Source organism: Hemitrygon akajei, unplaced genomic scaffold (genome assembly GCF_048418815.1).
Source record: "Hemitrygon akajei unplaced genomic scaffold, sHemAka1.3 Scf000058, whole genome shotgun sequence".
In the NCBI taxonomy this organism is placed as follows: domain Eukaryota; kingdom Metazoa; phylum Chordata; class Chondrichthyes; order Myliobatiformes; family Dasyatidae; genus Hemitrygon; species Hemitrygon akajei.
In genome coordinates, this window is record NW_027331944.1 from 1,890,142 (window position 1) to 1,962,230 (window position 72,089).

At 48.7% G+C, this 72,089-nt stretch overlaps 1 protein-coding gene and 1 long non-coding RNA gene across 2 annotated transcripts; both read left to right on the top strand.

Moving 5' to 3' along the window:
• The first annotated feature begins 14,942 nt into the window (after positions 1-14,942).
• Positions 14,943-25,583, top strand: LOC140721614 (cell adhesion molecule CEACAM5-like). Its single transcript, XM_073036426.1, has 7 exons — positions 14,943-14,994; positions 15,195-15,512; positions 20,385-20,660; positions 22,006-22,266; positions 23,306-23,581; positions 25,086-25,346; positions 25,564-25,583. The coding sequence occupies exons 1-7, from the start codon at positions 14,943-14,945 to the stop codon at positions 25,581-25,583; spliced, it is 1,464 nt and encodes a 487-aa protein (XP_072892527.1).
• A 2,906-nt stretch (positions 25,584-28,489) lies between these two features.
• Positions 28,490-33,212, top strand: LOC140721632 (uncharacterized). Its single transcript, XR_012097415.1, has 3 exons — positions 28,490-28,554; positions 29,606-29,647; positions 33,167-33,212. It is a non-coding gene; the product is annotated as an uncharacterized lncRNA (long non-coding RNA).
• Positions 33,213-72,089: the final 38,877 nt, after the last annotated feature.

Below are 72,089 nucleotides of genomic sequence, written 5' to 3' on the forward strand. Positions count from 1 at the left end.
ACACTGAAGTTTGTTTCCTTGCTCGGAATGAAAGAATGTAGACAAGTTCAGACCATAGCGTGTGTGTCTGGAATTCCCCTCATGGTCCCTGTGTTTATGTAATTGACCCTTGTCTCAGTGGAACTGGTCAATATTTCCTCTTTCTCTACTCCACTTTTGTGACACTCTCTTCAGTTTGTTCATGAATTGTGGGCCTTGACTGAGTCAGGGATGTTGATCACGGAAACAGACTCTGCCGCCCACCTGCTCCCTGATAACACTACAGCTTTTTTATTGCTTGTCCCAGTTTCGTCTATTTGGGCAATAACCCTACAAGCCCCTCCCACCCATGTCGCCTCCCAAATGCCTCTTAGCTATTGTAATTCTTCCACTTCTTCGGCAGTTCACCCCAGAGGCATCCACCCATCGGTGCAAATAAATGGCCTCTTAGTTCTCCTTGGAATAGCTTGCTTCTCTCTGGTCCCTGCAGGTTTAGACTCCGAATCCCGTCGGAAAGCAGACAACTGTCTACGGTATCCCGAGATTTCATCTGTCACTCCGTATTAGCTTGCGTTCGAATGGAATATCCTCGAAAATCTCTTCTTCCCTGTCTCCCGGTTGACATGTGTCTACGCTGTTGTAACTGTACCACTTCTTCAGGCAGCTCATTCCAGAACCAGGTGTAACGAAATCCTCCATTATTTCTCCTTGCAATATCTTCCCTCTTCGTTTGTATCTGTGCCCTCTCGATTTAGAATCCAAACCCGTCCCAGAGATTACAGCTGCCTGCCATATCCTGCGCATTCATGGGTCATTCCGTATTCGCCTATATTCGAATATGATAAATACTTCGCTTGGCCAACCTTTCCCTGTAATTCATACTTTTATTCTCGGCAATATCCTGGATAATCTCTTCCTCCCTGTCTCCAGGTTGACAATGCCTTCTCAATAACATGGTAGCCACACCTGCTGACAATTCTCCAGTTGTGGTCTCACTGAGCCATAATGTCCCGCCTCCACGAAATCCAGCGTGCTAAACTTCCTCCTCACCACCCTGCCTGAATGTGCGCCTGCTTTCAGCGAATTCTGCAAAGAATCTCCTATCCCTCCGTGCCAATGTCCAAAATACATCACCTCATGTTAGTATATGTTGATACCAATTTGTAATTCCTCGGATCGCCTCCCAGTCAGATTAAATCTCTCTGTCAATCAATCAATCAAACCCGATGCACTCTAAACAAGACCACCTAATTTCGAGTCGTCACTAAACTTACTAATTGAGCCATTTGCATTCACATCCGTGTGATTCAGATAAAGAAGGAATGACAGAGATCCCATCTGATCCTGTGGCATCCCGCTGGTCTGAGGCTTCCTGTCGGAGAATACACCTCAGTCATCGCCCCCTATCACTGAGCCAATTCTGAGTCAAACTCTCTCCTTGCCATGAATCTCAGAATGACTAAACTTTCGGAACAGTCTGCCGTGCGGGAGTTTGTCAATGGCCTTATTCAACTTCACTGAGTTAACTTCATACCTCGCCTTCGTTACCAATACAAAAATAAAAATAAAGTACAAAAGATTCGAATCAGATTCACACCCACAAAAACAATCATGATAATTATTATAAATGATTATGACCTCATCCAGGTCATTAACAAAAATCAAAAAGAGCAGGATTCTCTGCTCCGTTTCTTGAACAAGGGAGCAACACCCTCAACCGGTCAATCCTTCCGGAACCTCTCCTCATTGATAATGCAAAGATCGTCGCCAGAGGCTCAGCAATCTCCTCCCCGTCGCCGCCCGGAGCAGACGAGGGTGCATCCCGTCTGGTCCCGGTGACTTATCCAGCTTGATGCTTTCCAAAAGCTCCAGCACATCCTCTTCCTGAATATCTACACGTTTCATGTGTTGTGGAGTAAACGTTGCAAGTGGATAATGCTGGCGGTGCATTGCCCAGCCTTATGAGAATCTGCTTTAATATCCTCACTTAAATTGTGCAAATGAGTTGTGCATTTGTTTTAGATGTTCCGGGATATCTACACCAGTGCCGGGGTTAGGACTCAATGTATTTAAGTAAACTACTTAAGAACCTTTTAAAAGCTATTATTAATGCTTTTTGAGAGAGTGATTTAGATGCATATCATATTTTTACTGAGTTAAGTATTTTATGTAATTACTTTTGCTACAACAAGTGTATGGGACATTGGAAAAAAATGTTGAATTTCCCCATGGGGATGAATAAAGTATCTATCTATCTATCTATCTATCTATCTATCTATCTATCTATCTATCTATCTATCTATCTATCTATCTATCTATCTATCTATCTAGATCAGTGTCAAATGAGATTTCATTTTTCTGTTTGCGCCTTGGAAACTGGTTCCTGAATTTCAGTGGTATGTTAATGCCTCACAGTTTTTAACAAAACGAACAACGCCTCACCCTTGTCGACGTGTCATCTACTGACACATGCAAATAAAGACATTTATCAGTATAACCAGAGGATCGAGTTCAGCCACACAAAACTCTCTCGTATCAGGTGTGCTTTGCATAAAAAGGCTGTGGAGGTGTCGGATTTCTCTGCGTTTCAACAGCGAAGTTGTGTTTGTGTATTCTTTATGAGCAGCTGGTGTGGTCCAGTCTCCCATCGAGTAAGGGATCCTCGCTGATTATTAAACTCTGTTAGTTAGGCTTGCAATGCACGATCACAGATATTGCCCGACAGGTCGTTACCTGCCGATGCGCGTGACGAATTTAATTGGCTCAGTGACAACACTGCGAATGCTGAACTTTGTGTCCTTGCTGGGAATGAAAGAATGTAACCGAGTTCAGACCATAGCGGGTGTGTCTGGAATTCCCCTCATACTCCCCGTGTTTATGTAATTGACCCTTGGCTCAGTGGAACTGGTCAATATTTCCTCTTTCTCTACTCCACTTTTGTGACACTTTCTTCAAGTTGTTCATGAATTGTGGGCCTTGACTGAGTCAGTGATATTGATCACGGAAACAGATTCTGCCGCCCACCTGCTCCCTGATAAAGCCACAGCTTCTTTATTGCTTCTCCCAGTTTCGTCTATTTGGGCAATAACCCTACAAGCCCCTCCCACCCATGTCGCCTCCCAAATGCCTCTTAGCGATTGTAATTCTTCCACTTCTTCGGCAGTTCATCCCAGAGCCATCGGTGCAAATAAATTGCCTCTTAGCTCTCCTTGGAATATCTTCCATCCTTCCTTGTATCTGTTTCCTGCAGCAGTAGACTCCCAATGCCGTCGGAATCATTGCAACTGTCCACTGTACCTCAAGCGTTCATCTGTCACCCCGTATCAGCTTACGCTCGAATGGAATATCCTAGAGAATCTGCTCTGCTCTATCTCCATGTTGACAATGCCCTCACTATCACCCGGTAGCCAAACGTGCAGACGATTCTCCAGTTGTGGTCTCACCATTGGCTTATATAACGGAACAGTCATGTCCCGCCCCCTGAACACCGATCCCTGACTGATGAAATCCAGCGTGCTGAACGCCTTTTTCACCACTCTGTCTGATTGTGCGACTGCTTTCGACAAACTCCGTAACGAATCGCTCATCCCTCCGTTCCACAGCGCTAATCGGTAGCCTGTCATTCACTGTATTGATTAAACCATGGCGTGAAAGTCCAAAATACATCAACTCACATTAAAATAGATTGATATCAATTTGTAATTTCACAGAACGTCTCCCTGTCAGATCAACTCTCTCTGTCATTCAATGTAACCTGATTCGCCCGAAACAAGACCCCCTAAATTCGTGTCGTCATCCAGTTTACTGACTGGGTCATTTACATTGACATCCATGTGATCTAGATAAAGAAGGTATTACTGAGATTCCAATGGATCCCGGGGTATCCCTCTCAACACCGGCTTCCTGTCGGAGTATCCACCTCAGTCATCACTCCCTATCACTGAGCCAATTCTGAGTCCAGCCCTCTCCAAGCCATGGATCTCAGAACAGCTAAACTTTCGGAATTGTCTGCCGTGCGGGACGCTGTTAATGGCCTTATTGAATTCCACTGATCAAACATCGTAAATCTCCTTCGTTACCGATGTCAATAATAAACAAAAAAAAACTCCAAATGATTTGAATTAATTTACCACCCACCCACGCATTCATGGTAATTACTCCTGAACAGGCCTCCACTATCCGAGCGATGGTAGCTCCAGCCCCTCAGGAATCTCAATCGCAATATCGCTGCAACTGAAATCATGCACACAGTCCTGTCCTTCCCGTGTGACCTGTGGAAGAATTTATGCTTCCTCCTGTCTCATAGAACTTCACAATCGTGGGGGAAAAAAAAACATCTGCGATTGCTTCCCTGGCGTCCATTACCGAGGCATGAAACAGGGACCAGCAGGTTCCGGGACAGCTTGTTCCACCAGGACATCAGACTGGTTAATTCATGCTGATACGGTAAAAGATATTTGTGGAACAGCTGACGAGAATCGATCAGTAATTTGAGGAAAATATCGATTCTGTGATTGAGGCCATATCCAATCAACTCTGACGTTTGATCAAAGCAGTTGAGGTTAGAGTGAGGATCAATAAAAACATAGGAACTCTGAAACATAGAAAACCTACAGCACAATACAGGCCATTCGGCCCACAAAGTTGTTCCGAACTTGTCCCTACCTTAGAAATTACTAAGCTTGCATATAGCCCTCTATTTTTCTAAGTTCGGTGTACCTATCCAAAAGTTTCTTAGAAGACCCTATCGTATCCGCCTCCACCACCGTTGCCGGCAGCCCATTCCACACACTCACCACTCTCTGTGTAAAATACTTACCCCTGACATCTCCTCTGTACCTAGTCCCCAGCACCTTAAACCTGTGTCCTCTTGTAGCAACCATTTCATCCCTGGGAAAAAGCCTCTGACTATCCACACGATCAATGCCGCTTATCGTCTTATACACCTCTATCAGGTCACCTCTCATCCCCCTTCGCTCCAAGGAGAAAATGCCGAGTTCACTCGGACTATTCTCATAAGGATACAGGATGCATCCATCACAGGATAATGGTAGATATAATTATCTGGATAGACAGGGTCCGATTAGGATTAGTCAACATGGATGTGTGCGTAGAAGGTCATGTTTGACAAATCTTATTGAATTTTTTGAAGAGGTTACTAGGGATGTTGACGAGGGTAAAGCAGTGGATGTTGTCTATATGGGCTTCACTAAGGCCCTTGACAAGGTTCCGCACGGAAGGTTAGTTAGGAAGGTTCAATCGTTATGTATTAATATTGAAGAAGTAAAATGGATGCAACAGTGGCTGGCTGGGAGAAGCCAGAGAGTAGTGGTGGATAACTGTTTGTCAGGTTGGAGGCCGGTGACTAGTGGTGTGCTTCAGGGATCTGTACTGGGTCCAATGTTGTTTGTCATTTACATTAATGATCTGGATGATGTGGTGGTAAATTGGATTAGTAAGTATGCTGATGATACTAACGTAGGTGGCGTTGTGGATAATGAAGTAGGGTTTCAAAGCTTGCAGAGAGATTTAAGCCAGTTAGAAGAATGGGCTGAACGATGGCAGATGGACTTTAATGCTGATAAGTGTGAGGTGCTGCATTTTGGTAGGAATTATCCAAATAGGACATACATGGTAAATGGTAGGGTATTGAAGAATGCAGTACAACAGAGTGATCTAGGAATAATGGTGCATAGTTGCCTGAAGGTGGAATCTCATGTGGATAGATTGGTGAAGAAAGCTTTTGGTATGCTGGCCTTTATAAATCAGAGCATTGAGTATAGGAGTTGGGATGTAATGTTAAAATTGTACAAGGCATTGGTAAGGCCGAAATTGGAGTATGTGTACAGTTCTGGTCACCGAATTATAGGAAAGATATCAACAAAATAGAGAGAGTACAGAGAAGATTTACTAGAATGTTACCTGGGTTTCAGCACCTAAGTTACAGGGAAAGGTTGAACAAGTTAGGTCTTTATTCTTTGGAGCGTAGAAGGTTGAGGGGGGACGATAGAGGTATTTAAAATAATGAGGGGGATAGATAGAGTTGATGTGGATAGGCTTTTTCCATTGAGAGTAGGGGAGATTCAAACAAGAGGACATGAGTTGAGAGTTAGGGGGCAAAAGTTTAAGGTTAACAGGAGGGTGGATTTCTTTACTCAGAGAGTGGTAGCTGTGTGGAACGAGCTTCCAGTAGAAGTGGTAGAGGCAGGTTCGATATTGTCATTTACAGTAAAATTGGATAGGTATATGGACAGGAAAGGAATGGAGGGTTATGGGCTGATTGCGGGCCGGTGGGACTAGGTGAGAGTAAGCGTTCGGCACGGATTAGAAGGGTCGAGATGGTCTGTTTCCGTGCTGTAATTGTTATATGGTTATATGAAAAGATTACTTTGTTGGAGTTTTAACTTCCATGATATCTTTCGCCTCGTTGCAGTTATTCACTCATTAAAATGTATAACGGGGCAGCAATCTACCATTCGGCCCTTCCAGCTAGTTCGAACTTTAGTAAGATGTTTTCTGATTTGTTAGCGGCATCTGCTCTGAGTTCCGGGCTGTTGTTTGTGACAAGAGCAACACTCCTTCTCCACCTCAGTCCAAAAATCCATCTGATACAGACGTTTGCACATTCAATGCCTCACTCTTTATAGATATCTGAATGAGCTGCAGAGTCTCTGGGCCTCCTCGGAAGAAATTCAAGCACATTCTGCATCTCCTGTCTCAGTACGTACAATGTGTTCCTCCCTCGATTGTTGGGGATAGACAGATGATTAGCTTGGAAGCCTCTTTCTTTCTCCTCTCTATAAATATTCTTTGTCATTCGTTTACTACGATTCGACGTTTCATATGTTATCCTCCCATTCTTCAATATCCTACGATGACATCGATACTAGTTCTAGTTCCATCTACACTCGATCTTTAGGATACACCTGCCCTTACACTTCCTCCCTCACCACTATTCCAGGTCAGGTGTCACTTCACCTGTGAGTCGGCTGGTGTGATATAATGCGTCCGGTGCTCCCGGTGTGGCCTTTGGTGAGACCCGATGCAGACTGGGAGACCCTTTCGCTGAACACCTACACTCTGTCTGCCAGAGAAAACAGGATCTTCCAGTGGCCACACATTTCAATTCCACATCCCATTCCCGTTTTGAAATTCGATGATACCCTCCGAGTCTCAGTGATAACTCAAACTAATATTTAGCTCTAAACAGAGGTCAGACTTCAATGACAGCAGATCGAAAAAAGAGACTCAAGAAGTAAAATAAAATTCTGATAGATCACAAACAGGAAAAACTCTGCAGATGCCATGCGAATACAAATACTTAAGCAGCCCTCATGTGTGGCACCTTATCAAATGCCTTCCAACAATCCAGGTAACTGAGATCCAGGTGCCTCTCCTTTGCCCACCCTGCCTGTATCTTCTGCGAGGAATTCTGACAGATTTGTCAGACAAGATTACCATTTACAGAAACCATGCTGACTTTGACTTATTTTATCCATATTCTCCAAGTACCCGCAAACTTCCTCCTTGATAGTAGAATCCAGCACTCCCAAAGACTGAGGTTAAGCTAACTGGCCTGAAATTTCCTTTCTTATATTTATTATTGAGGAGACGGCCGCAGGCGAGTTCCGCTCTGACTGCCTCTCCTGACATTCACCCATGGACTTTCCTCCTTCAACCTTAGAGTGACTACCTCACTGTACCTCCTATATAACCATATACCCAACTAACAAGTACAGCAAGGAAACATGCCATCTTGGCCCTTCTAGACCGTGCCGAACGCTTAGTCTCACCTAGTCCCACTGACCTGCACTCAGCACATAACCCTCCATTCCTTTCCTGTCCATATACCTATCCAATTTTACTTTAAATGACAATATCGAACTTGTTCCACATAGCTACCACTCTCTGAGTAAAGAAGTGAACCTCGCTAAACTTTGCCCCCAACTCTCAACTCATGTCCTCTTGATTGAATCTCCCCTACTCTCAATGGAAAACGTCTATCCACGTCAATCACCCACATAATTTTAAATACCTTTATTAAGTCCAGCCCCCCAACCCTCTACGCTGCAGAAAATAAAGACCTAACTTGTTCAACCTTTCTCTGTGACCTAGGTGCTGAAACCCAGGTAACATTCTAGTAAATCTTCTCTGTACTCTTATTTTGTTGACACCTTTCCAAAACTTCGGTGACCAGAATTGTACACAATACTCTAAATTTGGCCTTAACAATGCATTGCATAATTTTAACATTACATCCCATCTTCTATACTCAGTGCTCTGATTTATAAAGGCCAGCATACCAAAGGCTTTCTTCGCCACCCTATCCACATGACATTCCATCTTCAGGCAACTATGCACCATTATTCCTAGATCACTCTGTTCTACTGCATTCTTCAATGCCCTACCATTTACACTGTATGTCCTATTTTGATTAGTCCTACGAAAATGTAGCATCTCACAATTATGAGCATTAAATTCCATCTGCCATCTTTCAGCCCACTCTTCTAACTGACCTAAATCTCTCAGCAAGCTTTGAAAACCAATTTCATTATCCACAACGCCACCTATCTTAGTATAATCTGCATAATTACGAGTCCAATTTACCAGCCCATCATTAACATAGAAACATAGAGACAGGAAATAGGTGCAGGAGTAGGCCATTCGGCTCGTCGAGCATGCACCGCCATTCAGTATGATCATGGCTGATCATCCAACTCAGAACCCTGTACCTGCTTTCTCTCCATACCCCTTGATCCCTTTAGCCACAAGGGCCATATCTAACTTCCTCTTAAATATAGCCAATGAACCGGCTTCAACTGTTTCATGTGGCAGAAAATTCCACAGTTTCACCACTCTCTGTGTGAAGACATTTTTCCTCATCTCGGTCCTAAAAGGTTTCCCCTTTATCCTTAAACTGTGACCCCTCGTTCTGGACTTCCCCAACATCGGAAACAATATTCCTACATCTAGCCTGTCCAATCTCTTTAGAATTTTATACGTTTCTATAAGATCCCCCCTCAATCTTCTAAATTCCAGTGAGTATAAGCATAGTCGAACCAGTCTTTCTTCATATGAAAGTCCTGCCATCCCAGGAATCAATCTGCTGAACCTTCTCTGTACTCCCTCTATGGCAAGAATGTCTTTGCTCAGATTAGGGGACCAAAATCGCGGGCAGAGTTATTTCCACAAAACGGGTCGCTTCTGCTGAAGTCGGTCAACATGTTGGACAGCGGGAAATACCGTGTGAATATAGTTCCAACTCGTGGCTTCCAAACCTTAGCGACCGTCACTCTGTGTGTCATTGGTAAGTGAGACAGGGTCATGTGATTTCGGACTATAACTTTCAGTTTATTCCTGTGGTGATAGAATGCAAATTAATCTTTAATATTCGTTGCTGGGTGACGTATTGTTTCTGAATGAAAAACTATACCGAGTGAACAACACAGCTCCGCATGAGATTCTGTTTGGTGTTTCCCTTGGACAGGCATCGGCGATGATCGGTTACTCTGGATATAGCACCTGGCCTCTAGTTAACCCTACCAGTGCCGCTTTCCGGACTGTTCAACTCTCACTCGTCTCAGTAGAGCTGTAGATTAGTAACTGTAACAAGATCCATGAAAAATCCATGAAAGTGGACAAGACAACACACTCTGCAAATTCAAATATAAAATAAATGATAATAAATAATGAGACCACGAAATGACGAGATGGAGTGTCCTTCAAGTGAGATAATTGATTGTGGGAACATATCACTGGATGGCCAAGTGAGTGTAGTTATTCGCTTTTGTCAAGAGCCTGATCGCTGAAGGTTAGTAACTGTTTGAACCTGGTGGTGCGAGTCCTGACGTTCTTCTACCTTCTTCCCGATGCCAGTATCGTGAAAGAGGATATCCTGTGTGGTGAGGATATTTGATGATGGATACTGTTTCTCTACGACGGCGCTTCATGTAGATGCTCTCAATGGTGGGAGGGCTTTAGCGTGATGAACTGGGCTGTATCCATTAGTTTTTGCAGGATTTCCCATTCCAAGGCATTGGTTTTCCTCATACCAGGCCGTGAGGCAGAAGGTCGATACACTCGCCATTACACATCTATCGAACTTTGTCGCAGCTTTAGACGTCATGACCAATCTCCGCAGTCTCCTAAGGAAGCAGGGGCGCTGTCATGCAATCGTCGCTATTGCACTTACGTGCTGGATCCAAGACCAGAATGTCCTGCAAACAGTTAGAATGCTCCCCACGGTACATCGTCTCGTCCAGGGCCTGGATCTTGTCCAGCGTCGTTTCTTCCCCAATTCCTTTGCTTTCTTGATACACCTAGTCCTTTCCCTAGAACTTCAGTGTCTGTGTCTTGCATTTGGGTCCTCTCTCAACGCCCACATTACGACGCACGTAGTCGGGTGTGGAGAGAACGTATATCATTGAGCTAAGGAACCGTCTTTGAGGTGAGATAGTGTAGATTGTCAACGAGGAGGCGATATTATTCCCGATCCGCAATGACTGTCGTCATTTTGCAATAGAGAGAGAGAGAGAGAGAGAGAGAGAGAGAGAGAGAGAGAGAGAGAGAGAGAGAGAGAGAGAGAGAGAGAGAGAGAGAGAGAGAGAGAGAGAGAGAGAGAGAGAGAGAGAGAGAGAGAAAGTCAACAAATGTAAACTTTGCCCATCCAATCAGTGGACGACAGCTCCCACATTAGGACATATATGTACCAGACCTTGCCGAAGTCACAGCAGGTCCGATATCCAGATTCCGCTGAACATATTTAGCGGAAGTCAGAAAGTCAGGAACAGGAAGTGAGGAGTTACTCTGTTGGGAGTATTCTATAGGCACCTTGGTCGCAGCAGAGATACCAAGGAACAGATTAGGAGGCAGATTTTGGAAAGGTGCAAACGTAACAGGGTTGTTATCATGGGTGACTTTAACTTCTCTATTATTGATTGGCCCTTGATTAGTTCCAAGGGTTTAGATGGGGCAGAGTTTGTTAAGCGTGTCCAGGACGGATTCCTGTCACATAATGTGGACAGGGCCACTTGGGGGAATGCCATACTAGATCTGGAATTAGGTAACTAACTGGCTCAGGTCACAATCGGTCATTGGGTGAGCATCTGGGGGACAGTGATCACCTCTCCCCGGCCTTTAACATTATCATGGAAAAGGATAAAATCAGAGAGGACAGGAAAATTTTTAATTGGGAAAGAGCAAATTATGAGGCTATAACGCTGGCATTTTAGTGTGTGGATTGGGATGATGTTTTTGCAGGGTAATGTATGCTGGAGATGTGGTCCATGTTTAAGGATCTCTTGCAGGATGTTAGGGAGAAATTTGTCCGGGTGAGCAAGATAAAAAATGGTAGGGTGAAGGAACCATGGGTGAGAAGGGAGGTGGAAAATCTAGTCAGGTGGAAGAAGGCAGCATACATGAGGTTTAGGAAGCAAGGATCAGATGGGTCTATTGAATATAGGGTAGCAAGAAAGGAGCTGAAGAAGCCGCTGAGGGGAGCAAGAAGGGTGTATGAGAAAGTCTTGGCGAGTAGGGTAAAGGAAAACCTCAAGGCATTCCTCAATTATGTGAAGAACAAAAGGATGACAGGAATGAAGATAGGACCGATTAGAGATAAAAAGAAAAAGATAAAGGTGGGAGGTTGTGCCTGGAGGCTTTGGAAGTCAGTGACGTCCTCAATAAATACTTCTCTTCGGTATTCAACAATGAGAGAGAACTTGATGTTGGAGAGGACAATATAAGTGGGGTTGATGTTCTGGAGCATGTTGATATTAAGTGATACAAAGAGGAGGTGTTGGAGTTGTTACAATAGAGTTAGGACAGATAAGTCCCCGGGGCCTGACGGAATGTTCCCCAGGCTGCTCCACGAGGCGAGGGAAGAGATTGCTGAGTCTCTGACGAGGATCTTTATGTCATCGTTGTTCACGGGAATGGTACGGGAATATTGGACGGACCGGAATGTTGTCCTTTTCTTTCAAAAAGGGTAGTAGGGATAGTCTGGGTTATTATAGGCCAGTAAAGCTTACGCCTGTAGTGGGAAAGCTATTGGAAAAGATTCCTAGAATTGGGATCCATTGGGATTTAGAGAATCATGGTCCGATCTGGGACAGACAGCATGACTTTGTGAAGTACGGATCGTGTCTAACAAGCCTAATAGAGTTCTTGGAAGAGGTGACCAGGCATATAGATGAGGGCAATGCAGTGAATGTGATCTACATGGAGTTTAGTAAAGCATTTGACAAGGTTCAAAACGGTAGGATTATTCAGAATGTCAGAAGCCATGGGATTCATGGAGATTGGCCAGGTGGATTCAGAATTGGCTTGCCTAGAGAAAGCAGAGTGTTGTGGTGGAGGGAGCCTATTCGGATTGCAGGGCTGTGAGTAGTGGTGTCCCACAAGTATCGGTTGTGGGGTCTCTACTTCCCGTGACTTTTACTAACGTACTGGATGTGGGTGTACATGTGTGGGTTGGCATGTTTTCAAACGTCACAAAGGATGGTTGTGTTGTAGATAGTGTAGAGGATTGTCGAAGAACGCAGAGAGACATTGATAGGATGCAGATGTGGGCTGAGATGTGGCAGATGGAGTTGTGTCTCCATCTCCATGGAGATGGAGTCTCTGACACTCAAAGAAGTGTGCATTGGGACATCTTGGAAGGACAAACTCCAAGGCAGAGTACCGAATAAATGGCAGAATACTTGGTAGTCTGGTGGAGCAGTGGGAAATGGGGGGTACGCGTCCACAGATCCCTGAAAGTTGCCTCACAGGTAGATAGGGTAGTTAAGAAAGCTTATGGAGTGTTAGCTTTCACAAGTCGAGGGATAGAGTTTTAAAGTCGTGATGTAATGGTGCAGCTCTATAAAACTCTGGTTAGGCCACACTTAGAGTATTGTGTCCAGTTCTGTTCGCCTCACTATAGGAAGGATGTGGAAGCATTGGAAAGGGTACAGATGAGATTTACCAGAATGCTGCCTGGTTTCGCGAGTATGGATTATGATTAGCGATTCAGGGACTTAGGGCTTTACTCTTTGGAGAGAAGGAGGATGAGAGGAGACATGATAGAGGTGTACAATATATTAAGAGGAATAGACAGAGTGGACAGCCAGCGCCTCTTCCCCAGGGCACCACTGCTCAGTACAAGAGGACATGGCTTTAAGGTAAGGGGAGGGAAGTTCAAGGGGGATATTAGAGGAAGTTTTTCTCTCAGAGAGTGGTTGGTGCATGGAATGCACTGCCTGAGTCAGTGGTGGAGGCAGATACACTAGTGAAGTTTAAGAGACCACTAGACAGGTATATGGAGGAATTTAAGGTGGGAGGGGGTGTAAATGGGAGGCAGGGTTTGAGGGTCGGCACAACATTGTGGGCTGAAGGGCCTGTAATGTGCTGTACTGTTCTATGTTCTATGATCTAATTTATTTGTAAAAAGAAGCGAAACAGTCGTCCGGCAAAAATTGACAGATATTTCTGCAATACACACACACACACACACACACACACACACACACACACACACACACACACACACACACACACACACACACAGACACACACACACACACACACAAACACACACACACACAAACACACACACACAAACACACACACACACATACACACACACATACACACACACACACACACACACATATACACACACACACTCACACACACACACGCAAACACACACACACACAGACACACATACACACACACATACACACACACGCACACTCACACACACACACACAAACACACACACACAGACACACACACACACACACACATACAGACACACACACACACACACACACACACACACACACACACACACACACACACACACACACACACACACACACACACACTGAGAGAGAGAAAGATAGGTGGAGAGACAGTGACAAGGAAAATTGCAACATATGAAAACTTTGCCCATCCAATCAGTTAACGACAGCTCCCAAGTCAGGACATATGTGTCCCAGACCTTGCTCGAGTCACAGCAAGTCTGATGTCCGACTCTTCTGCACATGTTTCGCAGAACAGACGGTATCACAGTTTGTTCACGTGACCGAGCATCACCTGCTGAAAGAGGTATGTTTCAATGCCAACTATGTTTCAATTTTTGGTGACATACCGATACCAAATCTCTTCAAGCTTTGTGGGCCGAAGGGACTTTATTGTGCTGTAGGCTTTCTCTGTTTCTATGTTTCTATCACGTAATGGAATACAGCCGCTGACGTGCCTTTCTTTGTGAATGTATAACTATGTGAGGCCAAGCAGAGATTCTCTCAGAAGGTGCTTAAACCTGCTCACCCTCACCACCGCCGACCCTTCAATGATGACTGGTGTGTGATCTCCCGACTTCTCCTTCGCGGCGTTCACAGTCACATCCTTGGTCTTGCTGTCTCTGTGTGCAAGATTATTGCGGCGACAACACTCAGCCAGTCTACCTATCCCGGAGGGAATTAGTTTTGAGGGAAATTCCACATGATCTGGTAGAGGACGACACCAGAGTATCGAGGGCCGAATAGCCTTCTGCTTCTCCAGCGTTTTAGGTTCGTTCATTCTCCGCCTTCTCGCTCTGCGCTCCAGTCAGCTCCGGCTTTTCAGATAACGGGCTCTCGGGATCTCTCATGGAGACCAGGAAATGAGGCTCACTCTCCGAATGTAACAGAGACAGGCGCCGCTCTCTCGGGATCGCGTGGATGACGTTCACTTTACTCTCCCTCTTTCTCTTCATGTCGGTGGGTGAGAGAAACCCTCTTTCAGATCATTATCGGATTCCACAAAGCAGTAGATAGCTGTAGAAAAGCACACAGGATTTGATGTAGATTTCAGCAAAGTACAGACTCTCTGATCCAATCAGCGCTGCCGCTTGTGACGTCAGAATCCAGATATCTGAACCGCAAACCAGGAAGTGCGGCTCAGTCTCCGAGTGTAACAGAGATCGGCGCTGCTCTCTCGGGATGTCGGGACTGGCCTTCGCAGCTCTCGTTCTTTGTCTCCACATAACGGCGGGTGAGGATCGCTCTCTCTAACCCTCAGTGGCGGATAACCATCAGAGTGGCGGGTAGTAGGAGGCATGAAGATCAGGTTATAATTATCGACCTTACTGAGCTAAGAACAGATCCCGGGTATCTGTACAGATTGAGTTAAGTGAAGTTCCCAAGTCTATCCGCGTCTGTCGCTTTTCCCTGATATGATTTTCTCTTTCTCAGGTGAGTCCCAGCAGTTTACTATTATCGTTGAGCACAGCCAGATAAATGTCACCACTGGGGGAGATGCGCTTTTTTCAGTCCGGCCTTCGTCCAGCTTCACCAGTGGAAGCTGGAATTGTAATGTGAGATTGGTCGTCCAGTGGATCGGTCAGACCGTGTCTGTAACTAATGAGTACGCATCGCGGGCAGAGTTATTCACCTCCAACGGGTCGCTTCTGCTGAAGTCGGTGAACGTGCTGGACAGCGGGGAATACCGTGTGAATATGGTTCCAACTAGCGGCTCCCAAACCTCAGCGACCGTCATTCTGTGTGTCACTGGTAAGTGAGACAGAGTCATGCGATCTCGGACTATAACTTTCATTTTATCCCTGTGGTGAAAGAATACAATACAACCTTTACGGTGGTTGCAGAACCTGGACTCCAGTGAACTCTGCCAGACCTGCTCTCGGACTGTTCAGTTCTCACTGTTGTGTGTGGCTGTGTATCCCCGTTTCTGTTTGCAGGCTGCTCGCACTAGTCCGTGCCGGATGTCAGTTCCGTCTTCAAGGCCATCAAGTAATCATTTTGCAGAATTTTACTCTATTTATCCTTCGGCCCATAAAGTTGTGCAGGTGGGTTAGGAAGATTATGGTTGACAGGATGTTTGGTGGAGTTCTGGACAGTGTTAAAGATGGACAGTAAAATACTTGTTAGACTGTATAATTTTCCGTAGATTCTACCTGGCCCGTTGAGTTCCTCCAGCATTTTATGATATGAAGAAATTGCAGCTACTGTTTCTATTCTCATCCCTGTTCTGCAAACAGTCTTTGCATTTGTTTTAGACGCAGCGGGAAAACAACTACATCCATCAAATCAGAATGTCCTGCGTACGGGACGGGGGTCAAACACGATTTACCCCTGTTTGGCTGTTTCTGACCCCTCTGGTATTTTAATGTTTCATCACTTAATAATTTGGACAACGCCTCATACCTGCCGACTTATCGCTGAGTGACACCGGCATTTATACTTGTGAGGCGGTTAACAAAGTAATCAAACGATCCAGCTCAACTACACGGAACTATTTCTTCTTCGGTACAGTATGTATTATCCCGAGAGTTGGTCGGAAAGTGTCGGAGTTGTGTGTCTAAAACAGAGACTTCATTTTTATTTGAATTATCAGCATCTGGTGAGGTAGAGACCGCTGCTGACTGAGGTATTCTGATCCGTGTTACTGCAGTTTTGGGTTTGCGATACATGCTTTTAAGATGAACCCCACTTTATATTTGTTCGGCTGTATGAGATACCAATTTCCATTGGCTCCATAACATTGACACTGACACTGAACTTTGCATCATTTCAGTAACGATAGCTTATCTGGGTGATATTACAAACTGTAGTCAGCAATTCTCCTCTGTGCTTACCAGTGATTATGCGTCACCTTTCTCATTGCCAAGTGACCCTTGCCTGAAGTGAATTATTTCCTACTTCCGCCTTCACATAGAACATAGAATAGTACAGCACATTACAGGCCCTTCGGCCCACAAAGTTGTGCCGACCCTCAAACCCTGCCTCCCATATAACCCCCTACCTTAAATTCCTCCATATACCTGTCTAGTATTTCCTTAAACTTCACTAGTGTATCTCTCTCCACCACTGATTCAGGCAGTGCATTCCACGCACCAACCACTCTCTGAGTGAAAAACCTTCCTCTAATATCCCCCTTGAACTTCCCTCCCCTTACCTTAAAGCCATGTCCTCTTGTACTGAGCAGTGGTGCCCTGGGGAAGAGGCACTGGCTGTCCACTCTGTCTATTCCTCTTAATATCTTGTACACTTCTATCATGTCTCCTCTCATCCTCCTTCTCTCTAAAGAGTAAAGCCCTAGCTCCCTTAATCTCTGTTCATAATCCATACTCTCTAAACCTGGCAGCATCCTGGTAAATCTCCTATGTACCCTTTCTAATGCTTCTACATCCTTCCTATACTGAGGCGAGCAGAACTTGACAAAATACTCCAAGTGTGGCCTAACCATAAAAGCTAACACCCCATACGTTTTCTTAACTACCCTATCTAACTGTGAGACAACTTTCAGGGATCTGTGGACATGTACCCCCAGATCCAGATGTACTACCAAGTATACTGCCATTTACTTTGAACTCTGCCTTGGAGTTTGTCCTTCCAAAGTGTACCACCTAACACTTCTCCGGTTTGAACTCCATCTGCCACTTCTCAGCCCACTTCCGCATCCTATCAATGTCTCTCTGCAATCTTTGACAATCCTCTACACTATCTACAGCACCACCAACATTTATGTCATCTGCAAACTGCCAACCCACCCTTCTAACCCCACATCCAGGTCGTTAATAAAAATCACAAAATGTAGAGGTCCCAGAACTGATCCTTGTGGGACGCCACTAGTCACAACCCTCCAATCTGATTGTTCTACCTCCACCATGACCATCTGCCTTCTGCAGGCACGCCAATTCTGAATCGACCTGGCCAAACCTCCCAGGATCCCATGCCTTCTGACTTTCTGAATGAGCCTACCATGTGGAACCTTGTCAAATGCCTTACTAAAGTCCATGTAGATCACACCCACTACACTACCCTCATCTATATGCCTGGTCACCTCCACAAAGAACTCTATAAGGCTTTGTAGGCAGGACCTGCCCTTCACAAAACCATGCTGACTGTCCCTGATCAGACCATGACTGTCTAGATGACCATAGATCCTATCTCTAAGAATATTTTCCAACAGCTTTCCCGCCACAGACGTAAGGCTCACTGGTCTATAATTACCTGGACTATCCCTATTAACTTTTTTGAACAAGGGGACAACATTCGCCTCCCTCCAGTCCTCCGGTACCATTCCCGTGGACAACAAAGTTCCTAGCCAGATGTTAAGCAATCTCTTCCCTTGCCTCGTGGAGCAGCCTAGGGAATATTCCGTCAGGCCCCGGGGACTTAGCCGTCCTAAAGTATTTTAATAAATCCAACACCTCTTCTCCCTTAATATCAACATGCTCCAGAACATCAACCTCACTCACATTACCTCACCGTCATCAAGTTCCCTCTCAGTGGTGAATACCGAACAGAAGTATTCACTGAGGAGCTCGCTCACTTTTACAGCCTCCAGGCACATCTTCCCACTTTTATCTCTCATCGGTCCTACCTTCACACCTGTCATCCTTTTGTTCTTCACATAATTGAAGAATGCCTTGGGGTTTTCCTTTACCCTACTCGCCAAGGTCTTCTCATGCCCCCTTCTTGGTCTCCTCAGCCCCTTCTCAAGCTCCTTTCTTGCTACCCTATATTCCACAATAGACCCATCTGATCCTTGCTTCCTAAAACCTCATGTATGCTGCCTTCTTCCACCTGACTAGATTTTCCACTTCACTTGTCACTAATGGTTACTTCACCCTACCATTTTTTATCTTCCTCACCGAAAAAAAAAATTATTCCTAACATCTTGCAAGAGATTCTTAGACATCGACCACATGTCCATAGTACATTTCCCTGCAAAAACATCATCCCAGTTCACACCCGCAAGTTCTAGCCTTATAGCCTCATAACTTGCCCTTCCCAAATTAAAAATTTTCCTGTCCTCTCTGATTCTATCCATTTCTATGATAATGCTAAAGGTCAGGGAGCGGTGATCACTGTCCCCCAGATGCTTACCCACTGACAGATCTGTGACCTGACCCGGTTCGTTACCTAATACTAGATCTAGTATGGTATTCCCCCTAGTCGCTCTGTCAACATACTGTGACAGGAATCCATCCTGGACACACTTAACAAACTCTGCCCCATCTAAACCCTTGGAAGTAATCAAAGGCCAATCAATATTAGGGAAGCTAAAATCACCCATGATAACAACACTGTTATTTTTGCACCTTTCCAAAATCTGCCTCCCAATCTAATACTCGGTATCTCTGCTGCTACCAGGGGCCGATAGAATACCCCCAGTAGAGTAACTGCTCCCTTCCTGTTCCTGAATTCCACCCATACTGACTCAAAAGAGGATCCTGCTACATTACCCACCCTTTCTGTAGCTGTAATAGTATCCCTGACCAGTAATGCCACCCCTCCTCCCCTTCCCCAACACCCCCCTCCATCCCTTTTAAAGCACTGAAATCCAGGAATATTGAGAATCCATTCCTGCCCTGCACCCAGCCAAGTCTCCGTAATGGCTACTACATCATAATTACATGTATGTATCCAAGCTCTCAGTTCATCCCCTTTGTTCCTGATGCTTCTTGCATTGAAGTACACACACTTTAGCCCTTCTAACTTACGACCTTTCTAACATTTATTCTGCTGCTCTTTCCTCAAAGCCTCTCTATGTGTCAGATCTGGCTTTACTCCATGCACCTCTTTCACTGCTCTATCGCTCCGGGTCCCATCCCCCTTGCAATTTAGTTTCAACCCTCCCGAACCATGCTAGCAAACCTACCTGCAAGGATATTGCTCCCACTCGAGTTCAGGTGCAACCCATCCAATCTGTACAGGTCCCACCTTTTTCAGAAGAGATCTCAATGATCCAAAAATCTAAAACCCTGCCCCTGCAGCAACTCCTCAGCCACGCATTCAACTGCCATCTCCTCCAATTCCTACCATCACTATCACGTAGCACTGGCAACAATCCTGAGAACGCCACCCTTGAGGTCCTGTTCTTCAGCCTTCTGCCTAGTTCCCGAAACTCACCCTTCAGGACCTCATCCCTCTTCCTGTCTATGTCGTTGGTACCAATATGTATCACGACTTCTGGTTGATTTCTGTCTCGTACCAGAATGTCATGTACCCGGCCAGAAACCTCCCGGACCCCGGCACCCCGAAGTTCTTTGTTCTTTTAATTCAGTTCCGACTCATTGCACGGTACCCAATCCTGAGCAGCCGAAGTCTTACCGATATCTGTCTCCACAGCATCTCCACGAACCCTTCTCACAGTCTATGACGTCATGGATAGGCCTGAAGGGTTAGAATTCCAAATTACCGTCTCTGAGTGGGCGGAGAATGAAGGATGAAATGACGTGTCTCAGGTCCAGTGTCTTCATCTCAAACCTTATGTCCAACAAGTGGAATTATTCTTAAATGTTTACTTATTATGGAATAATAAATGTTGGATCTCATTTTCAGATACGGAACGGAATCCATAAACTTCCGGATTATATTCCTGAGCTGTGCAGTAACCGATCGCCTCTGTTTTAACAGAACCTGTTTCCAATGTCACTGTAACATCTAACGCCACCATGCTGATTGAGTACAACGACACCGTCAGACTAACCTGCTCCGCAAGAGGCACGGATGTCTCTTACCTGTGGCTTGAGGAGAACAGCGTGATCATTCCCGGTGGCAGGTTTGAGCTGAGTGCCGATCACAGCACACTCACTGTTTCTGGAGTGCTCCGGACAGACGGAAATTTCAACTGTAGAGCAAGCAACCTGATAAACAACCTCACAAGCGACCCGTTGTATCTCGATGTCAACTGTAAGTGCCCCGAGTCTCCGGTAGTTACACACAATATTACAAGTCCTGCTGGATACCGGGTTCCGAGTGAGAGGGATTATATTAGTGAACGGTACCCTAGAAATAAACCATTATAGGCGAGCACCGAAGTAATTGAGCAGTTGATCGGGAGACGGATCCGGGCCTCTCTCGGGCGCTGGTGAAATCAAATTGAAATTTTGAACTTCCAACCTCCAATCGGAGTTGAATTACGGCGACAATGTCGCTCCCACAGAGTCGGTTCACTTCTGGACTTCAGGTGTAAGAATTGTGCCGGACAAACTGGTCTGTCCTGCATGTCTCTTCACACAGAGCAATGCGTTTTGAGCTTTTCCAGTCACCACAGTTCAAAGGCAATTGTGATGTACCTGAGATTTGGGTGGGGTGGACATCTCGTAAGCACAAAGCAGGACTTGCAATATCATTCGAATAGACCGGCCGAGGTGCATTGATATCGCGTCTGCCTTTTGGACTCCACGGAGTTCTGACTATCACTTCAACTCTATCCATTCAAATCAAATTTATCTCTTCAGAATTCTAATCTTGCTTTGATTCTATGTCAACACAATTGAATCTGACCCGTATTTGGAATAATGGGTACAAATTGGTGTTTTTTCGGACAAATGGTTTGAAATGGACCATAGAAATTCCAGCGCTGTCTAAGGCCGTTGAGAAACTTTGATAATAATTCCATTCCCTGGAAGCGAAGTGAGGTTCAGAGCTGAAAATGCGCACAGTCCTTTACGGCCCCGCTAACGCTCTGACAAATGCCCACAGCTACAAGTAGGCGGGGACACATTGCTTCTGTGCACCTGTTGATGCGGGAGGCTATAGCTTTTAGATCAGGATAAACATCACATTGTGCAGAGGCGTCACGGCGACTGTCTTCACAGATAGAGACTGAACAGAGAATATTGAATCTGAAAATGGGCCCGACTATAAAACCTGTCATTGGTGAGTTCCTTTGCTTCCACGCAAGGTCAGTGACGTCACAGTATGGTGTAAGCCCCACGTGACATTCTGCCCGAGCCCTGATCACATTAGTTATTGCATCCACACTCCAAGCTGCATTACTTTAGCACCGCAGAGAGACGCAGGGAATTTTTTTTTTTTGGAAAGTTTTCCTTAATTCTTTCCCACAAACCAGACACCTAGAGAAGTTACAAAACGATCCGCTCTCCTGTGCTATTTACCGCTTCCACACGAAGGCACTCGCCGGTGTGTAGGACACTTCCACTGGTGATGGGCTGTTCCTCCTCTCTCGCTAAGAAACTCTGCTGCACTTCCTGTGTGATTTGTTGCAATCCGTTTTGTCCGTTTGTTTTAGACGGACCGGATCATCCATATATCATCACTGAACCGGACTCCCCTTTTCACGTTGCCGGAAGCACCATACGGTTAACATGTTTCACAGAGTCCCGTCCATACGCTGAATTGAATTGGCAATTGAACGGTGCCCACCTACAAAGTGGGCAGGAGGTCATCCTCGACAGCGTCTCTGTGAGCCACACCGGAAAGTATACTTGTGAGGCCTATAACAGGGTTACAAAAAGGATCAATGCCTCAACCACGGAAATCATTGTGTTCGGTAGGTAGTCCGTTCCTCCCTTTGTTGAGGTCATAAAATTAATGTTGTTGGTGCAGCCGGGCCCGTGTAATTCAACTAAATGTCTGAACCCGATTAGAATACTAACTAACAATATCAATCCACAACGTTGCATATTGATGAATAAGAGTATTGATTAAGATGAAAATTGGAATTGTTTTCACTTGCGGATTAAATTACAAATGTTCACCTGCTGCAGTTGAGACCACACAGCTGTAAGGCTCAGGAAGATTTAGACCATTTGGCCAATGGAGACCGCTCCGCCATTTCATCATGGCTGATCCAATATTCCTCTCAGTCCCAATCACAGTCGTTTCCGCATATTCCGCATGCCCTGACCAATCGAGAATCTATCATCCTCTGTTTTAAACTTACATAACGATACGCCCTCTACAGCTGCCTCTGGAACATAATTGCCAGATTCGCCACGTGCTACCGAAATAAATTCATTTCGCCTCCCTTCTGAAAGGATGCCACTCTATTCAGTGTCCCTGGCAGTGTTCTCTTTCAATTAAATCTGGCCAACCCCTCTCTGGTGCTTTTCTAATACCTTTTCACCCACTGTAACACTGGTGCATCCGACTTCAGCTTCTCCTTCTCACATTTCAGGATGAATTCGATGATATTATGAGATCATCACCCCGACGTTCTTTGTTCTTTTAATTCAGTTCCGACTCATTGCACAGTACCCGATCCTGAGCAGCCGACGTCATACCGATATTTGTCTCCACAGCATCTCCACGAACCCTTCTCACAGTCTATGACGTCATGGATAGGCCTGAAGGGTTAGAATTCCAAATTACCGTCTCTGAGTGGGCGGAGAATGAAGGATGAAATGACGTGTCTCAGGTCCGGTGTCTTCATCTCAAACCTTATGTCCATCAAGTGGAATTATTCTTAAATGTTTACTTACTATGGAATAATAAATGTTTGATCTCATTTTCAGATACGGAGCGGAATCCATTAACTTCCGGATTATATTCCTGAGCTGTGCAGTAACCGATCGCCTCTGTTTTAACAGAACCTGTTTCCAATGTCACTGTAACATCTAACGCCACCATGCTGATTGAGTACAGCGACACCGTCAGACTAACCTGCTCCGCAACAGGCACGGATGTCTCTTACCTGTGGCTTGAGGAGAACAGCGTGATCATTCCCGGTGGCAGGTTTGAGCTGAGTGCCGATAACAGCACACTCACTGTTTCTGGAGTGCTCCGGACAGACGGAAATTTCACCTGTAGAGCAAGCAACCTGATAAACAACCTCACAAGCGACCCGTTCTGTCACGATGTCAACTGTAAGTGCCCCGAGTCTCCGGTAGTTACACACAATATTACAAGTCCTGCTGGATACGGGGTTCCGAGTGAGCGGGATTATATTAGTGAACGGTACCCTAGAAATAAACCACTATTGGCGAGCACCCAAGTAACTGAGCAGTTGATTTGGAGACGGATCCGGGCCTCTCTCGGGCGCTGGTGAATTCCAATTGAAACTTTGAACTTCCAACCTCGAATCCGAGTTGAATTACGGCGACGATGTCGCTCCCACAGAGTCGGTTCACTTCTGGACTTCAGGTGTAAGAACTGTGCCGGACAAACTGGTCTGTCCTGCATGTCTCTTCACACAGAGCAATGCGTTTTGAGCTTTTCCAGCCACCACAGTTCAAAGGCAATTGTGATGTACCTGAGATTTGGGTGGGTGGACATCTCGTAAGCACAAAGCAGGACTTGCAATATCATTCGAATAGACTGGCCGAGGTGCATTGATATCGCGTCTGCCTTTTGGTCTCCACGGAGTTCTGACTATCACTTCAACTCTATCCATTCAAATCAAATTTATCTCCTCAGAATTCTAATTTTGCTTTGATTCTGTGTCAACGTAATGGAATCTCACCCGTATTTGGAACAGTGAGTGCAAATGAGTGGGGTGTTTTTTCAGACAAATGGTTTGAAATGGACCATTGAAATTCCAGCGCTGTCTAAGGCCGTTTAGAAACTTTGATAATAATTCCATTCCCTGGAAGCGAGGGACGGTTCTGAGCTGAAACCGCCCGCAGTCCTTTCCGGCCCCGCTAACCCTCCGACAAATGCCCACAGCTACGAAGAGGCGGGGACACATTGCTTCTGTGCGCCTTTTGTCCTTTATAGACAATAATTCCAGCGTGTACAAACCCAGTCTCTCTAACCTCTCTGCGTAAGACAGTCCGGACATCCCAGGATTTACGGCCCCGCTAACCCTCTGACAAATGTCGACAGCTACGAGTAGGCGGGGACACATTGCTTCTGTGCACCTGTTGATGCGGGAGGTTATATCTTTTAGATCAGGATAAACATCACATTGTGCAGTGGTGTTCCGGCGACTGTCTTTACAGATAGAGACTGAACAGAGAATATTGAATCTGAAAATGGGCCCGACCATAAAAGCTGTCATTGGTGAGTTCCTTTATTTCCACACAAGGTCAGTGACGTCACAGTATTGTGTAAGCCCCACGTGACATTCTGCCCGAGCCCTGATCACATTAGTTATGGCATCCACTCTCCAAGCTGCCTTACCGCGGAGAGACGCTGGGTACATTGTTCTGGAAAAGTTTTCCTAATTCTTTCCCACAAACCACACCCCTAGAGAAGTTACAAAACGATCCGCTCTCCTGTGCTATTTACCGCGGGAGGCTTCCAGACGAATGCTCTCGCCGGTGTGTAGGAGACTTCCACTGGTGATGGGCTGTTCCTCCTCTCTCGCTAAGAAACTCTGCTGCGCTTCCTGTGTGATTTGTTGCAATCCGTTTTGTCCGTTTGTTTTAGACGGACCGGATCGTCCAGATATCATCACTGTACCGGACTCCCCTTTTTACGTTGCCGGAAGCACCATACGGTTAACATGTTTCACAGAGTCCCGCCCAGGCGCTGAATTGAATTGGCAACTTAATGGTGCCCACCTACACAGTGGGCAGGAGGTCATCCTCGACAGCATCTCTGTGAGCCACACGGGAAAGTATACTTGTGAGGCCTATAACAGGGTTACAAAAAGGATCAATGCCTCAACCACGGAAATCATTGTGTTCGGTAGGTAGTCCGTTCTTCCCTTTGTTGAGGTCATAAAATTAATGTTGTTGGTGGAGACAGGCCCGTGTAATCCAACTAAATGCCTGAACCCGATTAGAATACTAACTAACAATATCAATCCACAACGTTGCATATTGATGAATAAGAGTATTGATTAAGATGAAAATTGGAATTGTTTTGACTTGCGGATTAAATTACAAATGTTCACCTGCTGCAGTTGAGACCACACAGCTGTAAGGCTCAGGAAGAATTACACCATTTGGCCAATGGAGTCCGCTCCGCCATTTCATCATGGCTGATCTAATATTCCTCTCAGTCCCAATCACAGCCGTTTCCGCATATCCCTCATGCCCTGACCAATCGAGAGTCTATCATCCTCTGCTTTAAACTTTCGCCTTGGTTCTGAAAGGAAACCACTTTATTCAGTGTCCCGGGCAGTGTTCTTTTTCAATTAAATCTGGCCAACCCCTCTCTGGTGCTTTTCTAATACCTTTTCACCCACTGTAACACTGGTGCATCCGACTTCAGCTTCTCCTTCTCACATTTCAGGATGAATTCGATGATATTATGAGATCACTCACCCCGACGTTCTTTGTTCTTTTAATTCAATTACGACTCATTGCACAGTACCCGATCCTGAGCAGCCGACGTCTTACCGATATCTGTCTCCACTGCATCTCCACGAACCCTTCAACACTCTGGTTCCCACCCCCCCGTAACTCCAGTTTAGACCCTACCGAGCAGCAACAATAAACCTTCCCGCAAGGACATTCATGCCTCTCCAGTTCAGGAGACCGTCCCTCCGGTCCCGCCCGCAATTTCACTGGAAGAGAGACCAGTGATAATCATTGGCATGTCCTCCATCTTACGCTAACTCCTTAACCACGTATTAAGTACGAAATCTTGCTGGTTCTGACCTCAACAGCACATGGCACGAATAGCTTATTTTCACCAGCTCTACGGAACAATTAAACTGCAGCCAAGTGCATTTCTGTTTTATTCTGCTTTGATAGGTAATGTACATTCTCGGTGCAGGAAAAAATAGCATTGGGTAACCTCTGGATGGGGAATATATTTCTCACAGTCCCCTTGGGTAACGGCAGTAAAACTTTAAACTCAGTGCCGGCGTTTAGTTAAGCTGGAATCTGAAATGATATCGAAACACATAGGGATAACAGCGAGGACTGGCGACGATATTGAGTTGGCGGCATCCAAATATTATGTACATGTGGTAGATGAAAGTAAGGGCATTTTAATTGTATTTACAGAGGCAGTGACCGGGGTTACTGTGGTGACCAATGATTCCACTCCCCTGGAAAACCTCGATACCATCGCACTGAGTTGTCACGCGTCGGGCACTGTTCAGACACGGACATGGTTCAAGGATGACCAACCCATCCAGGAAAACGGCAGAATATTTACATCTCCCGACAGGGCGAAACTGACTATAATCAGTGTGAACAGAAACGACGCAGGGACGTACAAGTGCATCGCCAGCAACTCTTTCAGCAGTGGCTCTGGAGAGACCGACGTGCAGGTTTACTGTAAGTACACAGTCAGTCAACGCCGTTCATTTGTATCAGATATTGCACTTACCAACATTTACTCTCATCGTTTCAATGAACAGAGAAGGTCATAATATCCCAGATCCACCAGGATTTTACTCTAATCAACACTTCTTTCATTTCATAAATGGACCAGAGAAGGTCAGAATTGTACCGGAGCGTCCAGTTGTGTCCAATATTGTGTCAAACCTGACATTAACTTGCTTTGCTCTGTCAGTCCCCTGGGGTATATATGCATGGTACAACGGGGACAATCTCCTGCAGACAGGGTAGGGACTCACCCTTGTGTCAGTGAGCTCCGTTAACGGTGGAACTTATACATGTCGGGTTACTAACGGTGTAACCAATAGGAATAGTTATCTCACTGCACAAGGTGGGTGAATGTGTCTCTCATTCGTCCATGTAAACCCGATGATCAAAGATCCAAACCATTTCCCTCTCACGCTCTCCTCACGCCCTACGTTCACTCCCCCTTCTAAATGGCCTGCCAGAATGAAGTAATAATTGATATAAATTGATGCAGAGTCGAGACCAGGGCCCACGACGTTGCGGAACTTGGATCAACAATCGTTTCTAAAAAAAAAAGATATGTTCCTGCAATGTAAAATTTATGTTTGCTTCCTGTGTTAGCAACAAAAACAGATGACAATATTACCCTCACCACTGGCGCGATCGTGGGCATTGCACTTGGTTTACTTGGCGTGGGTCTGATCGGCGGAGTCAGTGGATGGTTGATCGCGAGGAAAACTGGCCGGTAAACACATTTTTATTGGAATGTCGTTTCTACCTTTAATTATTGTTGGAGAATTTCGGCAGGATCGACTTTAGCTGGGATCAGGGGCCCTTCTGTGGACAGAATCGGCATTCCGCCTTCACGGCGAAGTTGTTTGTCTGAAATATGTTTGCGTTCATCAATATTTGTGTGAACAGCATTAGATGTCAAAAAAGCCAAAGCAATTTTCTCCACTTAACCCATTATGGTCACTGCCGTTGAGATCGAGAAGGACTGGAATCGGGCATCCGATATCCGGAACAGTATCAAGCAATAACCAGAGAGAATCAAATGGAATTGTCAGTGCAGGAAAGTAACCTCCTGACGAATTCACGTTTCGATCTTTGTTTCTGTTTGTTCAGGGTCAAAAAATCACCGCCACCCCAATATGAGACGGGCAGCAATTTCGGAAGAAATAGTGAGTGAACTCCGTTTCAACTGTTCTATTACTGAGCCCTTGGAAATATAATCATCTGACTGAAATATGGGAGCTCATAGTGCACGGAAGTTGGAAGTTTCTAACCTCGCGAATCGTCACGAATTATGCGACCTTTGCCGCTGAATTTTCCATTTAAATAAGGTGATATTTTCTGTTCAAGATTACATTATCAACGGAGGAATGGAATACAACTTAATTTCTCTTCATATTGATCAATATCGGCCCTGACTTCCTGGTTCCGGCGATTTGTGGGACGGAAGCTCATGCTGCTAATGGCGCTTTGTTTCTGGCCGGATTGACGTCGACTGTGTTCAACAACGGCTCCTGATGCTCTTCACTGCTGTGACATATCTGTTTTCCCCCACAGGCACCTTGGATACAAACACCGTGAACGCATCGCCAAGCTATGTGAATTTCCCGAGGAATGAACAGGTAAGGATGGTCATGATTTCAGCCATTGGTTTGCAAAGAGAAGGTGAGAACATAAGTAATGTGACCGATAGAGTCCATTGGTCCATTCTGTTCTCATTGGGCATTTAATAAGATCCTGGATGATCGATCCCAGATCTCATGTTCAGTTAATTGATTAACGGCACATCATATTCCTAAAGTAGACACAAACCTGATGAGCTTATCCCACAGATATTTTTGTTCAGTTCCCTCTTCTTCTGTTGTCCACTCTGGCTTCTTATCTCTTCTCCTCACTTGCCCATCAACTTCCCCACGTGCCCCTCCGTCTTCCCATTCTCCTGTGGCACACTCGCCTCTGCAATCGGATTACATTCTGCAATCCGGCATTTTGTGCGTGTTACTCTGGGCTTCCAGCACCTGCAGAATTTTCCACAAAATTCCCCAGAATCCGTAATTCCTGTACAATGCAAGATCATACCTACTCTTTCATGAAAGAGTCTTTTATAATGTCCGGTCAATGTGAGTAACGGCGGAGACTCCACAATCACACACAGGGTGAAGCCAGGGTCAGGATTGTACATTTCTGTCTGTGATCAAAACTGATCTCTGTGAGCGTTTAACAGAATTAGCATCTTTCGGTAAACAGCCTGAGGCCACGGGTCCACATCCCCAATCCGCCACGTACACGTTTCTAATTCAGATTTATCTCTCAAGGTGAATGGTTCTGAATCCGACTAGTGAACGTTCCGATCCAGGCAAATCTCTCAGCAGGAATGGTTTTGAAGGCGAATTCCTCCTCAAGTAAAATTCATCATGCTCCTGTGTGACTGAATATTGACGAATGATTGAGTGACATTCGGAAGCATTCCTGATGTCAGAGACATTATATGTTTTGCACTCACACTGACTCAGAAACACGCGGTGCATCGAACGGTGAACGATACCAATTAGATACAAGCAGCAACGAATGTGAACATTGATACCCTCGGGGCTTATCTGTGCAGAGTCAGAAAACAATTACTGTTCACTTGTTTAAAGTCACGATAAAAAAATCGCCTTTTTCTCTTCGCAGGGCGCAAATAACAATGTACAGGGTGAACCCCACACTTACATGGTAAGAGGAATATTTGCGTCAATCTCTTTTTGAAGTAACTGTTTCCACTTCATTGAGTAAGAAACAGACCCTGAAGTGAGACATCCGATAGTCTGCACTGTCGAGCACAGCAGTAATGTGTCAGTGTCAGGACCCGAAAGTGATTGCAGTCACTATAATAAGGGGAAGATTCATGGGAATCTGAAAGGGAAGAAGGTAGATCAGTCACCGGGACTAAATGGGCGAGATGATCTACACCTCAGGATTCCGAAATGGGCTGCTGAAGATGTCGTGGATGAATTAGCACTGATATTCAAAGTTTCACGTTGTTGTTGAACTGTTCTGGGGGGACTGGAAAGTTTCAAATATCAGTCTGCTCCTCATGAAGAAAGGGGCTCCAATAACAGGGTGGCGTTAGATTACACGATGAACGAATCGGTTTCCGACACTTGGAGGCAGGAGACAAAGCGGGTCGCAGGCAGCAATGTTTGCCCCTGCGAAAATCTTGCCTGGCAATGCTGTTGGAATTCTTGGAGGAAATAACATGCGCAATCGGCAACAAAGAGTCCGAGGGTGCTGTGCGCCTGGACTTTCAGAAGGCCTTTAACAAGTTAACGCACATCGGGCCAATGAACGTAAGAGCGCGTGGTGTTACTTGGCGGAAAACATCATGCACAGAGGTTTCGCCGACTGGGAGGAAGGAAAGAGTCGGACTGAATGGGACATGTTTCCAATGGGCTGCCGATGACCAGTGCTATTCTGTGGGAGTCGGTGCTCGGCCGCCACTTTCCACGTTTGCAGTCAATAATCTTGACAACGAAGTGGCCAGGACTGGGGACGATACAAAGATAGTTGTTGGCAGTGTGCAGGACTCAGGAAGCAGCGGGTCAGCCGAAGGTGTTGGAACAATGAGGGGAACAGACAAACAAAGTCAAGTAAAATCTAGTATATGGAGGAATTGGTTTGTGCACTTTGACAGGAAGAGTGAAGCGGTGATCTATTTTCCAAAAGAGATCGAATTTATAAATCGGACGTGTAAATCGACTTTGGTGTTGTAGTGCAGGATTCCTGAATGTTTATCTTTTATGTTGAATTAGTGGTAAGGAAGGAAGGAAATTGCAATGTTATGATTGATTTTGGCAGGTACGGAGCACAAAAATGAAACGATGGGATACGCAGGATTTTAAAGTCATTTTAAATGCATAACTAGCATAGCGTATGTGGAAGGAGGGGAAACATATAGAGATTAAAGAGGAAGAGTTGCTTGCTGCCTTACAGCGAATAAAGATAGATAAATCCTCCGGGCCTGACATTTTACTTGAGAGAGACTAGTGTAGAAATTACAGGGGCCCTGGCAGAAATATTTAAAATGGCCTTAGCCTCCGTCGCATGTCGCAGGAGCGGAGGGTAGCTCATGTTGTTCCGTTGTTCAAAAAAGGCTCCAAAAGTAAACCAGGTAATTGCAGGCCGGTGAGCCTGATATCGGCATTAGGTAAATTATTGGAAGGTGTTCTGAGAGATCGGATATACAAGTATTTGGACCGCCAAGGGCTGATTAAGGATAGTCAGCATGGCTTTGCGCGTTGTAGATCGTGTTTAACGAATCCCGTAGAGTTTTCCGAGGAGGTTACCAAGAAAGTAGATGAAGGAAAGCCTGTGGATGTTGTATACATGGACTCTAGTAAGGCCTTTGACAAGGTCCCACATGGGAGGTTAGCTCAGAAGGTTCAGATACTAGGCATCCATGGAGAGGTTGTAAACTGGATTCGAAATTGGCTGTGTGGGAGAAGACAGAGAGTGGTAGTGGATGATTGCTTCTCAGAATGGAGGCCTGTGACTAATGGTGGGCCTCAGGGATCTGTGCTGGGACCATTGTTATTTGTTGTTTATATCAATGATCTAGATGATAGTGTGATAAATTGGATCAGCAAGTTTGCTGATGACACTAAGATTGGAGGCGTTGTGGACAGCGAGGAAGGCTTTCAAAGCTTGCAGAGGGATCTGGAGCAACTGGAAAAATGGGCCAGAAGATGGCAGATGGAATTTAATGTAGATATGTGTGAGGAGTTACATTTTGGAAGGAAAAATCAAAGTAGTGACACAGTAAATGGTAGGGCGCTGAAGAGAGCGGAGGAAAAAAGGGATCTGGGAGTTCAGATACTTAATTCCCTGAAGGTGGCGTCTCAGGGTTGTAAAGAAGGCTTTTGGCATCCTGGCATTCATAAATCAAAGTATTGAGCATAGGAGTTGGGATGTTATGGGGATGTTGGATAAGACATTGGTGAAGCCAAATTTGGAATATTGTGCGGGGTTCTGGTCACCTAACTATAGGAAGGATATCAGTAAGATTCAAAGAGTGCAGAGATTTACCAGGATGTTGCTGAGTCTTCCGGAGATGAGTTACAGGGAAAGATTGAACCGGTTAGGACTTCATTCCTTGGAGCATAGAAGAATGAGGGGAGATTTGATAGTTTACGAAATTCTGAGGGGTATAGGCAGAGTAAATCTGAATAAGCTCTTTCCACTTAGATTAGGACAGATAAATACGAGAGGACATGTCTTTAGGGTGAAAGGGGAAAGGCTTTTGGGGGAACATTAGGGGGAACATCTTCACTCAGAGAGCGGTGGGAGTGTGGAACGAGCTGCCATCTGACGTGGTAAATGCGGGCTCACTCAAGTGTTAAGAATAAATGGACAGGTACATGGATTGGAGAGATCTGGAGGGTTATGGACTGGGTGCAGGTCACTGGGACTAGCGGAATAAAGTTTCGGCACAGACTGGAAGGGCCGAATGACCTGTTTTCCGTGTTCTTTGGTTCTATGGTTCTTGTCAGACCCCATTCTGAGAATTTTAAAAAGTTTTGAAGCCCTCATCTGAGAAAGGCCGGGACGTCTTGGAGACGGTCCAGAGGAAATAAACAAGATTGATCTCAGGAGTGAGAGCGTAAACGGATGAAGAGCGTTTAATGACTCTGAGTCCTCTACCCACTGTCGCTTGGGAGAGTGACTTCTGTGACACATCCCTGTACACAGTGGACGTGGAGAAAATATCTCTAATCGTAGGAGTGTCTCAGGCCAAAGAGCACAGCTTGAGAGTATAGTGAACTCCCTTTGGAACGGAGAGATAAGGAGGCATATCATTAGTCAGAGCGTGGTTTATCTGTGCTATTTATTGTGGAGGCCAAAGTCCTGAGTTATGAAGCGTTGATAGCGCCGAATGTTACACAGTGAAGGCGGGTGAATGGGGATGAGGGTGAAAGTAAATCAGGCATGATGGAATGGCGGAGCGGGATCCATGTCGGGATTGCCTAAATCTTCTCCTGACTCTTATGGACGTCTGGTGCCTCTGCAATATCTAATAACTGTGTGTCTCAGTAAATCCTCTTTCCATCATGGCCCGGCTGTTCCGCGGTTTAATTCAGGGCCAGTTTGTTAAATACGGGCAGGTCCTTCCCAATATTCTCCCGGCTCCCTTCTACCACGTCCAGATTTTGACAACATATTCTTTTGCTAATCATGATGATTTCCTCACGTTTACAGACACTTAATCTGGGCGATCGATCTGCTTACAGTGATCGGAAGAGGTAGGTGAACAGAATATTGGGCTGTCGATGTAAACTGTTACCTGCAAAAGCAACATATCCATTACGTTCAAGACCATGAGTCGTGGAGGGTCATGATTGTTCACGTGTACACGTCACATTTTGATGACGTAACAGTTCAGGGCGAGAGTCAGGCGGCGATGGGAAGCGATATATTCATAACCAAAAGAACAGTTTTCGTGCGGCGGGGGGTGATATGAAACATGTAAATTGTATGAAAAGTTGCTTTGTCACGATGATTGACACGGACTGAGAAAACACCACTCGTATTTCTCCTCCCCAACAGTAGCTCCCTCGGGTTGCCTGCGTAGTCAACATGGACTGTGTACTGTCTCCGCAGGTGACGTCACTGGTGATGGTCGGAACGTGGACGGACACATCAGAAAGACAACCGTCGAGGATGTTCACTGAAAGCATCTCTGACTATTTCTTTGCCATTTTTATCCATGTCTCCGTTAGATGTCCTCTGCGCGTTACAGTTTGACGACGGAGACATCCCTGAATATTTTGACTCGTTTGTATCCTAGTTCTCTCACCTCAGTCCGGACTTCTACATCCCAGACTTGGCATCGTCACTCTGCCACAAGCATCTGTCCTCTCAACATCGTGGTGCGACGTAATCTCTATAAACTCTCAAACAACATCATCGACATGTGTTTCCAGGAGCTTCCCATGAGCAAAGAATAGGTTTCTGTTGCAGGGCATGGCTGCGGACGAACGCCGGTGCCGGGCACAGGCGCGGAGACGGAGTCGGGAGGCGTTAGCACCGGAGCGAGCGTGGAGTGGGTATCCAGTAGAGTCTTTAAACGGAGTCAATGATGACGTAGATCAGCCGGGAGACGAGCACGGGCGGGAGAAGTGCTATTCCCGCAATATAGAAATACATATTCGGCGTTAGCGTTTGGTAAATAAATAGAAAATCAACCTTGTTTATTTGTTCTTCATTTTCAATCAATGAGTATTGTAGAGAAAAATAAGCATTGTTGTAAACAATACACAAAGAATTATCAAATCCTGGCTTAGACCATTCACGTGAGTAGAACATTTATATCCCGATGACGTGCTTCAGGCGTCTGAAATATTTGCAAAATGTCAGAATAGAGAGGTGATTGAAAAAGAAAACACGGGGATGTCTCGTGAGATTGCAGAAGGCGAATTCTTTGACGTGGAGCATGCTCCTCTTCAATTCAGTTATTCAGATTAATGCTAAGCGACTGGTGCATCGACGTGTACAGTGGGCTTTGATAAAATCACCTCTGCTCCGATTGCTTCTCCGTTCGTTCTCTATTCATGTCATAAGGTAGGCGCTGGGAGCGGAACCAAATGCAAGACACAGACACTGAAGTACTAGGAACTGAACTGGACTGGAGTTGGGGACGGGACAGGACACAGACTAGGAATTGAGACAGGAACACAGATTTTGGCTGGGGAAGCGGGACCAGGATAAGGAACTGGGAACCAGGAGCCTGGGGTTGGACTCCGAGACAGAGACTGGACAAGGAGCCAGAACTTTGGTCTTGACTCGAACTCGGACCCCGGAACTAGGCGAGGACTGAGGTAGCTACAGGATTGGATATGACTTGGGTTCGTCGAGGCTTGGCTACTGGACTAGGCGAGGCTTGGGGTATTTGAGACTTGGCTGCAGGACTAGACATGGAACTCCTGCACAGGGCGATGCACATGGACAGGGCAAGAACCCGAAGCCTTGACTCGATCTTGGGATACCCGTCCACGGAGCCTTGGTCCCGAGAAAGCAGGACCACAGAGCCTTGGTCTAGAGAGTCCAGGACCACAGAGCCTTGGTCCTGAGAGACCAGGAACACAGAGCCTTGGTCTAGAGAGACCAGAGACACAGGGACTTGGTCCTGAGAGACCAGGAACACAGAGCCTTGGTCCTGAGAGACCAGGGACACAGAGCCTTGGTCTAGAAAGACCAGGAACACAGAGCCTTAGTATAGAGAGACCAGGAACACGGAGCCTTGTTCTAAAGAGACCAGGAACACAGAGCCTTGGTCTAGAGAGACCAGGAACACAGAGCCCTGGTCTAGAGAGAGCAGAAACACTGAGCCTTGGTCTAAAGAGACCAGGAACACGGAGCCTTGGTCTAGAGAGACCAGGATCACAGAGCCTTGGTCTAGAGTGACTAGGACCACGGAGCATTGGCCTTGATAGAGACTGGAACACTGAGACTTGGTCTAGAGAGACCAGGAACACTGAGCCTTGGTCTAGAGAGAGCAGGAACACTGAGCCTTGGTCTAGAGAGACCAGGAACACTGAGCCTTGGTCTAGAGAGACCAGGAACACGGTGCCTTGGTCTAGAGAGACCAGGAACACTGGGCCTTGGTCTAGAGAGACCAGGAACACTGAGCCTTGGTCTAGAGAGACCAGGAACACAGAGCCTTGGTCTAGAGAGACACGGAACAGGGGGCCTTGGTCTAGAGAGACCAGGAACACGGAGCCTTGGTCTAGAGAGACCAGGAACACTGAGCCTTGGTCTAGAGAGACCAGGAACACTGAGCCTTGGTCTAGAGAGACCAGGAACACGGAGCCTCGGTCTAGAGAGTCCAGGAACACGGAGCCTTGGTCTAGAGAGACAAGGAACACGGGGCCTTGGTCTAGAGAGACCAGGAACACTGCGCCTTGGTCTAGAGAGACCAGGAACACTGAGCCTTGGTCTAGAGAGACCAGGAACACGGAGCCTTGGTCTAGAGAGACCGGGAAAACTGAGCCTTGGTCTAGAGAGACCCGGAACACGGGGACTTGGACTAGAGAGACCAGGAACACGGAGCCTTGGTCTAGAGAGACCAGGGACACTGAGCCTAGGTCTAGAGAGACCAGGAACACGGAGCCTTGGTCTAGAGAGACCAGGAACACGGAGCCTTGGTCTAGAGAGACCGGGAAAACTGAGCCTTGGTCTAGAGAGACCAGGAACACGGGGACTTGGACTAGAGAGACCAGGAACACGGAGCCTTGGTCTAGAGAGACCAGGAACACAGAGCATTGGTCTAGAGAGTCCAGGAGCACAGGGCATTGGTCTAGAGAGGCAGGGAACACAGTGCCTTGGTCTAGAGAGATCAGGAAAACGGAGCCTTGTTCTAGAAAGACCAGGAACACAGAGCCTTGGTCTAGAGAGACCAGGAACACAGAGCCCTGGTCTAGAGAGACGAGAAACACTGAGCCTTGGTCTAGAGAGACCAGGAACACGGGGCCTTGGTCAAGAGAGACGAGGAACACAGAGCCTTGGTCTAGAGTGACCAGGAACACGGAGCATTGGCCTTGATAGAGACTGGGACACAGAAACTTGGTCTAGAGAGACCAGGAACACGGAGCCTTGGTCTAGAGTGACCAGGAACACGGAGCCTCGGTCTAGAGAGTCCAGGAGCACAGGGCATTGGTCTAGAGAGGCAGGGAACACAGTGCCTTGGTCTAGAGAGATCAGGAACACGGAGCCTTGTTCTAGAGAGACCAGGAACACAGAGCCTTGGTCTAGAGAGACCAGGAACACAGAGCCCTGGTCTAGAGAGACGGGAAACACTGAGCCTTGGTCTAGAGAGACCAGGAACACGGGGCCTTGGTCAAGAGAGACGAGGAACACAGAGCCTTGGTCTAGAGTGACCAGGAACACGGAGCATTGGCCTTGATAGAGACTGGAACACTGAGCCTTGGTCTAGAGAGACCAGGAACACTGAGCCTTGGTCTAGAGAGACCGGGAACACGGAGCCTTGGTCTAGAGAGACCAGGAACACTGAGCCTTGGTCTAGAGAGACCAGGAACACTGAGCCTTGGTCTAGAGAGATCAGGAACACAGAGCCTTGGTCTAGAGTGACCAGGAACACTGAGCCTCGGTCTAGAGAGTCCAGGAGCACAGGGCATTGGTCTAGAGAGACAGGGAACACAGTGCCTTGGTCTAGAGAGATCAGGAATACGGAGCCTTGGACCCGAGAGACCAGGACCACAGAGCCCTGGTCTGGAGAGACCAGGAACACAAATCCTTGGTCTAGAAAGACCAGGAACACAGAGCCTTAGTACACAGAGACCAGGAACACGGGGCCTTGTTCTAGAGAGACCAGGAACACGGAGCCTTGGTCTAGAGAGACCAGGAACACAGTGCCTTGGTCTAGAGTGACCAGGAACACGGAGCATTGGTCAAGAGAGACCAGGAACACTGAGCCTTGGTCTAGAGAGACAATGAACACAGAGCCTTGGTCTAGAGAGACCAGGAACACAGAGCCCTGGTCTAGAGAGACCAGAAACACTGAGCCTTGGTCTAGAGAGACCAGGAACACGGAGCCTTGGTCTAGAGAGACCAGGAACACAGAGCCTTGGTCTAGAGTGAGCAGGAACACGGCGCCTTGGTCTAGAGAGACCAGGAACACTGAGACTTGGTCTAGAGAGACCACGAACACGGAGCCTTGGTCTAGAGAGACCTGGAACACAGAGCCTTGGTCTAGAGAGACCAGGAACACGGAGCCATGGTCTAGAGAGACCAGGAACACAGAGCCTTGGTCTAGAGAGACCAGGAACACGGAGCCTTGGTCTAGAGAGACCAGGAACACAGAGCCTTGGTCTAGAGTGACCAGGAAGACGGAGCCTTGGTCTAGAGAGACCAGGATCACTGGGCCTTGCTCTAGTGAGACCGGGAACACGGAGCCTTGGTCTAGAGAGACCAGGAACACAGAGCCTTGGTCTAGAGTGACCAGGAACACGGAGCCTCGGTCTAGAAAGTCCAGGAGCACAGGGCATTGGTCCAGAGAGACAGGGAACACAGTGCCTTGGTCTAGAGAGATCAGGAACACGGAGCCTTGGTCCCGAGAGACCAGGACCACAGAGCCATGGACTAGAGAGACCAGGAACACAGAGCCTTGGTCTAGAGAGACCAGGAACACAGAGCCTTGGTCTAGAGAGACCAGGAACACTGAGCCTTGCTCTAGTGAGACCAGGAACACTGAGCCTTGGTCTAGAGAGATCAGGAACACAGAGCCTTGGTCTAGAGTGACCAGGAACACTGAGCCTCGGTCTAGAGAGTCCAGGAGCACAGGGCATTGGTCTAGAGAGACAGGGAACACAGTGCCTTGGTCTAGAGAGATCAGGAATACGGAGCCTTGGACCCGAGAGACCAGGACCACAGAGCCTTGGTCTGCAGAGAACAGGAACACAAATCCTTGGTCTAGAAAGACCAGGAACACAGAGCCTTAGTACACAGAGACCAGGAACACGGAGCCTTGTTCTAGAGAGACCAGGAACACGGAGCCTTGGTCTAGAGAGACCAGGAACACGGAGCCTCGGTCTAGAAAGTCCAGGAGCACAGGGCATTGGTCCAGAGAGACAGGGAACACAGTGCCTTGGTCTAGAGAGATCAGGAACACGGAGCCTTGGTCCCGAGAGACCAGGACCACAGAGCCATGGACTAGAGAGACCAGGAACACAGAGCCTTGGTCTAGAGAGACCAGGAACACAGAGCCTTGGTCTAGAGAGACCAGGAACACTGAGCCTTGCTCTAGTGAGACCAGGAACACTGAGCCTTGGTCTAGAGAGATCAGGAACACAGAGCCTTGGTCTAGAGTGACCAGGAACACTGAGCCTCGGTCTAGAGAGTCCAGGAGCACAGGGCATTGGTCTAGAGAGACAGGGAACACAGTGCCTTGGTCTAGAGAGATCAGGAATACGGAGCCTTGGACCCGAGAGACCAGGACCACAGAGCCTTGGTCTGCAGAGAACAGGAACACAAATCCTTGGTCTAGAAAGACCAGGAACACAGAGCCTTAGTACACAGAGACCAGGAACACGGAGCCTTGTTCTAGAGAGACCAGGAACACGGAGCCTTGGTCTAGAGAGACCAGGAACACAGAGCCTTGGTCTAGAGTGACCAGGAACACGGAGCCTTGGTCAAGAGAGACCAGGAACACTGAGCCTTGGTCTAGAGAGACAATGAACACAGAGCCTTGGTCTAGAGAGACCAGGAACACAGAGCCCTGGTCTAGAGAGACCAGAAACACTGAGCCTTGGTCTAGAGAGACCAGGAACACGGAGCCTTGGTCTAGAGAGACCAGGAACACAGAGCCTTGGTCTAGAGTGACCAGGAACACGGAGCCTTGGTCTAGAGAGAGCAGGAACACTGAGACTTGGTCTAGAGAGACCAGGAACACGGTGCCTTGGTCTAGAGAGCCCAGGAACACTGAGACTTGGTCTAGAGAGACCACGAACACGGAGCCTTGGTCTAGAGAGACCAGGAACACAGAGCCTTGGTCTAGAGAGACCACGAACACGGAGCCTTGGTCTAGAGAGACCAGGAACACTGAGCCTTGGTCTAGAGAGACCAGGAACACGGAGCCATGGTCTAGAGAGACCAGGAACACAGAGCCTTGGTCTAGAGAGACCAGGAACACGGAGCCTTGGTCTAGAGAGACCAGGAACACAGAGCCTTGGTCTAGAGTGACCAGGAAGACGGAGCCTTGGTCTAGAGAGACCAGGACCACAGAGCCATGGACTAGAGAGACCAGGAACACAGAGCCTTGGTCTAGAGAGACCAGGAACACAGAGCCTTGGTCTAGAGAGACCAGGAACACAGAGCCTTGGTCTAGAGAGACCAGGAACACAGAGCCTTGGTCTAGAGAGACGAGGAACATGGAGCCATGGTCTAGAGAGACCAGGAACACAGAGCCTTGGTCTAGAGAGACCAGGAACACAGAGCCTTGGTCTAGAGAGATCAGGAACACGGAGCCATGGTCTAGAGAGACCAGGAACACAGAGCCTTGGTCTAGAGAGACCAGGAACACAGAGCCTTGGTCTAGAGAGACGAGGAACATGGAGCCATGGTCTAGAGAGACCAGGAACACGGAGCCTTGGTCTAGAGAGACCAGGAACACAGAGCCTAGGTCTAGAGTGACCAGGAACACGGAGCCTTGGTCTAGAGAGACCAGGAACACTGAGCCTTGCTCTAGTGAGACCGGGAACACGGAGCCTTGGTCTAGAGAGACCAGGAACACAGAGCCTTGGTCTAGAGTGACGAGGAACACGGAGCCTCGGTCTAGAGAGTCCAGGAGCACAGGGCATTGGTCCAGAGAGACAGGGAACACAGTGCCTTGGTCTAGAGAGATCAGGAACACGGAGTCTTGGTCCCGAGAGACCAGGACCACAGAGCCTTGGTCTGGAGAGACCAGGAACACAGAGCCTTGGTCTAGAGAGACCAGGAACACAGAGCCTTGGTCTAGAGAGACCCGGAACACAGAGCCTTGGTCTAGAGAGACCAGGAACACGGAGCCATGGTCTAGAGAGACCAGGAACACGGAGCCTTGGTCTAGAGTGACCAGGAAGACGGAGCCTTGGTCTAGAGAGACCAGGAACACCGAGCCTTGCTCTAGTGAGACCGGGAACACGGAGCCTTTGTCTAGAGAGACCAGGAACACAGAGCCTTGGTCTAGAGTGACCAGGAACACGGGGCCTCGGTCTAGAGAGTCCAGGAGCACAGGGCATTGGTCCAGAGAGACAGGGATCACAGTGCCTTGGTCTAGAGAGATCGGGAACACGGAGCCTTGGTCCCGAGAGACCAGGACCACAGAGCCTTGGTCTGGAGAGACCAGGAACACAGAGCCTTGGTCTAGAGAGAACAGGAAAACGGAGCCTTGGTCTAGAGAGAGCAGGAACACAGGGCCTTGGTTTAGAAAGACCAGGAACACAGAGCCTTGGTCTAGAGAGACCAGGAACACAGAGCCTTGGTCTAGAGAGACCAGGAACACTGAGCCTTGGTCTAGAGAGACCAGGAACACGGAGCCTTGGTCTAGAGAGACCAGGAACACTGGGACTTGGTCTAGAGAGACCAGGAACACTGGGCCTTGGTCTAGAGAGACCAGGAACACAGAGCCGTGGTCTAGAGAGACCAGGAACACGGAGCCTTGGACTAGAGAGACCAGGAACACAGAGCCTTGGTCTAGAGAGACCAGGAACACAGAGCCTTGGTCTAGAGAGACCCGGAACACAGAGCCTTGGTCTAGAGAGACCAGGAACACAGAGCCTTGGTCTAGAGAGACCAGGAACACTGAGCCTTGGTCTTGAGAGACCAGGAACACTGAGTCTTGGTCTAGAGAGACCTGGAACACAGAGCCTTGGTCTAGAGAGACCAGGAACACTGTGTCTTGGTCTAGAGAGACCAGGAACACAGAGCCTTGGTCTAGAGAGACCAGGAACACAGAGCCTTGGTCTAGAGAGACCAGGAACACAGAGCCTTGGTCTAGAGAGACCAGGAACACAGAGCCTTGGTCTAGAGAGACAAGGAACACTGTGCCTAGGTCTAGAGAGACCAGGAACACAGAGCCTTGGTCTAGAGAGACCAGGAACAAGGAGCCTTGGTCTAGTGAGACCAGGAACACAGAGCCTTGGTCTAGAGAGACCAGGAACACAGAGCCTTGGTCTAGAGAGACGAGGAACATGGAGCCATGGTCTAGAGAGACCAGGACCACAGAGCCTTGGTCTGGAGAGACCAGGAACACAGAGCCTTGGTCTAGAGAGACCAGGAACACAGAGCCTTGGTCTAGAGAGACCCGGAACACAGAGCCTTGGTCTAGAGAGACCAGGAACACGGAGCCATGGTCTAGAGAGACCAGGAACACAGAGCCTTGGTCTAGAGAGACCAGGAACACGGAGCCTTGGTCTAGAGAGACCAGGAACACGGAGCCTTGGTCTAGAGTGACCAGGAAGACGGAGCCTTGGTCTAGAGAGACCAGGAACACCGAGCCTTGCTCTAGTGAGACCGGGAACACGGAGCCTTTGTCTAGAGAGACCAGGAACACAGAGCCTTGGTCTAGAGTGACCAGGAACACGGAGCCTCGGTCTAGAGAGTCCAGGAGCACAGGGCTTTGGTCCAGAGAGACAGGTGTTACGTATTCGGGCAACAATAATATAGATGAGTTAGGCAAGGGGTTTTATAACGAATAACACGTTTATTAAACACTGATAACAAACCCCCTTCAAAAGTAAACAAACCCAAACAATGACCCGAAACCAGCTGCTGGCAGCTGAATCAAACAGTTCTTAATAGCTTTGCAGTCCCAAACAGTCTTTAAGGTAGTATTGAAAAAAACTCAGTTCTCCAAAGCGATATGCCGAATGAAAGCAGTATTTTAAAACGATATGCCGACAGTTCAAAAACTCACGGTACTTTTAAAAGGAGAGACTTTTTAAAGCGATTTACATTCTCTTCCACGTCGATGTCCTTCGATTCCCAGCGTCGAACTCCCACGTCGAATTTTATTAAATATAACAACTTAAAGTGACTGACCTCTCTTCCACACTATTCTCAAACCCTTTCTGGTCATCCCAGGGGTCAACAGCGAGAATAGTCAACGAAATCCTTCCGAATGAGGATCAAACAAGGTCGAAGTCAATCCATTGAAAATCGATTTTTCTTGATCTCCAAACTTCACTCTCCATTAGCAAAGAAACCGTTGGCTCTGACCTTTTAAACTTTAGGCATTATATAGAACTTCATTTTTAACTAAACTGCGTCATCCCTTTAAATCACGCAGTGACATGAAGTCATCTTGGCAAATCCAGCCACGAACTGCCCCACCTGACAGGGTGGGTCTTCCTTTTATACCCTGTAGAAAAAACCTGTCACATGACCTCTACTGGCGGGAAAATGACATCACTCCACCATTACCTCATGTCCAGTATAACTTCAACCCCAGTCACGTGACAAGGGTACCACTGTCACGTGTCACGGGTACGTAACACCTCCCTCCAAAAAAAACATTTTTGGTCTATCAAGAACAAAAATTTTTAACAATTACTTACAAAAAAAAACAAATGCATAAATCATATAACATACACAATATACAATACAGTAGGAGTGTTACAATAAAAAAAAAACACTCCAAAAAAAAACATTGTACATTCAACATCGAGATAGACAATCAGCAACCACATTATCTTTACCTTTAATATTGAGTTATCACAATATTGTACTCTTGTAACATCAAACTCCAATTTAACAATCTTCTGTTTTTGTTTTTCATCTTACTCAGAAAAACTAACGGATTATGATCAGTGTAAACAATAAGTGGTTTTTGAGTTGTACCAACATATACCTCAAAATATTCCAAAGCTAAAACAAGAGATAACAATTCTTTCTCTATTGTTGAATAGTTTCTTTGATGCTTATTAAATTTCTTAGAAAAGTATGCTACCGGATGATCAACCTCATCACCCTCATTCTTTTGCATCAATACTGCTCCCGCAGCTTCATCACTAGCATCCACAGCTAATGAAAAAGGTTTTTCAAAGTCAGGTGCCTTAAGCACAGGTTGTTCACATATCATTGTTTTCAATTTTTCAAATGCTTCCTGACAAAACACTGTCCACACAAACTTTACATTCTTCTGCAGAAGATTAGTTAATGGAAGGGCAACATTAGCAAAATTCTTACAAAATTTTCGATAATATCCTACCATTCCCAAAAACCTTCTGAGAGTTTTTTTCCCCGTCGGAGTGGGAATTTCCAAAATTGCCTGAACTTTTGCCTGAACAGGAGCTACCTTACCTTGACCCACAACATAACCAAGGTAAGTCACAGTAGCATGTCCAAATTCACTCTTGGCTAAATTAATAGTCAAGTTAGCTTTTGAAAGCTTTTCAAACAATTTCTCCACCGCAATAATGTGTGCTTCCCAAGTATCATTTCCTGTCACTAAATCATCAATATAAGCATCAGTATCTTTCAATCCCTGAATCACAGAATTAATCATCCTCTGAAAAGTACCTGGCGCATTCTTCATCCCAAATGGAAGAACATTATACTCATATAACCCAGATGGAGTTACAAATGCAGAAATCTCTCTACCTCTGTCCGTTAATGGAACACACCAATACCCTTTCAACAAATCAATCTTTGTAAGGAACTTTGCTTTTCCAACTTTATCTACACAATCATCTACTCTAGGAATTGGATATGCATCTGTTTTCGTTACAGCATTCACCTTCCTATAGTCCGTACAAAACCTAATACTACCATCAGGTTTTGGCACCATAACACATGGCGAACTCCAATTCGAGTTAGAATGTCTAATAATATCATTCTCTAACATGTATTCAATTTCTTTCTCAGCAAGTTCACATTTTTCCATGTTCATCCTATATGGATGTTGTTTAATAGGTTTGGCATCTCCAACATCTACATCATGTGAAGCTATAGTAGTCCTTCTCGGAACATCTGGAAACAAATCCTTATACTTAAAAATCAATTCCTTCATCTGTTGTTTCTGCTCTAGCTGTAAATGTGCTAATTTCTCATCCATATTTTCCAAAATAGTCGAATTAGGTAACCTAACAGAAACAATGTTAGATTTAGAATGAAAGTCAGATGAATCATCTATCATGTTCCCAGTTAAATCAAACTCATTCTCACTAACCACAACAGTCACAGTATCAGATTGTTTCTCAAAATATGGTTTAATCATATTTATGTGGCAAAGTTGTGTTGACCTTCTACGATCTGGAGTTTTTATTACATAATCCACATCATTAACTCTAGACACAATTTCATAAGGTCCATGAAATCTAGCTTGTAAAGGATTTGTCTGCACTGGGAAAAAAACCAACACCTTATCTCCAGGCTTAAACATCCTCATCCTAGCTTCCTTATCATACCAAGTTTTCATTTTCTTTTGAGCCAACTTTAAATTTTCCTTAGCTAAGCTACAAGCTCTATGTAACCTGTCCTTAAATTTCAAAACATAGTCCAACAAATTAGTATGCACTTCCTTACTAATCCACTGTTCCTTCAATAAAGCTAAAGGTCCTCTAACTCTATGCCCAAACACAAGTTCAAATGGACTAAAACCTAAAGATTCCTGTACCGATTCCCTTACTGCAAATAAAAGTAAGCTTATACTCTCATCCCAGTCACTTTCATTCTCCACACAATATGTCCTAATCATATTCTTGAGAGTAGAATGAAACCTCTCCAAAGCACCTTGCGATTCTGGATGGTATGCAGACGAAGTAATTTGCTTAGCTCCCAATTTATAAACTATCTGTTGAAACAATCCAGACATAAAATTACTACCTTGATCAGTTTGTATTTCCTTAGGCAATCCAAAATAAGTAAAGAATTTTATAAGAGCCTTCGTCACAGTTTTAGCTTTTATATTCCTAAGTGGTACTGCCTCTGGAAACCTAGACGAAGTACACATGATAGTCAACAAATACTGATAACCAGTTTTTGTCTTTGGTAATGGACCAACACAATCTACAATAACTTTAGAAAACGGTTCACCAAATGCTGGAATAGGTTGTAATGGAGCTACTGGTGTAACCTGATTTGGTTTACCCACAATCTGACAAGTATGGCACGTCTTACAAAACATCGCCACATCTTTTCTTAAACCAGGCCAGTAAAAATGTTTTAAAATCTTGTCCACAGTTTTCCTTACCCCTTGATGTCCACCTAAAGGCACACTATGAGCTAAAGTCAAAATCTCATTCCGATAAACTTTAGGAACAACTACCTGGTAAACAACATTCCATTCCTCACTTGCAGGAATTGTAGGCGACCTCCACTTTCTCATCAACACTCCTTTTTCCAAGTAATATCCTACTGACACCTTCTCAATTTCACTACCTAGTAAAGCTTGTTCCCTTAATTTTATAATCTCAGGATCTCTATTCTGCTCTGCTATCATCTCCTTCCGAGACAAAGATAAATCTTCATAGTCAGACTTACTCCCAGAATCTTGTTCAAACAACGAAGGTAAGAAAGTTTCTGACACATCCTCAAAACTCGAATCCTGAGTTGAACAGTCATGAGTAACAACCTCATTCTGCACATCAATTTTTTTAGCCATAGCTCTAGTCACAACACAGGAAGAATCTGTGTTAGAATTCACCTCAGGTACCTCTGATTCCATTGTCAAATGCACTTCAGGAAAAACTTGTCCACCTGCCAAGTCATTACCTAACAATAAAGAAATACCCTTCACAGGTAAGCTATGCTGTAATCCTACCTTAACAAATCCTGTAACTAACCCTGACTTTAAATTTACTTCATGTAAACGTACAGGCATAAAATCACTTCCAACACCTCTTATGAAATTCACCTCACCAGTATCACTCTCTTCATTAAACTTCAACACACTATCTAACATCAGTGATTGAGAAGCTCCAGTATCCCTAAGAATCTTTATTGGCACCAGAGTAGATCCTTCTTTCAAGGATACAAACCCTTCAGTTATAAAATGATCATATCCCTTTCTAACTTTGTCAGACTCTAACAAATCCTCATTTGTGTTTACCAAACCCTGTAACTTTACAGGTGCTTTAGTATGTTGCACACAAGCATCTGGAACTGCTTCCTTCTCTTTCTTTTTCAATTTGAAACATTTAGCTATTACATGGCCAGGCTTCTTACAATAGTTACAAATAAGACCAAACTGTCTTTCCTTCACAGGTTTTCCTTCCTCCTTACCTCTCTCATTAACCTCTAATTTAATTTCTGATTTACCTGGAGTCTCCATATTATTTTTCCTCTTGAAAATTCTACCCTGAGGAAATTTATTCTTATGGATTAAAACATACTCATCAGCTAATCTAGCACAGTCCTGCAATTTATCAGTATCCCTCTCATTTAAGTAGGTCCTTACTTCAACAGGAATGCTTCTTTTAAATTCCTCCATTAAAATCAGCTCTCTCAATGTATCATAGTCCTCATTTACATTTTTAGAAGAAACCCATCTCTCAAAACACATAGCTTTATCATAGGCAAATTCCACATAAGTCTTTTCCACAGACTTTTTCAAACTCCTGAATCTTTCCCTGTACGCTTCTGGGACCAACTCATATGATTTGAGAATATTTTCTTTCACAATATCATAATCTAATGCTTGCGCAGCAGTTAAAGCTGTGTAAACGTGTCGTGCCTTTCCTTTGATTACACTCTGTAATAACACTGACCATTTATCTTTCGGCCACTCTGACATCCGAGCAATAGTTTCAAAATGTTGAAAATATCTCTCCACTTCTGTTTCACTAAATGGAGGGACCAATTTAATTTCTTGGCTAGCAACAAACGGTTTTTTAGAATCAGCAGCCTTTTCTACAGACCTTAATTTCTCCATTGCATATTCAAAATCTCTCTGCTTTTGTTCAATTTCCAATTTACACCTTTCTAACATCATTTGTTCAATTTGCAACTGCATCTCCAGATTACTTATTGGAAACGATTCTAAAATCGATTCTTCAAAATGACCCGAAGCCACAAAATGTGATGCGATCTTTCTCTGTATTACAGCTTTTGATGTAGTTGGCAAGATCCCTTTAAGATGCAAACGATTAGCAAGTTCAGAGACTTCAGTTTTTTTCGCCTTCGCTAACAAATCCGCGTCTGGCGAATCCAGAAACTCATCAATATTCATCGTTGCCGAATACCACTCACAAGCCAATCAAACAAAAAAAAATCGAGCAATCCCCGTTACCAAAACACCGATTCAAAATTCAAAAAACTTTAACTCAAAAATTCAATTCCGGACGTACCCCCATATTTATGTTACGTATTCGGGCAACAATAATATAGATGAGTTAGGCAAGGGGTTTTATAACGAATAACACGTTTATTAAACACTGATAACAAACCCCCTTCAAAAGTAAACAAACCCAAACAATGACCCGAAACCAGCTGCTGGCAGCTGAATCAAACAGTTCTTAATAGCTTTGCAGTCCCAAACAGTCTTTAAGGTAGTATTGAAAAAAACTCAGTTCTCCAAAGCGATATGCCGAATGAAAGCAGTATTTTAAAACGATATGCCGACAGTTCAAAAACTCACGGTACTTTTAAAAGGAGAGACTTTTTAAAGCGATTTACATTCTCTTCCACGTCGATGTCCTTCGATTCCCAGCGTCGAACTCCCACGTCGAATTTTATTAAATATAACAACTTAAAGTGACTGACCTCTCTTCCACACTATTCTCAAACCCTTTCTGGTCATCCCAGGGGTCAACAGCGAGAATAGTCAACGAAATCCTTCCGAATGAGGATCAAACAAGGTCGAAGTCAATCCATTGAAAATCGATTTTTCTTGATCTCCAAACTTCACTCTCCATTAGCAAAGAAACCGTTGGCTCTGACCTTTTAAACTTTAGGCATTATATAGAACTTCATTTTTAACTAAACTGCGTCATCCCTTTAAATCACGCAGTGACATGAAGTCATCTTGGCAAATCCAGCCACGAACTGCCCCACCTGACAGGGTGGGTCTTCCTTTTATACCCTGTAGAAAAAACCTGTCACATGACCTCTACTGGCGGGAAAATGACATCACTCCACCATTACCTCATGTCCAGTATAACTTCAACCCCAGTCACGTGACAAGGGTACCACTGTCACGTGTCACGGGTACGTAACACAGGGATCACAGTGCCTTGGTCTAGAGAGATCAGGAACACGGAGCCTTGGTCCCGAGAGACCAGGACCACAGAGCCTTGGTCTGGAGAGACCAGGAACACAGAGCCTTGGTCTAGAGAGAACAGGAAAACGGAGCCTTGGTCTAGAGAGAGCAGGAACACAGGGCCTTGGTTTAGAAAGACCAGGAACACAGAGCCTTGGTCTAGAGAGACCAGGAACACAGAGCCTTGGTCTAGAGAGACCAGGAACACTGAGCCTTGGTCTAGAGAGACCAGGAACACGGAGCCTTGGTCTAGAGAGACCAGGAACACTGGGACTTGGTCTAGAGAGACCAGGAACACTGGGCCTTGGTCTAGAGAGACCAGGAACACAGAGCCTTGGTCTAGAGAGACCAGGAACACGGAGCCTTGGACTAGAGAGACCAGGAACACAGAGCCTTGGTCTAGAGAGACCAGGAACACAGAGCCTTGGTCTAGAGAGATCCGGAACACAGAGCCTTGGTCTAGAGAGACCAGGAACACAGAGCCTTGGTCTAGAGAGACCATGAAACACAGAGCCTTGGTCTAGAGAGACCAGGAACACTGAGCCTTGGTCTTGAGAGACCAGGAACACTGAGTCTTGGTCTAGAGAGACCAGGAACACAGAGCCCTGGTCTAGAGAGACGGGAAACACTGAGCCTTGGTCTAGAGAGACCAGGAACACGGGGCCTTGGTCAAGAGAGACGAGGAACACAGAGCCTTGGTCTAGAGTGACCAGGAACACGGAGCATTGGCCTTGATAGAGACTGGAACACTGAGCCTTGGTCTAGAGAGACCAGGAACACTGAGCCTTGGTCTAGAGAGACCAGGAACACGGAGCCTTGGTCTAGAGAGACCAGGAACACTGAGCCTTGGTCTAGAGAGACCAGGAACACTGAGCCTTGGTCTAGAGAGATCAGGAACACAGAGCCTTGGTCTAGAGTGACCAGGAACACTGAGCCTCGGTCTAGAGAGTCCAGGAGCACAGGGCATTGGTCTAGAGAGACAGGGAACACAGTGCCTTGGTCTAGAGAGATCAGGAATACGGAGCCTTGGACCCGAGAGACCAGGACCACAGAGCCTTGGTCTGGAGAGACCAGGAACACAAATCCTTGGTCTAGAAAGACCAGGAACACAGAGCCTTAGTACACAGAGACCAGGAACACGGGGCCTTGTTCTAGAGAGACCAGGAACACGGAGCCTTGGTCTAGAGAGACCAGGAACACAGAGCCTTGGTCTAGAGTGACCATGAACACGGAGCATTGGTCAAGAGAGACCAGGAACACTGAGCCTTGGTCTAGAGAGACAATGAACACAGAGCCTTGGTCTAGAGAGACCAGGAACACACAGCCCTGGTCTAGAGAGACCAGAAACACTGAGCCTTGGTCTAGAGAGACCAGGAACACGGAGCCTTGGTCTAGAGAGACCAGGAACACTGAGACTTGGTCTAGAGAGACCACGAACACGGAGCCTTGGTCTAGAGAGACCAGGAACACAGAGCCTTGGTCTAGAGAGACCAGGAACACGGCGCCATGATCTAGAGAGACCAGGAACACAGAGCCTTGGTCTAGAGAGACCAGGAACACGGAGCCTTGGTCTAGAGAGACCAGGAACACAGAGCCTTGGTCTAGAGTGACCAGGAAGACGGAGCCTTGGTCTAGAGAGACCAGGATCACTGAGCCTTGCTCTAGTGAGACCGGGAACACGGAGCCTTGGTCTAGAGAGACCAGGAACACAGAGCCTTGGTCTAGAGTGACCAGGAACACGGAGCCTCGGTCTAGAGAGTCCAGGAGCACAGGGCATTGGTCCAGAGAGACAGGGAACACAGTGCATTGGTCTAGAGAGACCAGGAACACAGAGCCTTGGTCTAGAGAGACCAGGAACACTGCGCCTTGCTCTAGTGAGACCAGGAACACTGAGCCTTGGTCTAGAGAGATCAGGAACACAGAGCCTTGGTCTAGAGTGACCAGGAACACTGAGCCTCGGTCTAGAGAGTCCAGGAGCACAGGGCATTGGTCTAGAGAGACAGGGAACACAGTGCCTTGGTCTAGAGAGATCAGGAATACGGAGCCTTGGACCCGAGAGACCAGGACCACAGAGCCTTGGTCTGCAGAGACCAGGAACACGGAGCCTTGTTCTAGAGAGACCAGGAACACGGAGCCTTGGTCTAGAGAGACCAGGAACACAGAGCCTTGGTCTAGAGTGACCAGGAACACGGAGCCTTGGTCAAGAGAGACCAGGAACACTGAGCCTTGGTCTAGAGAGACAATGAACACAGAGCCTTGGTCTAGAGAGACCGGGAACACAGAGCCCTGGTCTAGAGAGACCAGAAACACTGAGCCTTGGTCTAGAGAGACCAGGAACACGGAGCCTTGGTCTAGAGAGCCCAGGAACACAGAGCCTTGGTCTAGAGTGACCAGGAACACGGAGCCTTGGTCTAGAGAGAGCAGGAACACTGAGACTTGGTCTAGAGTGACCAGGAAGACGGAGCCTTGGTCTAGAGAGACCAGGACCACAGAGCCATGGACTAGAGAGTCCAGGAACACAGAGCCTTGGTCTAGAGAGACCAGGAACACAGAGCCTTGGTCTAGAGAGACCAGGAACACAGAGCCTTGGTCTAGAGAGACCAGGAACACAGAGCCTTGGTCTAGAGAGACGAGGAACATGGAGCCATGGTCTAGAGAGACCAGGAACACAGAGCCTTGGTCTAGAGAGACCAGGAACACAGTGCCTTGGTCTAGAGAGATCAGGAACACGGAGCCTTGTTCTAGAGAGACCAGGAACACAGAGCCTTGGTCTAGAGAGACCAGGAACACAGAGCCCTGGTCTAGAGAGACGGGAAACACTGAGCCTTGGTCTAGAGAGACCAGGAACACGGGGCCTTGGTCAAGAGAGACGAGGAACACAGAGCCTTGGTCTAGAGTGACCAGGAACACGGAGCATTGGCCTTGATAGAGACTGGAACACTGAGCCTTGGTCTAGAGAGACCAGGAACACTGAGCCTTGGTCTAGAGAGACCAGGAACACGGAGCCTTGGTCTAGAGAGACCAGGAACACTGAGCCTTGGTCTAGAGAGACCAGGAACACTGAGCCTTGGTCTAGAGAGATCAGGAACACAGAGCCTTGGTCTAGAGTGACCAGGAACACTGAGCCTCGGTCTAGAGAGTCCAGGAGCACAGGGCATTGGTCTAGAGAGACAGGGAACACAGTGCCTTGGTCTAGAGAGATCAGGAATACGGAGCCTTGGACCCGAGAGACCAGGACCACAGAGCCTTGGTCTGGAGAGACCAGGAACACAAATCCTTGGTCTAGAAAGACCAGGAACACAGAGCCTTAGTACACAGAGACCAGGAACACGGGGCCTTGTTCTAGAGAGACCAGGAACACGGAGCCTTGGTCTAGAGAGACCAGGAACACAGAGCCTTGGTCTAGAGTGACCATGAACACGGAGCATTGGTCAAGAGAGACCAGGAACACTGAGCCTTGGTCTAGAGAGACAATGAACACAGAGCCTTGGTCTAGAGAGACCAGGAACACACAGCCCTGGTCTAGAGAGACCAGAAACACTGAGCCTTGGTCTAGAGAGACCAGGAACACGGAGCCTTGGTCTAGAGAGACCAGGAACACTGAGACTTGGTCTAGAGAGACCACGAACACGGAGCCTTGGTCTAGAGAGACCAGGAACACAGAGCCTTGGTCTAGAGAGACCAGGAACACGGCGCCATGATCTAGAGAGACCAGGAACACAGAGCCTTGGTCTAGAGAGACCAGGAACACGGAGCCTTGGTCTAGAGAGACCAGGAACACAGAGCCTTGGTCTAGAGTGACCAGGAAGACGGAGCCTTGGTCTAGAGAGACCAGGATCACTGAGCCTTGCTCTAGTGAGACCGGGAACACGGAGCCTTGGTCTAGAGAGACCAGGAACACAGAGCCTTGGTCTAGAGTGACCAGGAACACGGAGCCTCGGTCTAGAGAGTCCAGGAGCACAGGGCATTGGTCCAGAGAGACAGGGAACACAGTGCATTGGTCTAGAGAGACCAGGAACACAGAGCCTTGGTCTAGAGAGACCGGGAACACTGCGCCTTGCTCTAGTGAGACCAGGAACACTGAGCCTTGGTCTAGAGAGATCAGGAACACAGAGCCTTGGTCTAGAGTGACCAGGAACACTGAGCCTCGGTCTAGAGAGTCCAGGAGCACAGGGCATTGGTCTAGAGAGACAGGGAACACAGTGCCTTGGTCTAGAGAGATCAGGAATACGGAGCCTTGGACCCGAGAGACCAGGACCACAGAGCCTTGGTCTGCAGAGACCAGGAACACGGAGCCTTGTTCTAGAGAGACCAGGAACACGGAGCCTTGGTCTAGAGAGAACAGGAACACAGAGCCTTGGTCTAGAGTGACCAGGAACACGGAGCCTTGGTCAAGAGAGACCAGGAACACTGAGCCTTGGTCTAGAGAGACAATGAACACAGAGCCTTGGTCTAGAGAGACCGGGAACACAGAGCCCTGGTCTAGAGAGACCAGAAACACTGAGCCTTGGTCTAGAGAGACCAGGAACACGGAGCCTTGGTCTAGAGAGCCCAGGAACACAGAGCCTTGGTCTAGAGTGACCAGGAACACGGAGCCTTGGTCTAGAGAGAGCAGGAACACTGAGACTTGGTCTAGAGAGACCAGGAACACGGAGCCTTGGTCTAGAGAGACCAGGAACACTGAGACTTGGTCTAGAGAGACCACGAACACGGAGCCTTGGTCTAGAGAGACCAGGAACACAGAGCCTTGGTCTAGAGAGACCACGAACACGGAGCCTTGGTCTAGAGAGACCAGGAACACTGAGCCTTGGTCTAGAGAGACCAGGAACACGGAGCCATGGTCTAGAGAGACCAGGAACACAGAGCCTTGGTCTAGAGAGACCAGGAACACGGAGCCTTGGTCTAGAGAGACCAGGAACACAGAGCCTTGGTCTAGAGTGACCAGGAAGACGGAGCCTTGGTCTAGAGAGACCAGGACCACAGAGCCATGGACTAGAGAGACCAGGAACACAGAGCCTTGGTCTAGAGAGACCAGGAACACAGAGCCTTGGTCTAGAGAGACCAGGAACACAGAGCCTTGGTCTAGAGAGACCAGGAACACAGAGCCTTGGTCTAGAGAGACGAGGAACATGGAGCCATGGTCTAGAGAGACCAGGAACACAGAGCCTTGGTCTAGAGAGACCAGGAACACAGAGCCTTGGTCTAGAGAGACCAGGAACACGGAGCCTTGGTCTAGAGAGACCAGGAACACAGAGCCTTGGTCTAGTGAGACCAGGAACACGGAGCCTTGGTCTAGAGAGACCAGGAACACAGAGCCTTGCTCTAGTGAGACCGGGAACACGGAGCCTTGGTCTAGAGAGACCAGGAACACAGAGCCTTGGTCTAGAGAGACCCGGAACACAGAGCCTTGGTCTAGAGAGACCAGGAACACGGAGCCATGGTCTAGAGAGACCAGGAAAACAGAGCCTTGGTCTAGAGAGACCAGGAACACGGAGCCTTGGTCTAGAGAGACCAGGAACACGGAGCCTTGGTCTAGAGTGACCAGGAAGACGGAGCCTTGGTCTAGAGAGACCAGGAACACCGAGCCTTGCTCTAGTGAGACCGGGAACACGGAGCCTTTGTCTAGAGAGACCAGGAACACAGAGCCTTGGTCTAGAGTGACCAGGAACACGGAGCCTCGGTCTAGAGAGTCCAGGAGCACAGTGCATTGGTCCAGAGAGACAGGGATCACAGTGCCTTGGTCTAGAGAGATCAGGAACACGGAGCCTTGGTCCCGAGAGACCAGGACCACAGAGCCTTGGTCTGGAGAGACCAGGAACACAGAGCCTTGGTCTAGAGAGAACAGGAAAACGGAGCCTTGGTCTAGAGAGAGCAGGAACACAGGGCCTTGGTTTAGAAAGACCAGGAACACAGAGCCTTGGTCTAGAGAGCCCAGGAACACAGAGCCTTGGTCTAGAGAGACCAGGAACACTGAGCCTTGGTCTAGAGAGACCAGGAACACGGAGCCTTGGTCTAGAGAGACCAGGAACACTGGGACTTGGTCTAGAGAGACCAGGAACACTGGGCCTTGGTCTAGAGAGACCAGGAACACAGAGCCTTGGTCTAGAGAGACCAGGAACACGGAGCCTTGGACTAGAGAGACCAGGAACACAGAGCCTTGGTCTAGAGAGACCAGGAACACAGAGCCTTGGTCTAGAGAGACCCGGAACACAGAGCCTTGGTCTAGAGAGACCAGGAACACAGAGACTTGGTGTAGAGAGACCATGAACACGGAGCCTTGGTCTAGAGAGACCAGGAACACTGAGCCTTGGTCTTGAGAGACCAGGAACACAGCGTCTTGGTCTAGAGAGACCAGGAACACAGAGCCTTGGTCTAGAGAGACCAGGAACACTGAGTCTTGGTCTAGAGAGACCAGGAACACAGAGCCTTGGTCTAGAGAGACCAGGAACACAGAGCCTTGGTCTAGAGAGACCAGGAACACAGAGCCTTGGTCTAGAGAGACCAGGAACACAGTGCCTTGGTCTAGAGAGACCAGGAACACTGTGCCTAGGTCTAGAGAGACCAGGAACACAGAGCCTTGGTCTAGAGAGACCAGGAACACAGAGCCTTGGTCTAGAGAGACCAGGAGCACAGAGCCTTGGTCTAGAGAGACCAGGAACACGGAGCCTTGGTCTAGAGAGACCAGGAATACGGAGCCTTGGTCTAGAGTGACCAGGAAGACGGAGCCTTGATCTAGAGAGACCAGGAACACCGAGCCTTGCTCTAGTGAGACCGGGAACACGGAGCCTTTGTCTAGAGAGACCAGGAACACGGAGCCTTGGTCTAGAGAGACCAGGAACACTGTGTCTTGGTCTAGAGAGACCAGGAACACAGAGCCTTGGTCTAGAGAGACCAGGAACACTGAGCCTTGGTCTAGAGAGACCAGGAACACAGAGCCTTGGTCTAGAGAGACCAGGAACACAGAGCCTTGGTCTAGAGTGACCATGAACACGGAGCCTTGGTCTAGAGAGACCAGGAACACTGAGCCTTGGTCTAGAGAGACCAGGAACACAGAGCCTTGGTCTAGAGAGACCAGGAACACAGAGCCTTGGTCTAGAGAGACGAGGAACATGGAGCCATGGTCTAGAGAGACCAGGAACACAGAGCCTTGGTCTGGAGAGACCAGGAACACAGAGCCTTGGTCTAGAGAGACCAGGAACACGGAGCCATGGTCTAGAGAGACCAGGAACACAGAGCCGTGGTCTAGAGAGACCAGGAACACGGAGCCTTGGTCTAGAGAGACCAGGAACACAGAGCCTTGGTCTAGAGTGACCAGGAACACGGAGCCTTGGTCTAGAGAGACCAGGAACACAGAGCCTTGCTCTAGTGAGACCGGGAACACGGAGCCTTGGTCTAGAGAGACCAGGAACACAGAGCCTTGGTCTAGAGTGACCAGGAACACGGAGTCTCGGTCTAGAGAGTCCAGGAGCACAGGGCATTGGTCCAGAGAGACAGGGAACACAGTGCCTTGGTCTAGAGAGATCAGGAACACGGAGTCTTGGTCCCGAGAGACCAGGACCACAGAGCCTTGGTCTGGAGAGACCAGGAACACAGAGCCTTGGTCTAGAGAGACAAGGAACACAGAGCCTTGGTCTAGAGAGACGAGGAACACGGGGCCTTGGTCTAGAGGGACCAGGAACACAGAGCGTTGGTCTAGAGTGACCAGGAACACGGAGCCTCGGTCTAGAGAGTCCAGGAGCACAGGGCATTGGTCCAGAGAGACAGGGAACACAGTGCCTTGGTCAAGAGAGATCAGGAACACGGAGTCATGGTCCCGAGAGACCAGGAACACTGAGCCTTGGTCCTGAGAGACCAGGAACACTGAGTCTTGGTCTAGAGAGACCAGGAACACATAGCCTTGGTCTAGAGAGACCAGGAACACAGAGCCTTGGTCTAGAGAGACCAGGAACACAGAGCCTTGGTCTAGAGAGACCAGGAACACAGAGCCTTGGTCTAGAGAGACCAGGAACACTGTGCCTAGGTCTAGAGAGACCAGGAACACAGAGCCTTGGTCTAGAGAGACCAGGAACACATAGCCTTGGTCTAGAGAGACCAGGAGCACAGAGCCTTGGTCTAGAGAGACCAGGAACACTGTGTCTTGGTCTAGAGAGACCAGGAACACAGAGCCTTGGTCTAGAGAGACCAGGAACACAGAGCCTTGGTCTAGAGAGACCAGGAACACAGAGCCTTGGTCTAGAGAGACCCGGAACACAGAGCCTTGGTCTAGAGAGACCAGGAACACGGAGCCATGGTCTAGAGAGGCCAGGAACACAGAGCCCTGGTCTAGAGAGACCAGGAACACGGAGCCTTGGTCTAGAGAGACCAGGAACACAGAGCCTTGGTCTAGAGTGACCAGGAAGACGGGGCCATGGTCTAGAGAGACCAGGAACACCGAGCCTTGCTCTAGTGAGACCGGGAACACGGAGCCTTTGTCTAGAGAGACCAGGAACACAGAGCCTTGGTCTAGAGTGACCAGGAACACGGAGCCTCGGTCTAGAGAGTCCAGGAGCACAGGGCATTGGTCCAGAGAGACAGGGAACACAGTGCCTTGGTCTAGAGAGATCAGGAACACGGAGCCTTGGTCCCGAGAGACCAGGACCACAGAGCCTTGGTCTGGAGAGACCAGGAACACAGAGCCTTGGTCTAGAGAGAACAGGAAAACGGAGCCTTGGTCTAGAGAGAGCAGGAACACAGGGCCTTGGTTTAGAAAGACCAGGAACACAGAGCCTTGGTCCAGAGAGACCAGGAACACAGAGCCTTGGTCTAGAGAGACCAGGAACACTGAGCCTTGGTCTAGAGAGACCAGGAACACGGAGCCTTGGTCTAGAGAGACCAGGAAAACGGAGCCTTGGTCTAGAGAGAGCAGGAACACAGGGCCTTGGTTTAGAAAGACCAGGAACACAGAGCCTTGGTCTAGAGAGACCAGGAACACAGAGCCTTGGTCTAGAGGGACCAGGAACACAGAGCCTTGGTCTAGAGTGACCAGGAACACGGAGCCTCGGTCTAGAGAGTCCAGGAGCACAGGGCATTGGTCCAGAGAGACAGGGAACACAGTGCCTTGGTCTAGAGAGATCAGGAACACGGAGTCATGGTCCCGAGAGACCAGGAACACTGAGCCTTGGTCCTGAGAGACCAGGAACACTGAGTCTTGGTCTAGAGAGACCAGGAACACAGAGCCTTGGTCTAGAGAGACCAGGAACACTGAGTCTTGGTCTAGAGAGACCAGGAACACAGAGCCTTGGTCTAGAGAGACCAGGAACACAGAGCCTTGGTCTAGAGAGACCAGGAACACAGAGCCTGGGTCTAGAGAGACCAGGAACACAGAGCCTTGGTCTAGAGAGACCAGGAACACTGTGCCTAGGTCTAGAGAGACCAGGAACACAGAGCCTTGGTCTAGAGAGACCAGGAACACATAGCCTTGGTCTAGAGAGACCAGGAGCACAGGGCCTTGGTCTAGAGAGACCAGGAACACTGTGACTTGGTCTAGAGAGGCCAGGAACACAGAGCCTTGGTCTAGAGAGACCAGGAACACAGAGCCTTGGTCTAGAGAGACCAGGAACACAGAGCCTTGGTCTAGAGAGACCCGGAACACAGAGCCTTGGTCTAGAGAGACCAGGAACACGGAGCCATGGTCTAGAGAGACCAGGAACACATAGCCTTGGTCTAGAGAGACCAGGAGCACAGAGCCTTGGTCTAGAGAGACCAGGAACACTGTGTCCTGGTCTAGAGAGACCAGGAACACAGAGCCTTGGTCTAGAGAGACCAGGAACACAGAGCCTTGGTCTAGAGAGACCAGGAACACAGAGCCTTGGTCTAGAGAGACCAGGAACACAGAGCCTTGGTCTAGAGAGACCGGGAACACTGTGCCTAGGTCTAGAGAGACCAGGAACACATAGCCTTGGTCTAGAGAGACCAGGAACACAGAGCCTTAGTCTAGAGTGACCAGGAAGACGGGGCCATGGTCTAGAGAGACCAGGAACACCGAGCCTTGCTCTAGTGAGACCGGGAACACGGAGCCTTTGTCTAGAGAGACCAGGAACACAGAGCCTTGGTCTAGAGTGACCAGGAACACGGAGCCTCGGTCTAGAGAGTCCAGGAGCACAGGGCATTGGTCCAGAGAGACAGGGAACACAGTGCCTTGGTCTAGAGAGATCAGGAACACGGAGCCTTGGTCCCGAGAGACCAGGACCACAGAGCCTTGGTCTGGAGAGACCAGGAACACAGAGCCTTGGTCTAGAGAGAACAGGAAAACGGAGCCTTGGTCTAGAGAGAGCAGGAACACAGGGCCTTGGTTTAGAAAGACCAGGAACACAGAGCCTTGGTCCAGAGAGACCAGGAACACAGAGCCTTGGTCTAGAGAGACCAGGAACACTGAGCCTTGGTCTAGAGAGACCAGGAACACGGAGCCTTGGTCTAGAGAGACCAGGAAAACGGAGCCTTGGTCTAGAGAGAGCAGGAACACAGGGCCTTGGTTTAGAAAGACCAGGAACACAGAGCCTTGGTCTAGAGAGACCAGGAACACAGAGCCTTGGTCTAGAGGGACCAGGAACACAGAGCCTTGGTCTAGAGTGACCAGGAACACGGAGCCTCGGTCTAGAGAGTCCAGGAGCACAGGGCATTGGTCCAGAGAGACAGGGAACACAGTGCCTTGGTCTAGAGAGATCAGGAACACGGAGTCATGGTCCCGAGAGACCAGGAACACTGAGCCTTGGTCCTGAGAGACCAGGAACACTGAGTCTTGGTCTAGAGAGACCAGGAACACAGAGCCTTGGTCTAGAGAGACCAGGAACACTGAGTCTTGGTCTAGAGAGACCAGGAACACAGAGCCTTGGTCTAGAGAGACCAGGAACACAGAGCCTTGGTCTAGAGAGACCAGGAACACAGAGCCTTGGTCTAGAGAGACCAGGAACACAGAGCCTTGGTCTAGAGAGACCAGGAACACTGTGCCTAGGTCTAGAGAGACCAGGAACACAGAGCCTTGGTCTAGAGAGACCAGGAACACATAGCCTTGGTCTAGAGAGACCAGGAGCACAGAGCCTTGGTCTAGAGAGTCCAGGAACACTGTGTCTTGGTCTAGAGAGGCCAGGAACACAGAGCCTTGGTCTAGAGAGACCAGGAACACAGAGCCTTGGTCTAGAGAGACCAGGAACACAGAGCCTTGGTCTAGAGAGACCCGGAACACAGAGCCTTGGTCTAGAGAGACCAGGAACACGGAGCCATGGTCTAGAGAGACCAGGAACACATAGCCTTGGTCTAGAGAGACCAGGAGCACAGAGCCTTGGTCTAGAGAGACCAGGAACACTGTGTCCTGGTCTAGAGAGACCAGGAACACAGAGCCTTGGTCTAGAGAGACCAGGAACACGGAGCCTTGGTCTAGAGAGACCAGGAACACAGAGCCTTGGTCTAGAGAGACCGGGAACACTGTGCCTAGGTCTAGAGAGACCAGGAACACATAGCCTTGGTCTAGAGAGACCAGGAGCACAGAGCCTTGGTCTAGAGAGACCAGGAAAACTGTGTCTTGGTCTAGAGAGACCAGGAACACAGAGCCTTGGTCTAGAGAGACCAGGAACACAGAGCCTTGGTCTAGAGAGACCAGGAACACAGAGCCTTGGTCTAGAGAGACCCGGAACACAGAGCCTTGGTCTAGAGAGACCAGGAACACGGAGCCATGGTCTAGAGAGACCAGGAACACAGAGCCTTGGTCTAGAGAGACCAGGAACACGGAGCCTTGGTCTAGAGAGACCAGGAACACAGAGCCTTGGTCTAGAGTGACCAGGAAGACGGGGCCTTGGTCTAGAGAGACCAGGAACACCGAGCCTTGCTCTAGTGAGACCGGGAACACGGAGCCTTTGTCTAGAGAGACCAGGAACACAGAGCCTTGGTCTAGAGTGACCAGGAACACGGAGCCTCGGTCTAGAGAGTCCAGGAGCACAGGGCATTGGTCCAGAGAGACAGGGAACACAGTGCCTTGGTCTAGAGAGATCAGGAACACGGAGCCTTGGTCCCGAGAGACCAGGACCACAGAGCCTTGGTCTGGAGAGACCAGGAACACAGAGCCTTGGTCTAGAGAGAACAGGAAAACGGAGCCTTGGTCTAGAGAGAGCAGGAACACAGGGCCTTGGTTTAGAAAGACCAGGAACACAGAGCCTTGGTCTAGAGAGACCAGGAACACAGAGCCTTGGTCTAGAGAGACCAGGAACACTGAGCCTTGGTCTAGAGAGACCAGGAACACGGAGCCTTGGTCTAGAGAGACCAGGAACACAGAGCCTTGGTCTAGAGAGACCCGGAACACAGAGCCTTGGTCTAGAGAGACCAGGAACACGGAGCCATGGTCTAGAGAGACCAGGAACACATAGCCTTGGTCTAGAGAGACCAGGAGCACAGAGCCTTGGTCTAGAGAGACCAGGAACACTGTGTCCTGGTCTAGAGAGACCACGAACACAGAGCCTTGGTCTAGAGAGACCAGGAACACAGAGCCTTGGTCTAGAGAGACCAGGAACACAGAGCCTTGGTCTAGAGAGACCAGGAACACAGAGCCTTGGTCTAGAGAGACCAGGAACACTGTGCCTAGGTCTAGAGAGACCAGGAACACATAGCCTTGGTCTAGAGAGACCAGGAGCACAGAGCCTTGGTCTAGAGAGACCAGGAACACTGTGTCTTGGTCTAGAGAGACCAGGAACACAGAGCCTTGGTCTAGAGAGACCAGGAACACAGAGCCTTGGTCTAGAGAGACCAGGAACACAGAGCCTTGGTCTAGAGAGACCCGGAACACAGAGCCTTGGTCTAGAGAGACCAGGAACACGGAGCCATGGTCTAGAGAGACCAGGAACACAGAGCCTTGGTCTAGAGAGACCAGGAACACGGAGCCTTGGTCTAGAGAGACCAGGAACACAGAGCCTTGGTCTAGAGTGACCAGGAAGACGGGGCCTTGGTCTAGAGAGACCAGGAACACCGAGCCTTGCTCTAGTGAGACCGGGAACACGGAGCCTTTGTCTAGAGAGACCAGGAACACAGAGCCTTGGTCTAGAGTGACCAGGAACACGGAGCCTCGGTCTAGAGAGTCCAGGAGCACAGGGCATTGGTCCAGAGAGACAGGGAACACAGTGCCTTGGTCTAGAGAGATCAGGAACACGGAGCCTTGGTCCCGAGAGACCAGGACCACAGAGCCTTGGTCTGGAGAGAGCAGGAACACAGAGCCTTGGTCTAGAGAGAACAGGAAAACGGAGCCTTGGACTAGAGAGAGCAGGAACACAGGGCCTTGGTTTAGAAAGACCAGGAACACAGAGCCTTGGTCTAGAGAGACCAGGAACACAGAGCCTTGGTCTAGAGAGACCAGGAACACTGAGCCTTGGTCTAGAGAGACCAGGAACACGGAGCCTTGGTCTAGAGAGACCAGGAACACTGAGCCTGGGTCTAGAGAGACCAGGAACACAGGGCCTTGGTCTAGAGTGACCATGAACACGGAGCCTTGGTCTAGAGAGACCAGGAACACTGAGCCTTGGTCTAGAGAGACCAGGAACACAGAGCCTTGGTCTAGAGAGACCAGGAACACAGAGCCTTGGTCTAGAGAGACCAGGAACACGGGGCCTTGGTCTAGAGAGACCAGGAACACAGATCCTTGGTCTAGAGTGACCAGGAAGACGGGGCCTTGGTCTAGAGAGACCAGGAACACCGAGCCTTGCTCTAGTGAGACCGGGAACACGGAGCCTTTGTCTAGAGAGACCAGGAACACAGAGCCTTGGTCTAGAGTGACCAGGAACACGGAGCCTCGGTCTAGAGAGTCCAGGAGCACAGGGCATTGGTCCAGAGAGACAGGGAACACAGTGCCTTGGTCTAGAGAGATCAGGAACACGGAGTCATGGTCCCGAGAGACCAGGAACACTGAGCCTTGGTCCTGAGAGACCAGGAACACAGAGTCTTGGTCTAGAGAGACCAGGAACACAGAGCCTTGGTCTAGAGAGACCAGGAACACTGAGTCTTGGTCTAGAGAGACCAGGAACACAGAGCCTTGGTCTAGAGAGACCAGGAACACAGAGCCTTGGTCTAGAGAGACCAGGAACACAGAGCCTTGGTCTAGAGAGACCAGGAACACAGAGCCTTGGTCCCGAGAGACCAGGACCACAGAGCCTTGGTCTGGAGAGACCAGGAACACTGAGCCATGGTCTAGAGAGACCAGGAACACAGAGCCTTGGTCTAGAGAGACCAGGAACACGGAGCCTTGGTCTAGAGAGACCAGGAACACGGAGCCTTGGTCTAGAGTGACCAGGAAGACGGAGCCTTGGTCTAGAGAGACCAGGAACACCGAGCCTTGCTCTAGTGAGACCGGGAACACGGAGCCTTTGTCTAGAGAGACCAGGAACACAGAGCCTTGGTCTAGAGTGACCACGAACACGGAGCCTCGGTCTAGAGAGTCCAGGAGCACAGGGCATTGGTCCAGAGAGACAGGGATCACAGTGCCTAGGTCTAGAGAGATCAGGAACACGGAGCCTTGGTCCCGAGAGACCAGGACCACAGAGCCTTGGTCTGGAGAGACCAGGAACACAGAGCCTTGGTCTAGAGAGAACAGGAAAACGGAGCCTTGGTCTAGAGAGAGCAGGAACACAGGGCCTTGGTTTAGAAAGACCAGGAACACAGAGCCTTGGTCTAGAGAGACCAGGAACACAGAGCCTTGGTCTAGAGAGACCAGGAACACTGAGCCTTGGTCTAGAGAGACCAGGAACACGGAGCCTTGGTCTAGAGAGACCAGGAACACTGGGACTTGGTCTAGAGAGACCAGGAACACTGGTCCTTGGTCTAGAGAGACCAGGAACACAGAGCCTTGGTCTAGAGAGACCAGGAACACTGAGCCTTGGTCTAGAGAGACCAGGAACACAGAGCCTTGGTCTAGAGAGACCAGGAACACAGAGCCTTGGTCTAGAGAGACCAGGAACACGGGGCCTTGGTCTAGAGAGACCAGGAACACAGAGCCTTGGTCTAGAGTGACCAGGAAGACGGGGCCTTGGTCTAGAGAGACCAGGAACACCGAGCCTTGCTCTAGTGAGACCGGGAACACGGAGCCTTTGTCTAGAGAGACCAGGAACACAGAGCCTTGGTCTAGAGTGACCAGGAACACGGAGCCTCGGTCTAGAGTGTCCAGGAGCACAGGGCATTGGTCCAGAGAGACAGGGAACACAGTGCCTTGGTCTAGAGAGATCAGGAACACGGAGGCATTGTCCCGAGAGACCAGGAACACTGAGCCTTGGTCCTGAGAGACCAGGAACACTGAGTCTTGGTCTAGAGAGACCAGGAACACAGAGCCTTGGTCTAGAGAGACCAGGAACACTGAGTCTTGGTCTAGAGAGACCAGGAACACAGAGCCTTGGTCTAGAGAGACCAGGAACACAGAGCCTTGGTCTAGAGAGACCAGGAACACAGAGCCTTGGTCTAGAGAGACCAGGAACACAGAGCCTTGGTCCCGAGAGACCAGGACCACAGAGCCTTGGTCTGGAGAGACCAGGAACACTGAGCCTTGCTCTAGTGAGACCGGGAACACGGAGCCTTGGTCTAGAGAGACCAGGAACACAGAGCCTTGGTCTAGAGTGACCAGGAACACGGAGCCTCGGTCTAGAGAGTCCAGGAGCACAGGGCATTGGTCCAGAGAGACAGGGAACACAGTGCCTTGGTCTAGAGAGATCAGGAACACGGGGTCTTGGTCCCGAGAGACCAGGACCACAGAGCCTTGGTCTGGAGAGACCAGGAACACAGAGCCTTGGTCTAGAGAGACCAGGAACACAGAGCCTTGGTCTAGAGAGACCCGGAACACAGAGCCTTGGTCTAGAGAGACCAGGAACACGGAGCCATGGTCTAGAGAGACCAGGAACACAGAGCCTTGGTCTAGAGAGACCAGGAACACGGAGCCTTGGTCTAGAGAGACCAGGAACACGGAGCCTTGGTCTAGAGTGACCAGGAAGACGGAGCCTTGGTCTAGAGAGACCAGGAACACCGAGCCTTGCTCTAGTGAGACCGGGAACACGGAGCCTTTGTCTAGAGAGACCAGGAACACAGAGCCTTGGTCTAGAGTGACCAGGAACACGGAGCCTCGGTCTAGAGAGTCCAGGAGCACAGGGCATTGGTCCAGAGAGACAGGGATCACAGTGCCTTGGTCTAGAGAGATCAGGAACACGGAGCCTTGGTCCCGAGAGACCAGGACCACAGAGCCTTGGTCTGGAGAGACCAGGAACACAGAGCCTTGGTCTAGAGAGAACAGGAAAACGGATGCTTGGTCTAGAGAGAGCAGGAACACAGGGCCTAGGTTTAGAAAGACCAGGAACACAGAGCCTTGGTCTAGAGAGACCAGGAACACAGAGCCTTGGTCTAGAGAGACCAGGAACACTGAGCCTTGGTCTAGAGAGACCAGGAACACGGAGCCTTGGTCTAGAGAGACCAGGAACACTGGGACTTGGTCTAGAGAGACCAGGAACACTGGGCCTTGGTCTAGAGAGACCAGGAACACAGAGCCTTGGTCTAGAGAGACCAGGAACACGGAGCCTTGGACTAGAGAGACCAGGAACACAGAGCCTTGGTCTAGAGAGACCAGGAACACAGAGCCTTGGTCTAGAGAGACCCGGAACACAGAGCCTTGGTCTAGAGAGACCAGGAACACAGAGCCTTGGTCTAGAGAGACCATGAACACGGAGCCTTGGTCTAGAGAGACCAGGAACACTGAGCCTTGGTCTTGAGAGACCAGGAACACTGCGTCTTGGTCTAGAGAGACCAGGAACACAGAGCCTTGGTCTAGAGAGACCAGGAACACTGAGTCTTGGTCTAGAGAGACCAGGAACACAGAGCCTTGGTCTAGAGAGACCAGGAACACAGAGCCTTGGTCTAGAGAGACCAGGAACACAGAGCCTTGGTCTAGAGAGACCAGGAACACAGAGCCTTGGTCTAGAGAGACCAGGAACACTGTGCCTAGGTCTAGAGAGACCAGGAACACAGAGCCTTGGTCTAGAGAGACCAGGAACACAGAGCCTTGGTCTAGAGAGACCAGGAGCACAGAGCCTTGGTCTAGAGAGACCAGGAACACGGAGCCTTGGTCTAGAGAGACCAGGAATACGGAGCCTTGGTCTAGAGTGACCAGGAAGACGGAGCCTTGATCTAGAGAGACCAGGAACACCGAGCCTTGCTCTAGTGAGACCGGGAACACGGAGCCTTTGTCTAGAGAGACCAGGAACACGGAGCCTTGGTCTAGAGAGACCAGGAACACTGTGTCTTGGTCTAGAGAGACCAGGAACACAGAGCCTTGGTCTAGAGAGACCAGGAACACTGAGCCTTGGTCTAGAGAGACCAGGAACACAGAGCCTTGGTCTAGAGAGACCAGGAACACAGAGCCTTGGTCTAGAGTGACCATGAACACGGAGCCTTGGTCTAGAGAGACCAGGAACACTGAGCCTTGGTCTAGAGAGACCAGGAACACAGAGCCTTGGTCTAGAGAGACCAGGAACACAGAGCCTTGGTCTAGAGAGACGAGGAACATGGAGCCATGGTCTAGAGAGACCAGGAACACAGAGCCTTGGTCTGGAGGACCAGGAACACAGAGCCTTGGGCTAGAGAGACCAGGAACACGGAGCCATGGTCTAGAGAGACCAGGAACACAGAGCCTTGGTCTAGAGAGACCAGGAACACGGAGCCTTGGTCTAGAGAGACCAGGAACACAGAGCCTTGGTCTAGAGTGACCAGGAACACGGAGCCTTGGTCTAGAGAGACCAGGAACACTGAGCCTTGCTCTAGTGAGACCGGAAACACGGAGCCGTGGTCTAGAGAGACCAGGAACACAGAGCCTTGGTCTAGAGTGACCAGGAACACGGAGTCTCGGTCTAGAGAGTCCAGGAGCACAGGGCATTGGTCCAGAGAGACAGGGAACACAGTGCCTTGGTCTAGAGAGATCAGGAACACGGGGTCTTGGTCCCGAGAGACCAGGACCACAGAGCCTTGGTCTGGAGAGTCCAGGAACACAGAGCCTTGGTCTAGAGAGACCAGGAACACAGAGCCTTGGTCTAGAGAGACGAGGAACACGGAGCCTTGGTCTAGAGGGACCAGGAACACAGAGCCTTGGTCTAGAGTGACCAGGAACACGGAGCCTCGGTCTAGAGAGTCCAGGAGCACAGGGCATTGGTCCAGAGAGACAGGGAACACAGTGCCTTGGTCTAGAGAGATCAGGAACACGGAGTCATGGTCCCGAGAGACCAGGAACACTGAGCCTTGGTCCTGAGAGACCAGGAACACAGGGTCTTGGTCTAGAGAGACCAGGAACACAGAGCCTTGGTCTAGAGAGACCAGGAACACTGAGTCTTGGTCTAGAGAGACCAGGAACACAGAGCCTTGGTCTAGAGAGACCAGGAACACAGAGCCTTGGTCTAGAGAGACCAGGAACACAGAGCCTTGGTCTAGAGAGACCAGGAACACTGTGCCTAGGTCTAGAGAGACCAGGAACACAGAGCCTTGGTCTAGAGAGACCAGGAACACATAGCCTTGGTCTAGAGAGACCAGGAGCACAGAGCCTTGGTCTAGAGAGACCAGGAACACTGTGTCTTGGTCTAGAGAGACCAGGAACACAGAGCCTTGGTCTAGAGAGACCAGGAACACAGAGCCTTGGTCTAGAGAGACCAGGAACACAGAGCCTTGGTCTAGAGAGACCCGGAACACAGAGCCTTGGTCTAGAGAGACCAGGAACACGGAGCCATGGTCTAGAGAGACCAGGAACACAGAGCCTTGGTCTAGAGAGACCAGGAACACGGAGCCTTGGTCTAGAGAGACCAGGAACACAGAGCCTTGGTCTAGAGTGACCTGGAAGACGGGGCCTTGGTCTAGAGAGACCAGGAACACCGAGCCTTGCTCTAGTGAGACCGGGAACACGGAGCCTTTGTCTAGAGAGACCAGGAACACAGAGCCTTGGTCTAGAGTGACCAGGAACACGGAGCCTCGGTCTAGAGAGTCCAGGAGCACAGGGCATTGGTCCAGAGAGACAGGGAACACAGTGCCTTGGTCTAGAGAGATCAGGAACACGGAGCCTTGGTCCCGAGAGACCAGGACCACAGAGCCTTGGTCTGGAGAGACCAGGAACACAGAGCCTTGGTCTAGAGAGAACAGGAAAACGGAGCCTTGGTCTAGAGAGAGCAGGAACACAGGGCCTTGGTTTAGAAAGACCAGGAACACAGGGCCTTGGTCTAGAGAGACCAGGAACACAGAGCCTCGGTCTAGAGAGTCCAGGAGCACAGGGCATTGGTCCAGAGAGACAGGGAACACAGTGCCTTGGTCTAGAGAGATCAGGAACACGGAGTCATGGTCCCGAGAGACCAGGAACACTGAGCCTTGGTCCTGAGAGACCAGGAACACAGGGTCTTGGTCTAGAGAGACCAGGAACACAGAGCCTTGGTCTAGAGAGACCAGGAACACTGAGTCTTGGTCTAGAGAGACCAGGAACACAGAGCCTTGGTCTAGAGAGACCAGGAACACAGAGCCTTGGTCTAGAGAGACCAGGAACACAGAGCCTTGGTCTAGAGAGACCAGGAACCCAGAGCCTTGGTCTAGAGAGACCAGGAACACTGTGCCTAGGTCTAGAGAGACCAGGAACACAGAGCCTTGGTCTAGAGAGACCAGGAACACATAGCCTTGGTCTAGAGAGACCAGGAGCACAGAGCCTTGGTCTAGAGAGACCAGGAACACTGTGTCTTGGTCTAGAGAGACCAGGAACACAGAGCCTTGGTCTAGAGAGACCAGGAACACAGAGCCTTGGTCTAGAGAGACCAGGAACACAGAGCCTTGGTCTAGAGAGACCCGGAACACAGAGCCTTGGTCTAGAGAGACCAGGAACACGGAGCCATGGTCTAGAGAGACCAGGAACACAGAGCCTTGGTCTAGAGAGACCAGGAACACGGAGCCTTGGTCTAGAGAGACCAGGAACACAGAGCCTTGGTCTAGAGTGACCTGGAAGACGGGGCCTTGGTCTAGAGAGACCAGGAACACCGAGCCTTGCTCTAGTGAGACCGGGAACACGGAGCCTTTGTCTAGAGAGACCAGGAACACAGAGCCTTGGTCTAGAGTGACCAGGAACACGGAGCCTCGGTCTAGAGAGTCCAGGAGCACAGGGCATTGGTCCAGAGAGACAGGGAACACAGTGCCTTGGTCTAGAGAGATCAGGAACACGGGGCCTTGGTCCCGAGAGACCAGGACCACAGAGCCTTGGTCTGGAGAGACCAGGAACACAGAGCCTTGGTCTAGAGAGAACAGGAAAACGGAGCCTTGGTCTAGAGAGAGCAGGAACACAGGGCCTTGGTTTAGAAAGACCAGGAACACAGAGCCTTGGTCTAGAGAGACCAGGAACACAGAGCCTTGGTCTAGAGAGACCAGGAACACAGAGCCTTGGTCTAGAGAGACCAGGAACACGGAGCCTTGGTCTACAGAGACCAGGAAAACGGAGCCTTGGTCTAGAGAGAGCAGGAACACAGGGCCTTGGTTTAGAAAGACCAGGAACACAGAGCCTTGGTCTAGAGAGACCAGGAACACAGAGCCTTGGTCTAGAGGGACCAGGAACACAGAGCCTTGGTCTAGAGTGACCAGGAACACGGAGCCTCGGTCTAGAGAGTCCAGGAGCACAGGGCATTGGTCCAGAGAGACAGGGAACACAGTGCCTTGGTCTAGAGAGATCAGGAACACGGAGTCATGGTCCCGAGAGACCAGGAACACTGAGCCTTGGTCCTGAGAGACCAGGAACACTGAGTCTTGGTCCAGAGAGACCAGGAACACAGAGCCTTGGTCTAGAGAGACCAGGAACACTGAGTCTTGGTCTAGAGAGACCAGGAACACAGAGCCTTGGTCTAGAGAGACCAGGAACACAGAGCCTTGGTCTAGAGAGACCAGGAACACAGAGCCTTGGTCTAGAGAGACCAGGAACACTGTGCCTAGGTCTAGAGAGACCAGGAACTCAGAGCCTTGGTCTAGAGAGACCAGGAACACATAGCCTTGGTCTAGAGAGACCAGGAGCACAGAGCCTTGGTCTAGAGAGACCAGGAACACTGTGTCTTGGTCTAGAGAGACCAGGAACACAGAGCCTTGGTCTAGAGAGACCAGGAACACAGAGCCTTGGTCTAGAGAGACCAGGAACACAGAGCCTTGGTCTAGAGAGACCCGGAACACAGAGCCTTGGTCTAGAGAGACAAGGAACACGGAGCCATGGTCTAGAGAGACCAGGAACACATAGCCTTGGTCTAGAGAGACCAGGAGCACAGAGCCTTGGTCTAGAGAGACCAGGAACACGGTGTCCTGGTCTAGAGAGACCAGGAACACAGAGCCTTGGTCTAGAGAGACCAGGAACACAGAGCCTTGGTCTAGAGAGACCAGGAACACAGAGCCTTGGTCTAGAGAGACCAGGAACACTGTGCCTAGGTCTAGAGAGACCAGGAACACATAGCCTTGGTCTAGAGAGACCAGGAGCACAGAGCCTTGGTCTAGAGAGACCAGGAACACTGTGTCTTGGTCTAGAGAGACCAGGAACACAGGGCCTTGGTCTAGAGAGACCAGGAACACAGAGCCTTGGTCTAGAGAGACCAGGAACACAGAGCCTTGGTCTAGAGAGACCAGGAACACGGAGCCATGGTCTAGAGAGACCAGGAACACAGAGCCTTGGTCTAGAGAGACCAGGAACACGGAGCCTTGGTCTAGAGAGACCTGGAACACAGAGCCTTGGTCTAGAGTGACCAGGAAGACGGGGCCTTGGTCTAGAGAGACCAGGAACACCGAGCCTTGCTCTAGTGAGACCGGGAACACGGAGCCTTTGTCTAGAGAGACCAGGAACACAGAGCCTTGGTCTAGAGTGACCAGGAACACGGAGCCTCGGTCTAGAGAGTCCAGGAGCACAGGGCATTGGTCCAGAGAGACAGGGAACACAGTGCCTTCGTCTAGAGAGATCAGGAACACGGAGCCTTGGTCCCGAGAGACCAGGACCACAGAGCCTTGGTCTGGAGAGACCAGGAACACAGAGCCTTGGTCTAGAGAGAACAGGAAAACGGAGCCTTGGTCTAGAGAGAGCAGGAACACAGGGCCTTGGTTTAGAAAGACCAGGAACACAGAGCCTTGGTCTAGAGAGACCAGGAACAGAGAGCCTTGGTCTAGAGAGACCAGGAACACTGAGCCTTGGTCTAGAGAGACCAGGAACACGGAGCCTTGGTCTAGAGAGACCAGGAACACTGGGCCTTGGTCTAGAGAGACCAGGAACACAGGGCCTTGGTCTAGAGTGACCATGAACACGGAGCCTTGGTCTAGAGAGACCAGGAACACTGAGCCTTGGTCTAGAGAGACCAGGAACACAGAGCCTTGGTCTAGAGAGACCAGGAACACAGAGCCTTGGTCTAGAGAGACCAGGAACACGGAGCCTTTGTCTAGAGAGACCAGGAACACAGAGCCTTGGTCTAGAGTGACCAGGAAGACGGGGCCTTGGTCTAGAGAGACCAGGAACACCGAGCCTTGCTCTAGTGAGACCGGGAACACGGAGCCTTTGTCTAGAGAGACCAGGAACACAGAGCCTTGGTCTAGAGTGACCAGGAACACGGAGCCTCGGTCTAGAGAGTCCAGGAGCACAGGGCATTGGTCCAGAGAGACAGGGAACACAGTGCCTTGGTCTAGAGAGATCAGGAACACGGAGGCATGGTCCCGAGAGACCAGGAACACTGAGCCTTGGTCCTGAGAGACCAGGAACACTGAGTCTTGGTCTAGAGAGACCAGGAACACAGAGCCTTGGTCTAGAGAGACCAGGAACACAGAGTCTTGGTCTAGAGAGACCAGGAACACAGAGCCTTGGTCTAGAGAGACCAGGAACACAGAGCCTTGGTCTAGAGAGCCCAGGAACACAGAGCCTTGGTCTAGAGAGACCAGGAACACTGTGCCTAGGTCTAGAGAGACCAGGAACACAGAGCCTTGGTCTAGAGAGACCAGGAACACATAGCCTTGGTCTAGAGAGACCAGGAGCACAGAGCCTTGGTCTAGAGAGACCAGGAACACTGTGTCTTGGTCTAGAGAGACCAGGAACACAGAGCCTTGGTCTAGAGAGACCAGGAACACAGAGCCTTGGTCTAGAGAGACCCGGAACACAGAGCCTTGGTCTAGAGAGACCAGGAACACGGAGCCATGGTCTAGAGAGACCAGGAACACAGAGCCTTGGTCTAGAGAGACCAGGAACACGGAGCCTTGGTCTAGAGAGACCAGGAACACAGAGCCTTGGTCTAGAGTGACCAGGAAGACGGGGCCTTGGTCTAGAGAGACCAGGAACACCGAGCCTTGCTCTAGTGAGACCGGGAACACGGAGCCTTTGTCTAGAGAGACCAGGAACACAGAGCCTTGGTCTAGAGTGACCAGGAACAC

What these genes read in the sequence shown, in the direction of transcription:
- LOC140721614 (XM_073036426.1), top strand. Translation starts at nt 14,943, where the DNA reads ATGTCGGGACTGGCCTTCGCAGCTCTCGTTCTTTGTCTCCACATAACG. An exon ending in CACGGAAATCATTGTGTTCG is followed by an intron (nt 22,267 to 23,305) that starts GTAGGTAGTCCG and finishes CTGTTTTAACAG; the next exon opens with AACCTGTTTCCAATGTCACT. An exon ending in CACGGAAATCATTGTGTTCG is followed by an intron (nt 25,347 to 25,563) that starts GTAGGTAGTCCG and finishes CACCTGCTGCAG; the next exon opens with TTGAGACCACACAGCTGTAA.